At 39.8% G+C, this 71,798-nt stretch overlaps 4 protein-coding genes across 10 annotated transcripts in view; 2 read left to right on the top strand and 2 right to left on the bottom strand.

Annotated features, from left to right (window-relative positions):
- MTO1 (mitochondrial tRNA translation optimization 1) overlaps positions 1–765 on the top strand; it is a 7,253-nt gene extending 6,488 nt beyond the window's left edge. For both annotated transcript variants that reach the window (XM_018077811.2, XM_018077812.2), the window contains exon 12: positions 1–765. This exon is cut by the window's left edge and continues 42 nt beyond it. In XM_018077811.2, coding sequence (XP_017933300.2) covers positions 1–186 — 186 coding nt within the window. In that variant the 3' untranslated portion in view covers positions 187–765.
- A 9,192-nt stretch (positions 766–9,957) lies between these two features.
- Positions 9,958–14,471, bottom strand: EEF1A1 (eukaryotic translation elongation factor 1 alpha 1). Of its 2 annotated transcripts, none has more exons than XM_018077810.2 (8): positions 14,394–14,471; positions 13,462–13,652; positions 12,394–12,573; positions 11,965–12,261; positions 11,553–11,703; positions 11,115–11,371; positions 10,662–10,896; positions 9,958–10,362 (listed from the first exon to the last, which is right to left on the bottom strand). In XM_018077810.2, exons 2-8 carry the CDS (start codon positions 13,603–13,605, stop codon positions 10,238–10,240), a joined length of 1,389 nt encoding a protein of 462 aa, XP_017933299.1. In that variant the 5' UTR covers positions 13,606–13,652; positions 14,394–14,471; the 3' UTR covers positions 9,958–10,237. The 2 variants fall into 2 exon arrangements, with proteins under 2 accessions (XP_017933299.1, XP_017933298.1); XM_018077809.1 differs by having other exon boundaries at positions 14,389–14,434.
- Positions 14,472–34,359: 19,888 nt separating this feature from the next.
- On the bottom strand, positions 34,360–57,602 carry SLC17A5 (solute carrier family 17 member 5). 5 transcript variants are annotated; one of them, XM_029962846.1, is made up of 12 exons: positions 57,460–57,602; positions 54,197–54,393; positions 52,564–52,797; positions 51,973–52,060; positions 49,136–49,222; positions 47,781–47,899; positions 46,747–46,905; positions 44,211–44,343; positions 42,915–42,978; positions 42,110–42,257; positions 37,342–37,432; positions 34,360–36,049 (listed from the first exon to the last, which is right to left on the bottom strand). In XM_029962846.1, exons 1-11 carry the CDS (start codon positions 57,518–57,520, stop codon positions 37,343–37,345), a joined length of 1,380 nt encoding a protein of 459 aa, XP_029818706.1. In that variant the 5' UTR covers positions 57,521–57,602; the 3' UTR covers positions 34,360–36,049; position 37,342. The 5 variants fall into 5 exon arrangements, with proteins under 5 accessions (XP_029818706.1, XP_017933822.2, XP_017933823.2 ...); XM_018078333.2 differs by lacking the exon at positions 42,915–42,978; XM_018078334.2 differs by lacking the exons at positions 42,915–42,978; positions 57,460–57,602 and adding an exon at positions 56,614–56,680.
- A 13,376-nt stretch (positions 57,603–70,978) lies between these two features.
- Positions 70,979–71,798, top strand: part of CD109 (CD109 molecule) — a 76,992-nt gene continuing 76,172 nt past the window's right edge. The window contains exon 1 of the mRNA XM_029962831.1: positions 70,979–71,115. Coding sequence (XP_029818691.1) covers positions 70,979–71,115 — 137 coding nt within the window. The remainder of the gene's footprint in view (positions 71,116–71,798) is intronic.

Raw genomic sequence — 71,798 nt, 5'->3', positions numbered from 1 at the left:
ATTGTTAACCTGCTAAGGTTTGTGAAAACCAATCACCAGAAGACAGAGAAGCTAAAAGCTTTACCTCAGTCTGGGAAGTACTTAACAGGGAAAATGTACTCAGAGAAAGCAACTTCACAAAGACAGATGTCAGCTGAGTTTTCTGAAGAGGAGACACAAAGTACCTTCGTTAAAACACCTTCTTAGAGAGTGGCACAGATCCTGCCACTGTGTGGCAAGATCACCTGTGCTCGTTACCCTCTTCGCAAGTAACACCCGTGCTGCCTCGATCCAAACCACTTCTAGTTGTGTTCTGTGGTGGGGTCGTTGAGTAGAACAAAGATGATGAGTGCACAAAATAAATGCTCAGAAACCTAAATACAGCCTGTGATTTTTCTGATGCAGATCAAGAGACAGAACTGCTTTTAAAATTCCACTCATTTGGAAGGTGTTGGATAGTCAAAATCTGTTCTAAAGCATCTTGTAAAGGACAGTGTTTTGCTCTTATAAAATTAGTAAGAAATGTTACTGCACTGAACCTGTGGCAGCACAAGAGCATTTGAGTTGAAAAGCGTGTTCCATTGACTTTAGTACTTGTGCTCATAGCTGTGCAGTGACTGCACAATCTGGTGTCTCGATGTGGTGTCAGCCAAGAGGAAACACTTGGCTATGGAAATGTGTGCCACGTGAATATTTGAACTTACATAGGAGACCGACTGAATGCAAACATCGTATCCTGCAGATGTTTTTCTCCTTTAAAATAAATAAAGCTTATCTTGAAACTCACTGAAGAACTTGGTTGTCACTTAGCTTTCAGTAGGGCCTTGACAGTTCAGTGGATCACAGTTCACACACATAAGGTGAGGCAAGATTCACTACAGAGCTGGTGGAGGCTGCTGGATGAGACTGACTGCCTCAGGCTGAGGAAGATGGGAACCTGCCCCAGGAACCTCAGCTCGGGAGGTGTGAAGCTCACTGTGACATGCTGTGGACCCAGGGAAGCATGACCCAGGGGTTTCCCATCAGCACTGGTCCTGCAACTGATAGTAATATAACTTGAATCTGAGCAAGATCCAAGTCAGTTGGATCAATTGGTCAGTCAGTTTGTCACTTGACAGCAAGAAACACTGAATTCAAGCTGTTGCTGTGCACCTACCAAATCCTTGCCTGACTTAGGCAACAGTTTCTGGTGCTAGCCTCATTTCTGAACATCCTCTGAATTGACTGGGCCAACAAGCTTGAGAACACATTTTGTTACAGTTAAATCATAGAATCGTACAGGTTGGAAAAGACCACTAAGATCATTGAGTCCAACCATAAACCATGTATCTATGTCATTTTGAAGTAATGATTCTGGACTTTTCTCTGGCTTGTTTGCTCTGTTAGAGTGATTCCTTTCCTGGCCAGAGACAGGAATCAGAGCAAATCCCTTTTGCTCACAGAGACCCAGTCATGCAGCAGGAGGGTAGGCAGAGTTTACAGCTTTGTTTAGAGTGGCATCTGCCTGCCTGAAAGTATCTCCCAGTCACAGCCATTGTCTTGTACAGAGGGGCTTTAGACACGTGATCGGTAGGTCAGTTAATGTCAGAATGGTTCAGAAAAGCTAACATATATCTGCCCTATTTTGTATGTGGCCTGTTTTCCTTCCAGCCTATTTGGCTCAAAGATTTACTTCAACCTTGTAAGCCTTAAGTTCAATTTATGGAAGGCAGCTATGCTTTCTGTGGTCTAACTCAGACTCCACAAATGGTACTGGTGAAATTCCAGTTATGTGAATCTGAAGAAACCCTGAATCCTGTATGTCTCTGTCTATTCAAAGCAGTGGAATTTCTGATCAAGGAAGTTTTGTGCTTCCTTCACTGCATTATTTTCATGTTATGTTTTGTTTTGATGTACCTATATATGTAAAATCTTAGATATAGTTTTTACAGACTGGGAAAGAAGCCCTATTGACACCTTCATCCTCTCCCTTGTAAGCCAATTGTGCAGTCTCAAGACAGTATTTCCTAATTCTTGTTATCAGTCTTTTGACAGTAATACCTTGCTTTCAATAATGTATGTCTTTAAAGGCGATTGCTTTGCACTCTACTACAAAAGTAAACACTTTTTCCTCAGCTTTCTGTGCTACATTTATTTCTGTGCTACATTTATTTCTGTGCTTCTGTTTTCACATATGCCAGCATAAGTCAAAGGGTGAATCCACTGGCCTGGGCTGCACCAGCGTCAAAGGAAGAGCAGAAGGAGTAGACTTTTGCTTTTCTTACTTTTAACAATTTTATTATGTGCAGCTGTGGTCTAAGAAGGAGGAGAGAGTTAACTTCAGGGGAAATTGAAGTCAGAAATGTATGGATGCATTGCTTTCCAGCACATCTTCTGTAATAAGTGCTTTATTTCAGCATGAAGTGTGTCTTTGGCCATAGGTAAGCTCCCTTGTTAAGATAAGGTGCCCTCTGTTCACATACATGGGTTAATGATGTCCATATCTGCTGAAATGGAAAACCTGGCATCCTCGTAAATTTGAGGACTGGCTGCCCCTCAGGTATCGGTTTCATGTATACAGGGCTTGCAACAATATCGTGTTTGTTGAACAGTTCATGTTTGAGAAGACTTTTAACATGAAATCATAGCTACAAGTAGTACTATTCATTTTGTTAAGAAAACCAAGCACAGAAAGCCTAAATAATCTGCTGTAAATAGCACTGGCACATAGGATGCCCACATTGTGCTATCTGTTCTGTAACCACCAAGGACTTGTTACAAGGCCCAAGGTTTGGCTTTTACATGAAGGCAAAGTGAGCTTAGACCCTCACAGATCCTCACAGGTCTTATGGTCTTGCTAAGGCCAACAGATTGGGAAGGGCAGAACAGGAGGAGCCTGCTTTTGATATGTGCGCCTGCTTGCTTTTCCTTGTCTGCGCAGTAATTAATTGCACTTTGTCCTCCTGCAATCCTTGCTGTGACCAGGCAGGCAGGGAGGGAGTATGCATGGTGAGGTTGACCCAACTTGTTTCACATATCAAGGGTCTTTGTGTTCCCTGTTTCAATATGTGTGTCTCTTTCTTTTCCGTCCTGCAGAACAGAGGCCTGGTGATCAGCACTTTTTCCTCAGGTCTCTGTCATTCTATCTTGTACCAGATTTTTAAGACAACTGTTGTCTTCCCTTCCTATTCTGGATTTCATATGGTACTTGGACTGACCAGTTTCTTCTTTTTTTTCTTTATATCTGCCTGGAAGATGAAACCAAGAGAAAAATGGAAATATATTTTATGCTAGGAGACACTAAAAGCTGCCACCACCGCAGCCTTTGATGGCCTTAACGCTGCTGGGATGTTTGCTATTGTGCAGCAGTAGCTAAACTATGTGGTCTGCCTTAGTCCCCCACTTAGCTGGCTGCTGCAAGCACAGATTTTAGATGCTCAGGGGTTACCAGCTTTGATGCCTACACCTCCCAGGTTGTGCTCCTCCACCCAGAGATAGGATGTCACTTAGTGGATGCTGGGAGGGAATCTGCTATCCCCTCAGAGATGCTGTTTCCACCAAGGACATGCTCTCTGTGCTTTCTCACCAAACCGTGGCCTGTGCTGCTCAGAGTCCTTTCGGGGTGTTATTTCTGTCTCTTTCCTTGACTCCATGGGGCTACTGAGAATTAAAAGGTGTCTTTCCCCTCCCGTGACCAAAATTAGTGGTGCCCAGAGCTTTCATCTGGGAGATGGGAGACTTGTTATGCAATTGCTTTTACAGAAAGAGCAGTGAAAAAAAAGATTGATTCTTGATCTGTTGTTTTAAAAACAATGATGCTGTAAGGAAACAAAATTTGCTTTTATCTCTTTTGTTTCTAAATGGCTGTGCAAGTTTAACCCTGCATGTGTAACTCTGAGGGAGGAGACATATGTGGATCCCCATCAGAGACTCTCTGACCCCATAACCACCATCGTGAGGTCACCATGCACAGTGCCTGGGCCTTGACTTCTGTGCCCAAGGGTGCAGTAGTGGCAAATCCTCTAACCTGAAAGCTGGAGGCTGCACCTTGCTCACCTCTTTGCAGACTTAAGACTAGGTGCTTTAACATCCTGTGATATCTCCTTGGGGTGCTCAGCTATGAACAGGCTCGAACCTGCCCTTGTCCTCAGCTTCTCTATCTGTGTCCCTAGAAAGTCAATACTTCCTTGCTGTGGGAGAGGGTCAGCAGAGCTGCTAGAAGTGGGTGCTAAGGGCTCCCTGGGAGGAGCATGGTTCAGCAAAGGCCCATGCTGTGGTAGAGACAGGGGGCAGGAGAAATGAAGGGTGAAAGCATTCTTGTCTAGCATCAGCTGCAGCTCCCAGAACAAGCCCCAGGAGGTACATTTTCAGGTACCACTGGGAACCGATAAGCACACACAGTTCTTGTTCCAAGTGACTTAGCGCTTGATGTGGTTAACTGAAGAGCAGGCGCAGAGCCAGGTGGGAAATGAGCTCACTCTGCCTCACAGGGCAGCAAGAAGAGAGGGGAGTTGACCACAGCCTCGTGACTAGCTTCCTCGGTGGCATTTTACTGTGGCTTTACTTGGAAATTGCAGTGTATGACCAGGTGGTGGCCTATGTCACTAGCATATCGGATTTTTGGAGTCACAAGTGGAAAGGTTGCTGTGGCTGGTACTGCTGATCTGGCGCTTCAGCAAAGTTTTGTCCTTGTCCCACTGCACCTCGGGAGACTTTGACCAGGTGGCCATGTGCTGCTTTGGTGACATTGCCCCAGAGCAGGGCTAGCGGACAGTGGGGGGAGTCAGGCACAAGCTGGAAGTGGCGAATCAGATGCAGTGGTCACGTCACAGGCTATGATCTCAGTTCTCAGTTGTGCCACGTGTGTAGGAGTCCTGCAGATGCGTAGCCAGAAATGAGTCACAGGAATTACTCTCACAAGGAAGTGACTGCAGCAGAGCACAGATCTTGTTCAGGTTTGATTTCCTTCTCCCAGTCTGTGTGCACATATGTACATCCCCTCCTTCTCCAAGGAATTAGGGTACTATCATCAATAAAAGTGCTTCAGCAGCAGGCAAGGTGTTAGTTATTAGTTATTATTACTATTATTACAATTAGTTATTACTACTAATAACAGTCAAGTAGGAGCAAACATAATTAGACTTACATTCTTTCTTTTTTTCCTTTGGGGAAGGCTATTTAAGGGCTTGTTTTACACAGAGACAACTCAACACCAACAATCCTACACCTCTTTCTTCAAAATACCCATGTCCTGTTAGCAGAACCACATCCCAGTTTATAAAATTAAATATTCATTAAATATCTATGAAATATTTAGTAATAACAATGATAACAAATAATAGCTATTTTATTATATATAAATAATAACTAATTATAAAAATCTAAATATTCATTCATTTGGGAGGGTTTCACTTTGTTTACTAAGGAATTAGCTTAGAATTCAGTTTCAAAATAGGAACTACACTTTTTTAAGAAGTCTGGCAACTGCAATATTTTAAAAAAGAGGCATTTTATTAATTTATATAGATGTACAGATATATTTAATATATCATATATACATGTGCTTGTGTGCGTGTACATATATACATGCATATATCAAAGAAAAAATGGGCATTTTGCTTAAAATGTGCCCAGGTGACTGCAGATAAACAGAATCTGAAACTTTCTTTTAAATTTCAGGCCAACCTGCAATCAAATCCCCCCAGGAGGGAGCATTGGTCTTGCCTTTCAGCCAGTGTGCAGCTTTGGAGTCAGCTGCTTCACCAGCTGGCTGGCTATGCTGAGCCCTGCAGAACAGGGACCTGGGGTGGGGGAACAGGCTCTGCTCTGGCTCTTCCCCTTTGTGTTAAATAATCCAGATTTTACTGGGCTGAAAGGGAAAAAGTGACTGTGACTGCTGTGGGCAAGGCAGGCAGGGCCCCGAGTTAGAGGTAAGCTGGCTCTGCTTATTTCCATTGACTATATAATACAAAACAATAGCATATTAACCCATGGATCTGTTTGTGCTAGGCCTGAGCTTGCAGATGCTCTTGGAGAAGCATGTCCAGGTTCTTGGACTGCTTTGCTGAGAAGAGCCAGGAGAAAGCCCTAGCAAGTACCTCAGCACACTGAGGGCAAACCTGCTGCTACCACATCCTTAAAAGCATGCTCTTGGCCCATGGGAATGCTTCACTAAAGAAAGCTTAGGTACCTTCAAATTTTGTTTCGTTTCTTTTTTTTAAAGGAAGAAATAAGCAAAACCTGCACAAATTCAGAGCTATTAAGCATGGGCACAGCCCCTTGGCAGCCACCCTTTGTGCACCCTGCTGCTGCCCCACCATCCGCCCACTTACAGGCTGGATACCATCCATCAGGTTAGCTCTGATTTAGCCCCAAGTTTCCTCACTACTTCACTCAGCATCTTTCAAGGAAAATACATGTTTAACTGTCATCTTATCAGTGCAGAGAAGCTAGCAGATTTGAATTATGTTGTGTAAATATTTGAAACATAAAAGGATTAAAGAATAATTGATAGGCAGGCAGAGAACGTAACCTGATTTTTAAAAAAGTAGGCAATTATGTAATTGACTTACAACGCAGAAATAATCTGAAGGGACTTAAGAAGATTCAGAAAAGGCTAAAAACCCACAGTTTTCTGTGTTTGGGAACCAATACAGTTTTGCCATCTAGCAGGTTTCCTTCAGCTCTTTTGCACCACAGGTGCTCTCCTTCCTCCTGAAGTGTAGCCATTTCAGACCTCTCCTTGAAAAGCAGGTTCTTGTAGAAAGGGGCTTCAGATGAAGCAGCCACTTTGAGCAGCACCTCAGAGGTGCTCAGGGCACCTCAGGATGTTGCTGGGGAGGCAAGAAGCTTATCCGCACTCCCATCACCTCCTCTGCCCCCTGGGCTCCCTCTAGGCACTACATAAACCCAGTGGGTTGTATTTTTGATCCAGACTGAATTTATGCTGTTCTTAAGCAGGTATCAAATCATTTAGCACTAAGGAGGAAAAGGATAGCCCCATACAGTACAAAGATTGTTGCTACACAGTTTTATGTTGACCAAATCTAAAATAGAAATGTGCATTTAGAGAAATAATAATTTTTCAAAGTTTGTCAGTACCTTTCAAAATATAGTGAGACCACTATATTCCCAATGTGAAATAGTCTTCTATCTGCAATTTCAGTAAAATGCGCTATTTCAGTTATTAGCCTTGCACAAGCTGGTCTGAGATATAATTAAAATGCCTCAGAGCAGCAGCCTGGGCAGAGCCCATTTTATTCCAACCTCAACTGTCCACCTAGGGAACCAACATTGAGGAACAAGTTACTTGGTTACAGCAGCTACAACTGCACTGCTCAATTTCCCCACGCAGACCAACCAGCCTTTGTTGTATCTGACCTTGAATACTTCACCACACATTTTTTGAGTATTTCTGTGTACTAAAAGCCCTCCAAGACCTCCAGGCTCCCAAAGCATGCATCATCAACTAGAAAGGATACTGTTTTAAACTTCCAGCTCCCCACAGCCACCTTCAGCAACAAAGCTGAAATATATTACATGAATGTATTACTCCAGCCAGTTTTCTGCCTTCATAGCTAGCTTCATCACCAGAGCAGTATGCTTTCACACTTCTTTCTGTATAAACACCACCAGCATTGCAGGACAGTGGGGAAAGAGTAAAGGACAGCTGTGAAAGTTGCTTACAGAAATAAGCAGTCAGAAGACAAATACAGTTCTCAACTATGAACATTTATTAAAAGTTTGATCAAAGTAGTTTTATTCCCAAGTTTTGTTTACAAAAGTCTAACAATTTCCCCAGGTAGTCAAAGATTAATAAAAGAACTGAAATGGGATTACATTAGTGCATAGAAAGCAAATCTGGTCTATAAAAGTTAAAATTAAAAAAAAAAGAATGTGTAAAATTTTAGGTTTTAAATACATGAAAGCAATTGCTAGTATGGCAGGCAGCGTTCACAAATGTGCTCTTACTGCACACAATGTGAAGTTGGTGGATTCAATACTGACTGATCTCTAGGCTTAAGGTTTTTTTCCTCCTAGAGGCAGAACCACTCCCTCTGCCCAAAACTACACAGCTGACTCTTACCCCCCCTCATCATGGGCCATCTGACCATGAACCACCCTTCCAGCAGCTTTTGCAGTTGCTCTGATCTTAGCACAGCTGACCAGAGGTGAGGGGTGTCTCTTCCAAGAGCAGCACTGCACTGTGCTGCCTCATTCCGCTGCTTGGGATCAAGCACAAGTGCACTATCGCACCTGATTTTGCCCTAAGGATTTGAATCAGTTGCCCATTACAAGATAATTTGCAAACTGCCACGGAGCAGACACCCAGCTGTAGACAACCCTGTGCAACGTGCACAGAGCCCGGGGTGCATATCTACCACTGCAGACAGAGTGTTGTGTATCCAGGCCACGGTGGCCAAACCAAACATCCTGCACCTACAAAGGAATGCGTAAGAAATCTAACGCACAGACCTGCACTGTGAAGGCAGCTTGTGCCAAAGCCGCTTTGCTTTTCAACCCAATGAGAACTTTGCTCAACCAGTTTGACCAAAGTCTCTTGGAAAAAAGTCAGCGGTTTAACTGAAAAGCATGCAAAGATTTGGCCAGATACTTTAACCTTTATTATGGCAAAAGTACGTCTGCCTCCATATTGAAGTTATGTACTTCCTGTTGCCTTGGGGACACTAAAACCTCCAGAAACAGCATTTAAGCAGCACAATGAGAGTCCTTTGCTGAGTTCCACAGCCCTGCTATGCTATGAAGCCCTCTAGCCCTTGCTTCCACTGTATTTGGCACATCTGTACCTTCAAACATGGTGTGTAATGCTCCAAGGCTTTGCCGTAGTTAAGACACAGAAGGCGAGCAGAAAAGGAGAAAATATCCAACCAGAGCAAACAGAATATGAAAGTAAGTAAACACCAGAGTTCAGGTCTATCCAAGCAGTACAGATACAGATTCCTGCAGAGCAAGCACACAGCCAGAGAAGGAAAGGAAAACAACTGAGAGAATAACAGCCATTACAGGGAGAAGAGACATACTGCTGTCATGGAACAATAATCCCTCAAAGACAGTGAATTCTTTTTGACCTTATGTGGGGATGCTGTGGGGAAATCATGTGAAAGGTTAGTAAAACAGCTGTGTCATTATGCAAAGTCAGGTCTGATTATCCATTAACTGCTTGTCTCCGTTAACCAACGCAAAGCAAGACTTCTATGCTGGAATCCCCAATTATTACAGCTCGTATGTTTCATAGCCCAAAACGTTTCACTTGGGATTATTTATCTAGTGATTAATAGTAATCTTTTGGACTAGGTACCAAAGTCCACTTTAACTGTTTGACCCAAATCTTCAACCCATCGTTGAAGATAACAGGTACACTGTCCCACCGTGTTTGGTGCAGGCTACAATGGTGGATCACTCAGATTGCATCAAAGTGTAATTCTAAACAAAGTTTAATTTTTAAATTTGGCTACTGAATGTTTTACTATATATTAGAAAACATTTATGTAAAAGTGTTTTTTCTTGAAAGAGCTACACAACAGTTAAATCAGTTCCCCAGAAAAGTTTCTGCTTGCAATTACAAAAATCCACGTACAAAATTTATGGGCCTAACACTGGGTTTGTTGTTCATGCCTTTTTAACCTCAAATGTGGTTTTGTTCACACTATTTCTTCTTCCCAATATGAAGAAGTCTCGGTTTACTCAATGCATCACAGAATGCACCATAATCCTGTAGGCTGTTGCCTGGTATTTGTGCTATTCAATCTAAAAATGAGTCACAAAGCAAGCACCAGAAAAGTAATTTTTTAAGGCTTAGATCAGTTAAAATAATAAACCTGGAGCTGAATTTTGCTCTGCTCTTCAGAAACAGATAATTTGAGTATTTGCTTTGCAACTCCTGAGCATACTAAAGTAACAACAATCCTTTCTGATCCCACCAGATCTAGAAATAGGTTTTGCCATAAACTTAATATTAACCCAAAGAACACAGAGACGTAGCATTGAACTTCTGTTTTAATGGTCTCAAATTCTGTGACAGATTTTTGGTCTCAAGTTTCCATTTTAAAAAATTTATCGATTTTAAAGACTAATAACTTAAACTGCCACGAAACAAATGGTCCACAAACATTCCTTTCCTTCTGAAGCTTTTACGATGCATTGTAATCATTAACCAGTCTTTCACTATTAAACTTAAATGGCCAATTGAGACAAACAGTTCTGAGACCGTTCTTCCACCACTGATTAAGACTGAGGTGGCAGCTGCAGTACAGAATTTTCATTTAGCCTTCTGGGCCTTCTGGGCAGACTTTGTGACCTTGCCAGCTCCTCCAGCCTTCTTGTCAACTGCCTTGATGACACCAACAGCGACCGTCTGCCTCATGTCACGTACGGCAAAACGACCTGAAAACAAAAACACGTTTTATGACTATTGTCTAGAGCTACAGAACTCACAGTGGAAATTCCACAGCAGCAACAGGCAGTTTGAGGTAAGTGGGCAAATGCTGCTCTGGGACCAGAATGGGACAGTGACATCACCCTCTGCAAAGTATCCCTGTACCACTGTACTTTTGGTTCCACTTCCAAAGTTTCAAGTCAAAGCTTTTAACAGCATTTCACAGAACACGGTGCATCCCTGCACTTGAAATCAAGGAGTGTCTTTTCTAGAAATCAGTATTAACACACTTTAGGAAATGCCTTACCAAGAGGAGGATAATCAGAGAAGCTCTCAACACACATGGGTTTGCCAGGGATCATATCAACGATAGCAGCATCTCCAGATTTCAGGAACTTGGGGCCATCCTCCAGCTTCTTGCCGGAACGACGATCAATCTTCTCTTTGAGCTCAGCAAATTTGCAGGCAATGTGAGCAGTGTGGCAATCCAGCACAGGGGCATAGCCAGCACTAATTTGGCCAGGGTGGTTCAGGATAATGACCTAGGAAACCAAGGAAGACAACATAACATCAGAACAATTTTGAATATCGATGTGTCTTACAAAGCCAAGGAATTAATAAGATTTGCTTCAAGCAAATGCATCTCAGAACAGAAGCCTATGTCACTTTATAGCTTAGCCTGTAAGTGAAGAAAAAACAAGACTCTTATTTCAGAATACAAAGCTACATTTTAAACACCCTCAAACAGCTGCAAAAATACCTGTGCAGTGAAGCCAGCAGCTTCCATTGGAGGATCATTCTTGCTGTCACCAGCAACATTGCCACGGCGAACATCTTTCACAGACACGTTCTTAACATTGAAGCCAACGTTATCACCAGGCAGAGCTTCGCTCAGGGCTTCATGGTGCATCTCAACAGATTTCACTTCAGTTGTTACATTGACAGGGGCAAATGTAACCACCATGCCTGGCTTCAGAACACCAGTTTCCACACGGCCAACTGGTACAGTACCAATGCCTGTGAAAGAGAAGCAACATCAGTAATTCAGCTTAATGAATATATGCCCTTATGACAAAAAAAACACTTGATAAAATATGCGGTTTTGAATCGAAAAATACAGCTCTTGGGCAAACGCCTGCATTTCTGGCCCATATATCAGCTCTTGTGGCAAGTGAGCAACATTACAGAGAACACATACCACCGATTTTGTAGACATCCTGAAGAGGCAGACGCAGAGGTTTGTCAGTTGGACGAGTTGGTGGCAGGATACAGTCCAAGGCTTCAAGGAGGGTGGTTCCGCTTGCACTGCCATCCTTTCGGGTAATCTTCCAGCCCTTGAACCAGGGCATCTGTAACAAAAACAAGCCCAGCTATAAACTGACTGCCAAATTAATGGCACAAGGCTGAAGAAGACTAAGTGGTATATCTTAGCATTCTCTCATTATCTGACTCTGTTAGAGAGTAAGAATTTTTAAAAAGTCTTAATTTGATTTTGGACCTTGTCACTTCCAAATGTAATTATTAAAAAGCATGTGCATTTTATAATTCCATAATTTATCTCAATAATCGTCCTGGATTCATGTCTTAATAGAAACAAATGTCAAACCTACATTAGAGCTAGGTTCCAACATGTTGTCACCGTTCCAACCAGAAATTGGCACAAAAGCTACAGTGTCTGGGTTGTAGCCAATTTTCTTGATGTAAGTGCTGACTTCTTTGACAATCTCTTCATATCTCTTCTGGCTGTAAGGTGGCTCAGTGGAATCCATCTTGTTGACACCAACAATCAGCTGTTTTACACCCAGGGTGTAGGCCAGAAGAGCATGCTCACGGGTTTGCCCGTTCTTTGAAATACCAGCCTCAAATTCACCAACACCAGCAGCAACAATCAGGACAGCACAATCAGCCTTTGAAAAGAAAGAAAACCACAAGACCAAAACTATAGTCACAGTGCTTGTGCATTTGCCAACATATTACAGGAAGCCCCCTAACTAAGGAACATTCCCCAACTTCCCAAATCTTTGGTTTTATTTACATACCTGAGAAGTTCCAGTAATCATGTTCTTAATGAAGTCTCTGTGTCCAGGAGCATCAATGATGGTTACGTAGTATTTGCTTGTTTCGAATTTCCAAAGGGAAATATCAATAGTAATACCACGCTCACGTTCAGCCTTCAGCTTGTCCAAGACCCAGGCATATTTGAAGGAACCTTTGCCCATCTATGGTTAGAAGAAAACCCAGTTTACCTTTTCCCCCTCTTTTTTTTTATGAAGAAGTTATGTATCTGCATTTACTTCACAAAGATCGCATGCTCGCTACAGAGTAAAATCTAAGAATAGTAAGTGACTCAATACTGGAGAACACTGCTGCTCATGAAACAAGCAATAAGATCCGCTTGGCACTACTAGTGAGAGATGCCAACTGTTTTCTGTTTATCGAACCTGTTGACACTTCAGCCCCATTGACAGCTTGTTAATTGTGGTAATGCATCTTTGTGACAGAGCTCCTGAGTGTGAGTTCTACTATCAAGTGTCCTTTACCAATTTAAGTTCTCTCACTAATGCAATCCTTGTGATAATCAACATTTTAAGTGCCACTCTGTTCAGCATCTGCCAAATTTTTACTCTATAATGTTGTTATTAAGATCCATGCTGTTATTACACAGAAAATATAATCGGTGAAACTTCCTGATTTTCAAATTAAACCTTAATAGAGTATCTCCTTTTAATTCTATTCTTTACTACGTGTATGCACACACTGAACCAGGCAACTCCATTAGACTTGCAAGTCCAGACGTAATTGCCTAGATGTAGCTTTATACAACCTTTCCCTTCCCTTGCTCTACGCTCCACAATTCGAGTTTCTCCAACTAACACAATGGAGGATTGAACACTTACACACTTGTTCAACCTCGGGGACAACTGCAACCCAGCTGCCGCCCTGTGGCCGCACAACACTGAGCCACTTGTTCAGCTACCAGGGCAGCCGCAACCAAACCGCCTCCTCGTGGCCGCCAAACACTTTGCAACTTCGCTTTACAACTAAGGGTCTCTATTTATTCCTGCACCCCGAAATTTTGCTGGGTGCCAGCTCACAGGCCCACGCACCTCAGCGGCTTCCTTCTCGAACTTCTCGATGGTTCTCTTGTCGATGCCCCCACATTTGTAGATGAGGTGACCGGTGGTGGTGGACTTGCCAGAATCGACGTGGCCGATGACGACGATGTTGATGTGGGTCTTCTCCTTTCCCATTTCGGATGTAGTTTAAGTTCTTGCTTTGGGCAAAAGAGAATTGACACCTAAAAATTCCGCAGAAAAAAGCTGGTTACAGTTCGGTCCCGAGGGGCAGCGATGGCGGCGCCACATGCAGGGCGGCCCGGCCAGGCCAGAATGGCGGCCCGCCCCGCCGGGGGAGGGGAGGAGCGAGGCTGGGCAGGCCGGGGGCCCCCTCAGAGCGCCCCTCACATCGGCCCCCTCCCCGAGCTCGAGTTACCCCGGCGGCCGGCGGCCGGACCGCGGGGCGTTGTGCGAGCGGGCCCAGCGGGCCAGCGCGCGAAGCGTGGCGGGCCGCCCCGCTCCTTTGTTGTGGACTCACCCCGCCCGGGCGCCGCGTCCTCCATTTTGTGGCGCTGGCGGCTGGGCGGGGGAAGTCGAAGCGGCCATTTTTCACTTCGTGCCCGTCCCAGCGCCCCCCGACGGCCCCTTCGCACCCAAACCCGCGCGGCCCCCGGCCCACCACTCGGCGTGACACAGCAGGAGGATGCCCCGCGCCTCCCAGCCCCATACCCGCACGGACACGCGCCTCCCGGACCCCAGCCCGAAACGAGGGGGAATGTCCGCGTGGGAATCGTTGGAAGACGACCCCGCTGCCGCCATCTCGCGCCCCGCGCCCCTCTGCTCACCCCCCTGTCCCCACTCCCCCATGAACCTCCGACCTCTACTCCCTCCTCCCCTCGGCCCTCACCACGCCTGGGGCTCAGCGCTGGCCGGGCCCCCGGCGGCGTGGCCCGCCCCGGCCCATCCCAGCGGACGCACCTCACCTACTGGGCGTCAGCAGACCCGGAGCGAAAAAGACCGACGGCGTGAGCGCCGCTCCTTATATAGCTTGGGCAGGGGGCGGGGCCTGGGGAACGTCCACGCTCCGGCGGCCCGCGCCCCGCCCGGGCACGGAGTGCCCCCGTGCTACGCCCACGCCGTCCCTGTGGGGCTCTGCGGGACTGGAATGCTCTGGCAAATCGCCGCCCGCATCTTACGGGGCCGCCTGGCCTTGCCCTTGGCTCGGCACGGCGGGAAGCGAGGCCGGGCCGCGGTGCACCGAGGGGCTGCGGCGGGAAGAGGAGCGGGTGCCCCTTCCCCGCGCCCGGAGATGGCGGGGCGGGCCGGAGCGGCCAACCAACGCATGCCGGGAGAAGAGGGGCAGCACCGAGCGGCCCCCCGCCCCCTGCAGGGCCCAGCGGGCGCGGCGGGGCCCCGGGACCGGAGGGAGCGTCAGGCCGCGGCGTCAATGGCCGGTCGAGGGGGGCGCGGCGGGCTGAGCTGAGGGTAGTCCGCGGGTAACAGCTCCCGGCGAGTTCACTGTGCCCCTCATCGGGGACACAAAGGAACGCAGTTAGCGAGGTTAGAAACGTTCAGTGAGTTACCCTGACAGGCAAGTAACAAATGTCGGCCAAACTTCACGGCATGCGAGGCCCACCCCCCCCAGCCCATTACGTAGTAGGTCTCCAAGAAACAGAGGTGGGGATGGAGGGAGAGAGCAGGAATTTCAGGAAGCTTAATACATCAAAATAAGAAAACAACGTTTGGCTTACCAAAAAACAAAACAAAACAAAACAAGCTTTTTCTGTCTTTGTTGTACCATTAGAAAACAAAAGTTGGCTCGGCTCAGAAAACTTTGGCACAAAAGTACTAATCAAGGCAGAGGCACCTCCAGCAACGACGCGTCTGAAGTGAAAATGTATTAATCACAGTTAATAAGCACTCAGGACATGGAGCTTCTGTGCAAGAAACCCAGACTGCGGGAAGTGCCCCTATACTGTATTTTCTCATGAGAAAACCGTCAGCCATAGCAAATTATTTTTAGAATCAGGGCAATGAGGAGTCACAAAACAGATCACAACATCAGAAATAAAGGCTCTCGTGATTGCAGTGGATCGTTCTCTGGTTTTCTTGCTCCTAACCAATGTAGAAAAATCCATTAAATATTCAACATCTCTTATACCTATTCAAGACAAGCTGAGAAGCTTAACTATCTCTGTTTATTATTTTTCAACTCTCTGCAAAGCATACAAGCTACACAGTCGATATTCAGCTACATTATATGCCTGTCAGCAATAGTTACTTACCTATCAGCAAGTATAACCCTATTTGTTTGTTCATATGTGATTCAGGTTGCAGTTGTAAAGCATGGAAATAAGTTCTTGTTCAAAAACAAACAAAAAAGAACAACATCAACAAACTAATAATAAAAAAAAACACTTCATGCATCTACACATCTACACTTCCACTTGACTCAAAGTTTCTCTAGCTGAGATAAACCCAGCATCAAATTCACTAGTGAGATGTAAACTCAGTATTTCATGGTTTGATATGGAATTGAAGTGTTTCCATGATATCTGGTATTTTTCCACATGAAAGGTAAAAAAGGTGCATCATGTAAAAAAAAATTGAGAGATGAGGCTGAGTTTAGAACACATCTTTTACACAAATAACCAGTTTCTGAGTAAACCTGCAAAAAGTTCAGATATCATTAAACACTCTGATTTTAAAGAAAGGAATAAAGCAATCAAGTTCTTCTTATCCCTTCCTGTGGTTTTAGGCAGAGATGAGTGATGGGGGTGGAAGGGAGATAGAAATGGTTCAGCTCTCTGGAAAACTAACCTTTAGGGGCAGTTATTAGTGAATACATCGTATATGAAGACACAGTAACAGGCAGGTGGATCACTTTCTGGAAATGGAAATGCATTATTTTAAAGTGATTTAGTGGCTCAGGTTGAAGACCAAAGGGCAATATTTGGTAAGAAAGCTAAGCAGCACTTTTTGGGTCTCCTGTAAAGCAATGACTGTTTGTAAACACAGCTAAAAAGCTTTATTCTTCAGGATGGTTTGAAGTTAGCTTCTAAAATGTGTATTTCAGTGGGGAGTATTTTTAATGGATTGATCTGCCAAAGAATCCATTCTCATAAAAAGGTAGTTTTAACACTTCCCAAATGTAGTCAATTATTTGTGCCTCAACAGGGAGAGAAGAAAGGAAATATGTTACTAATTTCTTACATGGTCCATACTCAACTGCACATTTCTTAAGAGAGTGGTTTTTTAGAAGACTATTTCATAAGTAAAGGTTTTTGAACCAGGTATTTCTTAAGAGAGCAATTTTTGTGGTATGTAAATAGCTGAAAGCTATGAAAGCTGAATTAAGGGTACAAATTTTTAACCATGGCCCTAGTTCAAGTCTACAGGAGTTTCTTCCCCTCCATTTCTTTAACTGAGTTTTTAAATGAATTTTATTATTTTCTCTTTATCTCACCAATGCATGTTTTTATTCTCTCAACAACTAGTGTATCTCTCCTTGTCCATTCTATTAGCAGAACATTCCTATTATCAATCTCACAAATATTTATACAGCTGGGGACCTTCAGATATATGAGTAGCCTCACATAATTCAGTGGAAATGCATTCTGAAGAATCCTCTCAGCTAACACAAATAGGCATACCCTGGACTAAATCCTGTATGCAAACAGCCCGTTAAAATTTTAGATTTTATTCATTTGGCAAAACATAACATTTAGGAAGAAACAGATAAGAGATTTCAAGAAGTCAAGGTCTTTCAGGTTGTGGAACATTGCTTGTTCAATCCAGACTGACTTCAGAAATAGGAGGACTTTGTGGGCAAAAATTACTCATTATCCTTTAACCACTGGTGAGCATATGCTAAACTGAAATATCTGACGCCTGCACATGTCTCCAGTGTAAGAGCACATAGAACCTATACAGTAGCCACTATTTTAAAAGGGTTTTGAATCTCAGATCAAATTATATTAATATGAAAGTTATGCTGTCGATATACCTAAGCCAAATACTGTAGCTTTAAAACATAAATGTTACCTGGATTTTGAGATCACAGTAGCTACTGCAGCATTACTTTCATTTTAGCGTGTGGTTTCAGTGCATACAGAATGTGCTATAAGCTTAGAACGCAGTCACAGACAGTGAAATCATGCTAGGAAATAAAAGGTGCTCACTGAGCACCTCTGAAGAATTTTAACTCTCTACCATACCATCTTTTTTGGTCAGACACCTGCGCAAAGATGAAGGTAACTAGCGCTTATACAACAATTTTAACTGCAATGACCAAGGTCATTCAGGAGCAAACAGACTTTATAAGCACAAGACTTTAAACATAGATTTGATAAATACAGTTAAATCAGCCTCACTGAATGGAAGAGGCACTAAGATTTCTTGAGTGCACTTTCAGAAAGTATGATGGAAAAGCAGTCCAAAGTTACCAATAAGTAATTAGTGATTAGCAAAACCAGATTCTGGTACACGGCACCATTTTGTAATACAATTAGCCTCCTACTTATTGTGAAATGCTTTCTAATTCCTACATTATAATTATCATGGTATGTACATTTGTCTAAAGTTCAACATAAACTATAGCTTGAGCACACTGCTGTACTTCCATGTATTAAGTGTTATTTAATGCATTGATTATTAAGGGAAATAAGAAGCATCTACATTTGTTATGAAATCCTTTTCCCTACATGATCTTAACACTTACTACCAGATTTTACAATCGTCTGTTTATTAAATAAAAACCCAGTGAATAGAATAATGGTGTTATACATATATGAAGAGAACAGACAGAAAACCTGCTTTAAAAAAAGTTTAACTGAACAGGGTGAGGTAATCTAAACTACTTGAAAAAAACTACTTTTGAAAGTTATTTAGCTCTGTACAAGTAACTGTATATTTTTATGTAAAGGAAACTGCTTGTTAAAAGAAAGAAACAATAGTAAATACACTTTAAGTTACTGTCTTAGTCGACAGCAAAAATTAAACCACTCCATCCTTAGAAGTTTAAGACTTGGACTGAATAAAGTCCTCAACAACCTTGTTTGATCTCATAGCTGACTTTGCTTATAGATTCATAAAAGAAGGTCTTCAAGTAGGAGGTATAAGAGCATTGCCTTCAAAACTGTTGAGAATTATCACTGGGATGAACTAGCAGTTACAATTTCAGAGTCTTCTAAATAACTTAACATGAGCCTCTTGAAAAGTCACTGTTTCCTCTAAGACAAATTTCCTCTGGGAAGCACTGCTGTTCCAGTTACAGCATTTACAATACGTCAAGTACTAGTGCTTAAAGGATAGCCTGCTTTTAAAAAAAATCATTTGTTCAGTCTTTTCAAATCACATTTATCCACAGCACAAGGAAGCTCATTTATATGGAAGGTTTAATAAGAGTTGTGATACTAAAGGTTTAGTATCAGACAGAGTGAGTATACTGTGACACAACCAGCACTAACAGCTGTATTTAAACCAGTGTTCTGCTCTCTGAAGTCTGCATTTGTGAGCTAGAAAATGAAAGTATTTGGTTTGGAGCAGAATTATCCTAACCAGGAAAAAACCCTCACAGGTGGCTACTTCAAAAAGAGTGTTGTGGAACTGAACAATGAAGGGAATATACATGCAGACAGCTAGAGGACTTCAGATCCATGAAGAATTCATCCATTTAAACAAAAAGTGACCCTTCACTTGCAGACATCTGACAAAACTTCATGAACTTCATTAGTGCTAGGCTAATTTACACCAGCTGGTGACCTGGCTCCAGGCAAAAAGCAGAATTACTAGACACTAATTCAGAATAAAGGTGAAGAGCTGATGAAGTAATCACCATTATGGAGAAACAATATAATTTGTTAAACTGTTCTGTGGTTTTGCATTAAGTGTTTTCCAACAGCAGACAGACTATGGCACTTGCTCCTCTTCCCCAAATGGGATCACATTTTTACTATATCCCACTACCTTCTGGACATGCTACATGAATGGTAAGCCCTTCTAGGAGTTCAATTTAACAAATACCCTAAATGGGAGCATTGTGTATGTGTGTGTATATATATATATATATATATATATATAAAAGACAGTGTCAGTTATTGAGCTGAAATCCACTGGGTGAAGACAGTTTGGCTCTTGTTCTCAATTTGTCATGAACCTCCAAAATGCCATTTTAAAGCTCTGGTCTCTTCTGCTAAAAATGAATTTGCCAAAAGCAATGTATTCATCTTTTTGTGCTGATAAGCCTACGACAAAACTTTTAAATGGGACCTCAACTCCTTACCCACTGACCATACTGAGCCCTCACAGCAACCGAGTTACGCTCTGATAACTTTGTTTAATGTTCACTCATCAGGTTAATTTTGCTGCCTCACACTATAGTAGGTTTGAAGCTGGCTTGTGCACTTTGCAAAAAACCTGTAAATCCTCATTCTCACCTTGCAGACCTTTTGTATTCCTGCCTTTCTGCCTCTCCATGTAAAGGCAAGTTGTCAAGGAAGGAGACAGTCTATAGATAGATTCCTAGAAGGAATACATGAATCAAAAAACTCTGAAATGCAGCTTATGGCTTCAAGGGAGAGAAATATAATAAAGGTCACTTTAGTGTGGACTGCAAAAGTATGCTACAAATTGGAGACAGTGGATGGATAGGTCAAAGGAGGAAGAAGGGCAGCACCTGAGAGTTGGGCTGGTAAGGATGGTGCAGATACATCCAGCTGTGTCACTGTTCACTCTCCCATCTTGACATTGCTGTGGTTTTGACTCTTGGCATCATCACTCAGGCCATAGGATCAGTTTCCACTGTAATCACATTCTTGCTACGTGGTAACCGCAGTAACCAAAAGTGGTGCAAGTCAAGTAATTTAGAAGCCTTGCTCAGATTTAGTGAATATAGCATATGCTTGACATTTATTCAGTGAATTTAGATTTGAGACAATTAAAGTTTGGAAAGGTTTCAGAGAAGAACTATGGGAATAAATCTAGATCTGGAAAAGTACTCACATTTGACCTGTTCAATCTGTACTGAGTTTACTGAAAGCCAGTTTGGCTTAGTCTCTAGGATTTCATAAGACAGAAAATTCTGTAAAGGAAGAATCACAAGTCTGAGCACAAAGACACAAAGAAGATTCAAGCTTGTTGGTAGTTAAGGTAGAAATAGAAACCGCTTATTTGTAAATGTCAGTGAAAGCAGTAGCAGCTTGCTTAAAGCAGTAAGCCAACAGATAAAGAAATGCTTAATATTTAATTATGTCAGTAAAAAAAACCCCAAACACAATAAAGGATCAAGAACTTGATTTGGGGAGAGGGAGAAGGGAACAGGAGGGGCCATTTACTTGAAATGATATCTATATTTCTAGTTAGCTGACTCTTAATACAGTCTCTGAAGTATTTGGCCAGATGAAGCTATCTCTGAACCACTACTGATTATCATGGAAAGCTATGGAATGGGAAAGTTCCAGAAATCTAGATTATAGAAAAAAAATCAGGAAAGAAATAAAAAAATAAAGCAAAAGCACCAAAAGAGAAAAAGCACGTTGGTCCAACTGCAATTCCTGGAAAAATATATTGGAACAAATGAACTATTTTTAGAAGATAATAGGTTGATAAGTAACAGAGCCAGACTTGCTAAGAACAGATTGCATCAAACTGATCTTGTCTACTGTGACAGGTTTAACAGGCTCAGGGAGGGTGAAATGTGGATATAATTTAACTTATAGGAGGATATGATGCTTCTTACAGGCAATTTGCATAAGTAAGCTCAGCAAACTTTGGACAAAATAATGGATGTGCAGGAGACCAGCTGAAGATGACATGGGCTCAAAGTAATTGCTAATATCACTATGAAAACTTGTATCAAATAATTTTCTGTGGACACAGACATTATTCTACCATACTAATGTACAATTATAAATACACACAAATGGTAATTTTAAATTGCATACTTAGGGGAAAAGGGGCAGAGAACACCTCTGACAACTTCAGAGGTCAAGAAGAGAAGCCAGCATAGTGTAGGCAAGTAAAGAAAAAAAGGTCTAAAATAATTAGGAAACAAATTAAGGTTAATATTTGTCCTTTGTAAGGTACAGTACACTGCACAAACACAGGAAAAGTAGCAGCTACCCAGCAGTCCAGTATGAAAGGACCTGGGGTTAGAGTGGATCACAAACTAAACATGAGTCAACAGTGCCATACTCCTGTGAAAAAAGCAAACATACGGGGGTGTACAAACAGAAGTGCTGTGAGATATGTAAAATAAACCTTTCACTTTACTTAGTACTCATAAAGGCCTCTGCTGGGATACTTTGTCCATACTTTGTCCATCTTGGGAAACACGCTTCAAGATGATACCTAGAGGCAAAAACACTGGAACAGATTCTGTGGGCAGCTGGTGGAACCTCCATCATTACCCAACTTCTTACAAGCACCTAAATACCTAGCAAGAATGGTTCATTTAAAACTAATACTTACTTATCTATGCATACCCAAAAGTCTCTTCAAGCCTTAATTTCCATAGATTTACATTACTTAGAAGATCTGTGTGACCACAAATGAATTTCTTATACCATAATTCCAGCCCATGTTGTTTAGCTTGATATGGAGCATCTCCACGACTTTAATGTGTTTGTATCAGCTGAAGGTCAATCTTTGTAGTTACAGTAGTCACATCTGAATGGAAATTCACAAATATTTCAACCAGTAATCATGCATCTCACTGTGTAAATTCCCTCTTCCACACTAGACGATCAAATACAATTTACTGAAAACCAAAAAGCTGATCTAATATACCTAACAAAGAGGTGTGGAAGGAAATGGAATAGTCACTCCTAAACCCTAACCAAGAAAGACTCAGGCTAAAAATGAAAAATGGGAGAAGAAATTTTATATCACAAACTCATCCTGCCACTGCATTTGGCAGGTTATGTTAGAGCTGTTAGGAACCGAGTACGTTCCTGGCATGATGTTATAAAGCATTCGTTCTGTAGTACTTTCTTATCAAAATGAAATGGTGGAAAACACGTTTGTTTTCTCCAGCAGTTTCTAAACAACTTCTAGAAGAATGCTAAAAAGCAGTGCACATGACTTTCCCACAGGCAGTGATACCATGACAGGAACTATCAGCTAAGTGGTATTCCGGGGGAGGTCAGTCCATATGCGCTGCTACCCCTCATATTCCCTTTGGCAACAATGCTTGTGAGAAACAACAATTGTGGTTTTGCAAGGCAATCCACAGAGGAATGGCATTTCAGGGGTTAAAATCTTGTACCACATGTTGTATAAAGTAGACTTCGGCCCCTTTAAACCCGGAGCAGGTGTTGAGTCAGCTCTTTGCACTCAGGCCAAATCTCAGAAGACAGGGAGCCACAGCTGACATGACATCCCTGTCTGGCCCCCACGATGGAGGATACCCAAGTGGAGGGCAGATGAAGGGAATACGAACTGTAAAAGAGTAATGCTTGAGCTGTGGCTATCCCCACAGCCCAGAATAAAAGTAAGATATGAAAGAAAGACAGTATGGGCTAGCAAAAGATTGCAAAACATTCACACCAGCGAGTCATGTGTTACTGTCCTCTGCTGCCTGAAACTGGAACTTTCCTACGCTCAGCAGGAGACAGCCTGTGCTACTGAAACCACGAATAGCACTCAGGGATCCCCTTTGTGCAAAGCAGGAAGAGCTAGAAGGTCTATCTTAGTTACTGGGCAGACTCCATGGCACAGACTGTGCAATTCCTAAGGCGACCTGAAGTGAAAAGCACACTCTGAATTTTAAATTCTGTATGCTGTTTTTGATTTAGCACAGAGAATCACCCCCAGCTGTTTTATGTACATACACTGTCATTCACCATAGAAAACCTAATTGTGTGTACACACTACATACAGGTACGAATACTGTAATAATAAAACATGTAGGGGTGCACATAAGCAACGGCTCCCCCACTTCCCCCACATTTGAATGGGGACCCCACCATCTAAGGTAGGGGTGCATTTGTATGTGTGAGTGAAATGGCAGTTGTAAAAATGGGCTCCTTCTCTAAATTTAGGTCTGTGGAGTCATTAGAGATGAAGTGTGGTATTGCTATTTATGGGAAATAGTTTATACTTGCTCTGCAAGCTAATGCAGTCCCATTTACCTCACAAAGCTGTGCAGTGAGTCATGAGACCCAGCAGCACTTGCACGCCCATAAGCACTACGGAAGCAGAAACTCTTACTCACTTGCTTCCCCCCTTTTCTTCTGTGATATTCTTGAAAAACAGCATCCATTAACAACAGCTCAGAAATGACATTTCTCTGATTCAGACAGTAACTGGTGTGGATAAAACAAACTGTAACATAAAGAATATGAAAGGAAAGAGAAAAGTCTATTCCATACTAAGGTTTTAATTTCTTCTCTTAAGCTTAAATCCGAGTTCAACAATTTAAAAGGTGTTATTCCATGTCTAAGCTAAACCTATGCAGCTTGAAATACCTGCCAGAAGAATTGCTTTTCTCCTCTATCAGTTCAAAGATTTTCTGCATTGGATCTAGTGATTGTGTAGTTGAAAGGGGAGTGGGATCAGTGAACTTATTCACAGGAAAACTTTTGGTTTTAGTTTCTATTCAATCATTCAGATGATCAAATTAACTTCATGGCCACGTGATTCCCTGATTCAAACCACAGGAAGCAAGATATATCATTTAGGTGTCACGGCTCAGTTACATCATTTTAGCTGCAAAGTGAAATTGCACTCTCATTTTTTTATCCTCTCGACTAAGCCATTGTAACCATCAAGTCAGATCTAGACTGTATCACATATTACACATATTCTTCAGAAGCTCAGACCTGCAGTTCATGCTTAAACCTTGTGAAAATACACTTAACTCTTTCAAAAAGATTCTGAGTATTTTTCCACGCCAAGTCTATTTTTTTCCAGCGCTAATTCTTAAGTATTCATTACTCAGCATAATACACACAAAGTAAGAATTATAATTTACCACTCTGTCATCTTAGGTAGCTTTTTAAAAACATATCAACCAAGGATACTTTCCATTTCAGTTTTACAAACCACTCCATTCTTCCCTATTTTCTCTCTTCCTGACAATTATCAAAATTGTATTTTGACATCCAGTGACTGCCTAAAGCGCCGTGTAAGGTGGGAGGGATGGGTGTGGTGATGGTGAGAAATCACTGCAAAAGAAACAGAACAGCAACTTTTTTTGGATTATAAGACCAACTGCTTCAGGGCTTCTTTAAAATGCACTATGAAAACAAAACCATGACAACAATCTTTGCCATGGCTTTGAAATTATGATTTCAGCCAAACCAGCAGTTTTTAAACCGTTGCCAATGCATGTTCAATGTATCCCAGAATGCCAGCAGTGAAGCATCTCACATACTTTCTCTCTGACTAGGCTCAGAGAAAAGGAACACAGACCATGCCTGAAACACAGGCAACACCTGTATCACATGTACCAGAGAGCCTCTGCTACTATCCACAGGATATATGGGCATATCAATTTACTCATTTGCAAACATGACCAGAGTATTTGTTTTAAACACAAAAAGAATTAATTCAAAGTGAAAGAGAAACCACAAACCTGTGTGAAAAAGCCCAAATCTGTTTTTCACTATGCAGATTACCAGAAACACCTGGCATAACGTACAGTGCATATCACCCTTGTCTTACTTTAGTGTAAGTATAGGGTGGTCTGAGATGGTTCTATCCAGCTACTCTCAACAGATCAAAAATTGCTCCTGCTGCCATCCAGGCAGCAGTGGAACTGGTTTTCAGGGGTTATTAAGGTAAGCCATGGTGATTAAGCATGATTTATAAACCTGTCATTCTTACAACATGATAGGCAAGCCTCAGTCCAGAAATACCTCAGTTCAGAAATTTTTAAAAAACTGATCTGTCATCACCATACTTGAGAGTGTTGGTATACAGTTCTCAGTTACCTTCTAATAAGCACGTCAGAGGTTTCAAAATAGACACAAAACTCCCAGTAGATGAATTATAAAGCAGGTCTCATATTACTGCAGCTGGAGCTACAAGTAAAACATGTATCACTATAATCACATTTTTTCTGGTTAATTTGAGGCATATATAGTTTCTACTGCAGGGCTACATTTGTTGCCAATGTAACAGAAACAGCAGAGTTAAAAAAATAAAGAGTTAGCACACATACACAAAGTCATTAACCTGAGTCCTTGTCAGACAAGAGAAAGCAAAAAAAGCAAGAGCAGAGAGCACAGCCCTGCATATCAGGAAGTCACTGTTTGCAGTGAAAGTGAGATGAAATGCAGATGTAACATAAAAACAGCCACAGGCATAGTGATTTTAAGGTTTTCACTTCCATGGCTTGGTGGAATAAAAAGACAGAAGGCTTGGTCACCAGAAACAAAGAAAAAAAATAACCAAAATAAATTAATCACTTGGCTCTAGAAGTGATAAACTTAACAAAACTCTATAGACAACTCATCTGCAGTGGGAATTACTAAGAGTAATACCACTTGCAGTATACAATACATAAACTTCTGTCTTTTAATTTTTTCTCCTTATTAAGCAAGACAGCTTAATCCAGTGTACTTCTGCATGCCTTTTCTCATATTTTATATGTTGCTGAATGTTGTTTTAAAAGTGAATAGCTGCAATATGGGGATGTTAGCTATGTATGTACTTACTAGGAAGAATAATATGATTGATTCACATTCTATACCAATCAATAAGAATTTGGATACTACTTTCTTTTTCTGAAAGCAGAATTACACTGCACCAGAAATCAGAATTATAGTTCCCAGTTTGTCATTTAACTGAAATGGGCTAGACTAGCACAGGCTCAACTTGCATCATACTGATATCCTTTAAAATCTTTCTAACTTAGCTGATGTATAAAACATGAAGCTGATTTTAGTCAGAAAACAGAGACTGCATTGGCCAGAGGCTTTTGCTGGAGGAGGCATTACCCGTGGCTGCAATACCTTGCCAGTGATGCTGCTTCTTACTGTGCCAGAGCCACCTGTTTTTCAGACCCCTAGTTTGTGCCTTCATAGAAATTAGCCAGTGTTTAGCTTTTGGTTCCTCTCCTGTGTTACCTTTTTTCTAGATGTGCAAACCTTCCACAATGGAACCAACTGTATATTTAGTCTGACAAACTACAATATGAGAAATCTGCTCATCTTTGCATCTCAGCTGTCCAGGACTGAAAGCACAAAAACTTGCTAAGCAAACAGTCACAAGCCAATTGCTGACTTTTCTAAAGCTCAGGGGCTGCAGACCCTCATTTGCACTGTTCAGAGGCTTTGAAGAGCAGCAAGTTGCTCACAGTACTGGTTCCCACTCCCCAACTGTCTCTCTCCCCTTATCTCTTCCAAGTAGCTCTCTGTTACGCTATCCCATCTAAGGAACAAAGGGAATAAGGCATTATATCGCCAAGATATTTGGGAAGCATCTGAAGTCATTCAGATGGCTAGTAAAACTAGTTACTGATATTTCATTATAGCATTAATATATCACTAACCAATACATCTGACTACCTATTTAAGATAATTTTTCTCTCTGAAGGACTCAAGTAAGTGTACTCAAACCCCTACAGGAGCACAGCTACCACTGGGCCTCCTTCCTTTTGAGGATGATAATAAGGGTTAGGGTTCAACTCGAAGCCATTTTCATTTAAAGTAAAGGCTCCAGGACACAATTACAGCTGGAGGCAGTGATTTCGAACAAACTGTCTGTGGGGATGGAGGGGCCTCAGAAAATACTCTGGGGCATGACTGAAGCCTATTTGGGAAGTTTTGGTACATTTCTTTACGAATAGTTCTCAGATCAAAATCAAGTGCAGCAAAGGCATCATGCAGAAAGTGGAAAATATTTTACTGACTAAGCTGACTGAGTTGCTGATCTTGAGATTTTTGAAGGATTAGCATTTTAGGAGAAATTATTGCCATCCCATTACTTTGAATTCTTTTAGTGATTTATCTATATCATCCTCTGTGCCTTCTTATACATGTGTGAACTGCCTCCAGGTGGCTGGTAAGAGGGCGGGTGCTGGCTGAGGACAGCGGTGCTGGGGCAGTGGCCTGCCACGGCTCTCCATTGTTGCAGAAGCATGCACCAGCTCAGCACTGCCCTGCTACACATTCTAAATCCCTGCTTTTGTGTTTCCTCACTGCCAGAGATAGCTGCTCTCAGCAGCCTCCTTGCCTGGAGCACCGACACAAAGAAATGTACAACTGCATAGTTATACTTCATGACTCAGCTGAAAGGACAGAAGTCAAACAGCAACCTCCTCAGAACAACCAGAGCTGCATATGAACCAACCATCTGTGCATGCCATTGTGACTTTGCATCATATTTTGAGATTCAGAAAGAAGAATTAAAACAGACAAAGGAAGAGGAAACCCGTAGAGAGATTTATTTTTACCTCCTGTAGCAAGATGTCTGCCTTTGTAAAAGTGTGTTTGTACAGGTTGCACATGCTCTTAACAGTGAAACTTTCATCTGGGCTTCAAAGTGGCATACTTGCTATTTAACTTTCATTGCGTAGAAGCAGACAGATGGATTTAGTTTGGAATTTTGTTTTGGTCTGTTGTCTTTTTTTTTTTTTTTTTTTTTTTTTTTACTATTAGATCCTCAGTTAGAAGTGAAGCCAGCTGCTTATAATTGAATTCCTGCAATTCAAACTGGTTGCTTGCATTTTGACCGCTTATTTAATACAGTTGGTATTTCAACGGTCAAAAGTAGCCTTTGAAGTTAGCACCCCGTTAAGAGGAGAGCTGGGGGGGAGGAATCAGTTTCTGTGGCTTGTGACTAGCGTGTTCTTAGACTGAAGGAAGAAGACTGCTGTGGATTGATTTCCATAGCCTGTTTCAGCAAGAAGGGATAATTTGCATCCCAAGAATGTTGCAACGCATGCAAAGTTACAGATATCTGTGACATCGAGTGAACACACTTCGCACACACTTTGAATGGGATAGCGAAAACCTCAGCAGCTGCCCAGCTCTAGAGACTGTTCTGCCCACGTATGTCCTTTTTTAATATTAAAGTGCTGGCTGCACACAGGCAGCTACAAAGGCCTTTAATATACAGCTTCTTTCTAAACCTTTCACAGCTCCACAAACACTATGCAGTCCTTGTTCTCAGTCCTTGAGGATGGGAGGACTGATAAGTTGGGCTGTTCACAAAAAAAGCAGCCCATTTTCTTTTAAAACAGGGAGTAAGTGCTGATTATTTAATTCCACCCCCTCCCTGCATCTGTGATAGAAGGGGGAACAAAGCTGATTTCCACCCTCTACCTGCAGGAATTCAAGGCCACTTCTCCCATGGGAGGGAGACTTTATGCCTGTGACAGAGAACTGTGGGTTCTGTTGCTGGCAACATGCACTTTGCGAGTTATGTATGACAACACAGCTTTGCCATCTCCTTCGCAGATGTGGCTCTAGGTCATACTACAGCAAAGTAATTTAGCAGCAATAGTTGCTTAAAGTACCATTGGCATCAACATGACTCTACAGAGAGGTGTTAAATTAACACCGTTATCCCTGTGTGAATATTCTTCCACCACGTGATCCTTCTCTGCTGCTATGTATATCTTGTATTTGGCAGTTTACTTTCAAAGTCACACAGAGGTGCTTAGCAATTCTACCATCTATGTATTAACAATTCAAATATCTTAATTTCCATTTTCTCCACAAAAGGGCTTTTAAGTATAAGCAGAAGTTATTTTCATAGCAGAAAATATTAACGTAAATAACTGCATGGGAAGGAGATTCCAAAATATGCTCATCTCTAAATACGAAAGAAAAAAAAGACAGACTGCACTAAGTAAACAACATTCCAGACAAGAAATTAAGCCTTTCCATTGCCATTCTAAATGAATTTATCGTTCAACTTACAGTTGAAACGGTTATCCAGTTATAGATATTTTAAAAAGCCCTTCAACTTCAGTCTCAGACCTTTAATCAGGCCTGCTGACTGCAGGAGCAGTGATTGTGTGAAATTAATGCCAGTTATGATGAAGGTAATGACAGAAATTTGATGGCAAATCAGATTGTGGCTAATAATGAATTCCTCTAAAATTGCTATGAGCTTGATTTCTCGTCCTATCTGAGCAGAGCAACACATTATTACCTCCTTTCTACTGGACAGCAAAAATCACTTTTCCCTCCAAGTTAGTATGTCCTTTCCCAGATGAACAAAACAACCATGCAAGATGCAATGACCATGCATATCATGCAAATTTGAAAGCATCGTAAGTTAGTCAAGTCAAAGGCAAATTTCACTTAGTGACATTTTGTACATTCATACAGTTCAATATTAAGATCATTCAGAAGACTGACATTTTTTGGTGTTATTAAAGGAAATGCCCTCCTTCCTTTTCTTGTCTCCCCACTTTCCCCCTCTGACTCTTCATGCAAAAGGAAATTGGAGTGCTTTTGCTTAAGTAGTAACATTAAAACTACATAATGCTCAATGGAACTGACAGACATAGGTCTTAGAATAGAATATTTCAGTTGGAAGGGACCTACAATGATCATCTAGTTCAACTGCCTGATCATTTCAGGGCTGACCATAAGTTACAGCAAACTATTAAGGGTCCTGTCTAAATGCTTCTTAAGCTTTGACAGACAGTGTCAGTCATGAATTGAGCTGCAAAATATACTCCATTGCAGTTTCCTTTTAAAGATGGCCACAGCAATGACTCTCTTTATTTGGTCATATTATCACATAAATTACTTGAATTTTTTAGAATATTATGTTTACCCTAAATTGCTTACAAATGATCAATTGTTGCAGGACTCTTGCTTTATTTCCTTCTAATGAATGAATACATGAAAAACTCTTTTTTTTTCCCTTCAGCAGAGACTGTTTAACTTGTAGATACAGAAGGCTGATGGTCAGGGAAAAAGGAGTGTGAGAAAGATGGTTTGTCTTTTTTTTTTTGTTTGTTTTCACATTTCCCCCCCCAGTCAAAACCAAACAAACCCTCTCCTGCTCATCTCTTGAGTCTTCTCAGCTAGTAAGATGGTTCAGAAATAGAAGACTAGTCATTTACTGCTAGAATACTTCAGAAGAAGAGGTAGAGAAATATCAACAGAACTGTGTTTTCCATCAGAAAACATGACCTTGTGTCTGAGATAAGCTTAAGTGTCCACAATGGAGTTTAATTTAGGAAAAGACCAGAAAAATTATTATTTCATTTCCTACTCTGAAGCTGCCATGTGGAAACTTCTATAAAGTACAAAAAAAGATTTAAAGAAATTCCTGTAATGAAATTTCCTTCTAAGAACACATTATCAAAGGCTATTACCACTTTTCACTCAGCTCTACTCTATAGCAAATGGCTACTCTTTAAAAGAGGACAGGCAAACAGAATTTTGTCTTAATAAGCTACACTTTCTTTCTGTTGCTATGCCTTGGGCAACTCCCAGGTACCCTCTCTTGCAGTGTGCTGCAACCTTGTACAGGTCATGTTGCAATAAGAGCAAAGTTATCATTATTCTGAAGTTAATCTGCATTCACTTGAAAATGTACACCAGTTCTTGAACCTTCTTTGACTACTCCACTACCAGAGTTCTCATGTTTTGTGTCTGATCCAGGCCTGAACTCTGCCAATGTGCAATCTTATTAAGTATGTCACTGAGAAGTAAAGATCAACTCCAAATTTTGGACCTTACATGGGATAAGAAAAAATAACACATGCAACTCCTTTAGGACAGCACTGCTTAACGGATAAGGACAAACGGTTAAAATTTCACATGGAAATAACTTTCCTCAAAAAAATGCAATCTTCACTGGCTTGAGTTATGACTTCTTTGAGAATCACATTGGCCAGATGTGTATTGGAGCTTCTTAGCAATTACCAAGTGTTACACTAAGTCAGATCAATAGTTTTACATACAATAAAAAAATGATTTCTTTGTCAGGAATGTGAATCACATAGATGCAGTTTTAGTTTAAAACATATGACCAACCACTGTTATGGCAGTTTTATGAAGGAGGAGAAGTAGAAAGGTTGCAATGGGGATCTAATTGGGAGGGTCTCCAGTGTCTCACTTAATAGAGTGTTATTTTATCCTCTGGCATGCCTTTGTTGCTCCCCCCTGCTTCCCTCCCCACCATTTGCTACACAACCAGGATTTAAATAACTGCTAGTGTCTCCTTGCAGTTCTTTTTCTGGCTATTTGAAACCTACAAAATAATGTTAATAACTAAGATAAAGTCTAAATAAACGAACCCTTTCTTAAGCTATATTTCAGCATTATAAACATATAGTCAATTAGATACAGAATTGTAGAAATATTAATAACTGTTGTATGAGTGAAGCATGAAGTAGCAAATCAGGAAAGAGTTGACTCTGTCACATTGTGATTAGTTAAACAAATGCATTAAAAAAAACACAAAGGCTTGTTATATATCTTCATATAAAAGAGTTATAGAAGAGTTATAGAAACTGGTTAGCCAAACATGAGGCTAACCAGCTTATCCTTAAGTAGTTATCCCCATATCTTCAGGATTATCTGTGTTGCTGTTGATAAATATGCCACTGCTGGTGTGGTGATTTCCTCCCCTTGGGCACAGTAATAGCAAAATGTGCTAATACCAAATCATTCATGTCACTTTATATCCTTTCCTTAGCTTCAAGTCAGACATATCCTTCTCAGTATAACAATTCAGACCAGTGCCTCTGTACTAACAGAGACACCATCTTTACTGACAGGTGTCAAAAAAGGATTTGGCCAGCCTATGACTGTTTGAGTGAGAATTGCTTTGATTTGATTTGGCTTGATCGGATTCCTCTTAAATCATGTGATTTAACAGTAGACATTTTTGAGATAGAGGAGAAATGGGAGACCCTTTTAAGATGCTACTCACTGTAACAGCTTACAAAACACAATAGCAGTGTCTTAGTTGTGATGGTTGAGGGCAAAATGTAAAAGAGGAAGCTTAAAGTTTAAAAGCATGTCTCTTTTTCTCTGATGTTCTAGGTGATCTAACAGAAGATACTACCTTTCCATACAACCTGTCTTACTTTTCTGTATAATGTGTAGGCTTCCTCACCCACAGTTTTCCTTCCTGACAAATGCTAAAAATATCAGAAGACCTGTTAAACTCAAAGGTTAGTTCATTTGTCATGGAAACAAACATTCCCAGGCAGTGAAAGAGGAGAAATTGGCATATAAGTAACCAAGTGATTAGAGGAGCCAGGAAAAAGATACATCACAGGACCAATTCAACTTCTGGGAAGTTAACTAAGGTGACCCTTTCACACAGCAAATACAGTTGTTACCAGTTACAGAGGAACATGTAGATGGGGAAGCACAATGCACAGATGCCTATAACATTATGAAGAGTTATATAAACTTTCACTAGTTTAGCATGGGCGACATAAGTCGTGTTTGTTGGTGTCAAATATTTCAAACTTCTTTAAGGTGCACAACTGTGGTACCCTTAGAACTAGTGAATTGGAAAACACACCCATTACTTTGTGGCCAGTCATCTTTTGGAAAGCATGATGAAGGTGTAAAAGACCACGGTTCAGATCTCAGGCCATACCCACGTCACATGCTGTAGGATATTCTGAGAAGACATTCCATCTCTGTTACTAGTGTTGATAGAATTTTGCTGTATCAGAAGGAGACATTGAGGAGAAAGCACTTAAAAACACCTGGTAACACTAAGACATGGTCCAAAGCAGTTGTTCAACTCCTGCTCAGAAGTGGGTGAAATGTGTTTTTGAACTTACTTCCCTTATTCCAGGTGGACATCCTAATTAGAGGGTTCTTCATGGAATGGAGAGCAAAATTTCTTACTCTGGTGTGCCTGTTAAGGAAAGGCAGCAAAAATAACAATCACAGGATTGTTTCAGGAAAAGAGTCACCACAATAAACCTTCCCAATTTATCTCAAGAACCTGTGTAGCACAGGTGAACTGAGACAAGAGGTACTCAAAAAACCCTCATTACTTCTTAAAATACAGAATATGAGAAATGCCTTTGAACAGATGAAACTGACTGAGAGAACTGTGCAAACAGGAACATGGCAATGCAATAGAAACAGTATAATGGTTAGCAGAAAATATTTTGACAGCTTTTTCTAATAGGTTTTCCTTTTTGCAGCACAAGGAAGGTAAAACTTAAATTTTTTTTAGGTTTTCATGTTTGTTATGTGTTAAAAGCCTCACTGAATTGAAGAATCCCATCCCATATTTTGATAGTTTTAAAAATAAAATTTGAAATAGCTAACTTAACTGTGGCCTGTTGTCTAGAAATAATATAAGGATTTATAGCAATTTTTTAAGTCCTACTTTCCAAGCTGACTTAAAAGTTACAGAGTATACAAAATGAGTAATAATGGTGCATTAGGTGAAGGGAAAATAAAATCTAGTATGCTGGTCAAAAGTTTCTGGACTGCTCAATTGCTGATATGCCTAAAACTGACTCCATGTTAACTAAATCCAGTTCAGGCTCTTTTTATTGATACAGAGAATGCCTACATTCATTTCTATTGCTTCTACTCCTTTAAGTATCTTTTTTTAAAAAATTCTGGATATTCAACTGAGCTGTTTTCAATGAAAAAGACTAGAAACACAGGAAGCTGAAGTTTCCAGCTTCAGAACAGGTGAAATTGCAACCCTGTCCCTATGTTGTCCTGCTCATGAACCCTAGAAAAGCAAAGGCATAAATTAATTTAATCCATATAACTTTTTTTTTTTAACTTTTGTCTCCCTTCTTTTTAGCCCAAGCTACTGAAAGAGTAGAAAATTCTGTAAACATGAAGTGAAATTATCCCTTTTAATATAGTGTCAGGTGGAAGACAGTACTTACCTGTAAAGCTAGACAAAATACTTCTGAAGAAGGTAATTTTCCAGGAAAATATTAACCATTCCTTAATCCAGTCACTAACCTCGTTCAGCATACTTTCAAAATGGTGTTTCAACTTCAGGGAGATAGTAATTTTCAACAACAGATGCACATGTAAATATTCAATCCGTTTATTGTGGAAACACTGAAGACACAATATAGCTTTAACATATTCCCACTGAATAAGTACTAATTTAATCTGAACTCACAGTGTTTATTGTGGAACTGCTGCAGACACAAGAAGAGATTTAAACACAGTTTAAATCCACCATCAGAGAACATGACACTTCAAGGATGGCCAAAACAAAATGGCTCTTAAAGCTAAAAAGAAGAGGCAGATGCCATTTCCTAGAAATGAAGGACGGTAGGCTCCACTGGAGCAGCTTTAGTACTGGGCTTTTCTTTTGGATTGGTCGTAAATGAAAAACCCAGAACCCAGTGATGTTTCTTTTTTACCTAATTGCTCCAATCCAGGAATCTTTGGCACAGGAATTTTCCTTTGCTTTGTGGCTACAAGATTATTCAGCTGTTTGTTCTTAACAAGGCCACTGCTTTCATACACTTCATTTAATCCTACTGTGAGGCATTTAACTGTGTGTTGTGCAAAGAATGCTCTTGAGTGTCAAATTCTGTCTTGGTAGGAGACTAACAGCACCAGGTTATTGCACTAGTTCTGTTTTACTCTAGCTTTATCAGACTAACAAACAAGGCTTCTAAAGAAGAGAACTGATTTTCCTCATTATTTGCTGGCCTTATATTTCTTTTACACTGATGAGCTGACTAACATATCTACATGCAAGAGGAAAGAATTCCACTGCATCGATTTAAAGAGACAAAAAATGAATTGCAAACAAAGTTATTTTAAGGTAAACATGCCGATATTCTATTTCTAGTTCACTCTTGTACTAGATTTAAACCACACAGCTGGACTGCTACCTCTTTGCAGAGATGAATGAAAATAAGGCCTATTTAAAAAAAGCTGTGCTACAGAGGACACATAGCTTATTCTGTCAGTCCAAATGGTACATTTACTTCCTCACTGCTGTGTATTAGTTGTGAAGTTGTATTCATTAAACAGGGAATGTTTATATATTAAAAACTTGTGAGTAAAATAGAAGTAAATCCTGTGTACATTTCTTAGCCATCATCGAAACACTGACAAAATAAAAGCCTTAAAAAATATTGTAGAAAACTAGAGATCTTCTACACTTTTAAATAGCAAAAAACTATTAATCTCATAATGGAAATTGAAACACATTTTTTTGGTACAATTCTTTGCATGCCATTCCTCCTTACAGTGCTACATAATCATTTTACTTTTTCCTCTCATTTCAGTATCAATAAACATCTGCCTACACATTAATTCAGAAAATATTAATTAAAAACTAGAAAGTATTGGAGCCTAGCACACTGATTTAAAAAGTCTCTGTTCATATGTTTGATATCACGTCCCAGCAAAAAACTTTTATATTTAATCCAAGCAGTTTCTTGTTAGGAAATAGCACACACAGGATGTCAAATTATTTTCAATACAAAAGATGCACACATAAAATAGTGTAACTTAATAGCTCTGAAGACTCCTAGGCATCAGTAGGGAAGGCACTTTTCCGGTCACAGAATTTTAAGCACACTGGGATTCAGCACAGCTTTGGTATTTCAACGTCTTCAGTTTCTATGCAAGCGATATCCACTGACTGCCCAGTCCTGAACTTCTCCACTTGCAAATAATGCAAAGAAAATCGCTCCAAATAGATTAATAGAGGCAGCAATATAGAAAACCGTCTGCCATTCTCCCACAGTATTCTGTCAAATGGGGTAAGGAAAAAAAAGATGCAGTCAATTTGCAGCTCCACACTCAAGAAAAAGTAATTTCAAAATCGACGCTACATGTCTTGCCTATTTAAATGTAAATGCCATTCAGCATGATTTCATAGCAACATATAAGGATTATAAACATAATGGATGAAATTATCAATATAGTCAACTTCAGTTTAATAATATAGCTTACACAAATAGTCCTATCAGAATTGCATTACACTCTCTGGATCAGTTTATTATCTGAGATGCAGAACCACCAACGTGAACTCAGAATGTTACTGTATGGGGAAACACTACCTTGCTTTCAGGTCCTGTGATCCAAGAGCTGAAGTTCCCTGTGCTATCCAGTAAGCTATTCTTAATGACAACAATTCCAGAATCATAAGCTTTTTAGTCCAAACAAGGTAGCCACCTTAACTCAGATTTCAAGAGGAATCCTCTATGGTACTCTGTGGTACTTAAGAAAAGTTCCAGATGACTACTGTTACAAACCTGTAAATGATCCTACTACAAAAACAGAATACCAGAAGAGTGCATTAATATGGGGGGGGAAACTAAAACAAACAAAAATACCCCCAAACAACCCACTATTTAAGATGTCTGGAAGAACTAATTTTATTGGAATTATGTATTAATGAATATTTTTCGATTTTTTTTAGGAAATCCTTAAAATTATCTCCAACTCCAAAAATTCAACTCTATCAATAAACTTAGTCCTCCCATCTCCCTTTCTTAAAAAGATTTTAGAATAATCCATACAGTTCATTAAAAAATAGTAATCAAAAACTCCTCACTCCCTTTACACAAATCATTCTTTGACTAAACCATCTTGGAAGTCAAATCTAACACTAGAATCTAGTTTCTCACTTATCTGAAAAATGCTGACATTATAACTCAGCAACTCACGTGAGAACCTAATAAAAAAAAACAAGCATGAACTTGTCCTAGTTTGATAAAACAATGCCACAACTGTCTCATCTAGTTGGCATTTTATCAGAGCTCTACTGTGATCAAAACATATTAATTTTATTCATAGAGAATATAAAGGGTGAGTCATAAAATTTTAAAGTCCTACACAGGTCTTTGACTTTACCTATATTTTCCTGATCAGAATGAGAACAAAAAAGGCTAGGAATTAAGTAATTCACAGCAACAAAATAATACGACTTACATGTGTAACTCAGGTTTCATTTAATGACTGCAAATGTGAGAAGACAGACTTTCCATTCAATTGAGACAAAAATATAACAACTGAAAAAAATAGCAAACAGACTTACATTATGAGTGAGGTTTTTGGCAATAACTGGCCCCACCATTCCCGGGATAGTAGCAAAAGAATTTGTGATGCCAAGGAGAATTCCAGCATACCTGCAAGAGAAGTTGTTAGTGCTGCTTATTAACTTGTCCTGCTTATCAATCATGGAAATGATTTTGTCTAAGCTGATCACATAGGCCTTATCTTGATCACACATACAAATTAAAACAAATATTCCAGTGGGAGTTATTTGCTTTTATTCTAGTAATAACTCAGTGACATTTGGTACATACATTTTTAGGGACATGGTTTAGTGGTGGACTTGGCAGTGTTAGGTTAATGGTTGGGTTTGATGATCTTAAGGGTCCTTTTCTACCTAAATGATTCTATATGTCTCTATTTTCCAGAGGCTAGTTATGGAATTTAACTTAAATTGCTCATGGTTTTGCTCAAGATCCATAATCCAAACCCACATCCCCTTTGTTAAGTCACAACAAAACTGTCTGGAATGGAGCCACTGGAGCAGTTAGAGAAGACACATTGCATGCCTTGAAGTAGAAAGACAACAAGGAGTATGACAGAGTGCTGTTCGGCAACAATAAGAGTTGGTTCAGGTTTCATTGCTAAAAACTTGTGTGCCAAAAAGGCAATCAGTGTGGCTGGATATCTCCACTTACACTACAGTGTATACTCCAAAGACAGGAGTTCAGAGTGCTGTGGTAGTCCTTCCCTTCAGCTTTCTGTGGGTCAAGGCCAATGGGAAGTGGGTCCAACTAAACAAGTTCTGCTGGTTGCTGTTCCTGCAGCTCCATTCTGAGGCTTCCTGTTCCATGAACGTGCTGCTCTATCACACACAAATGTATGCCTATGCACCAGAGGCCATAAAAACTTGCTGGGAAAACCTGGTAACTTGCTTAATATCTGAGTCCCAGCACCTTATCTCTAAGCGATTAAAGATCTCCCTCACAGGCATGGTGCAATAACAAGAGTTTGAAACTGTACCACAAGTGCAGACTTGTGAGGGAGACCGAAAAGATTTAAAAGCCAGACATTCTACAGCAGAGTTTGACCTTCCAGCCACCAGAGCACAGACCCCTGTGGTTCAGATTGCCAAGGTGGATTTAGTGGCTGAAGAATCATAGAGGATACTAACAATTGCAATTCACCACAGGAGAAAGGAGTCATCTCCCGGTGATCCTCTTAGGCTGTTTAGCAGAGTAAATTATGTCCATTACCACCTTTAACGTAAGAGAAAAATAATTTCATCTCTAAAGAGAAATGTATTGTTTTGAAATTTTATTTACCAAAACAGGGGAATTCAACCATACATCATTGTTACAAAAGGCTGCAATGTGTATTCATTCCAATGATATTAGAGAAACATGTTTTTTTCCTCTGAAAAGGAATCAATTATCTAGTTTACTAGTTGATTTTTTGCTTGAAAGTCAATACTACATATTGGTTTAGAGCATGGCAATGTATTTTAGACTGAGATCCAATGCTTTAGTTAAAACCATCTTTATTTCTTATAAACGTAGCATGTAGTCTTCTTATCTTGGAATGTGTTTTAGAATTAATAGGCCTTTATGAAGCTGAATGTTCAAGTGTAACAGTTTCCCTTAGGAAAATAAGCACATGTAGCAAAACTCCTTTGAAAGCCTTTAAGTAGAACCAAATGTACTGTCTTCGACATGCTTAAGTACTACAATGCTGCTAACGCATACTTTCAAAACTAAACATAGTTAAGAGTTTCCCTGGTAGCCAAAGATCTTTGGCAACCAATTGTTGGCTAAATGCCTCTGTTTATGCCCAGTGTTTCTGACATAAGTTACATTCTTGATAATGCTTGCTGTTTGATGCAGATAATTGCAATGCCACTCCCTCAGCACAGTCGAGACTCCCATGTGAAAAGGGAAAAAGTAAAAAGTGACATGTCTGTAGAGCAAGACCAACAGTAAGCTGTTGGTCAGGTTCTAATGGCATAGTGGAATACCCAAATACAAATCAACTTGCAGAGCAGTCAAGTAGTAAAATCAAGAGTAAAAAAAACCAGACATACGTTTAGTGTGTAGCTGAGCCACATGAATATTACAGGAGCTCATGGTAACAGCAATACTAAAATTTGTAATAATGGAAAGGTACTGATGTAGACTTAAAGAGCTAAAATAGAATAGATTTTCCTCACAAGAACAATCGTGTCTCCCTCCTGTCCCCAACTCTCCCCCCAGTTCAATACACTGATAGCATAATAAATATATGTTAGAAATCAAGAACACATAGCAGATATTGTTTTTACTGGAGTGTCAGTATTTTCATTCACTTCTTTCCTGTGAATATAATAATGATTTCTTTGATATAATGCAAGTTTTAGTAGCAAAAAGAGACGCTTTGCTATTCTAGCCAGCATACTTTTAACCGATCAGAATGGACATTTATGTGCATATTGAGACTGCTTTGAATCACTTTGGGTTATTCTAATATCTTTCTAAAGATAAGAAAAACAAATTAAGAAAAATAAATATTGAGTTCCAAGTAAACTCTTAACAGAGTTTTCTTCACAATTTTATGCAAACTCCATTTTTAGCTTTCTACAATTATGTCAAGCATTTCCTTGAAATTGTGGATGTCTGCCTTGAACATTTCATCCAACAAAATTCAGACAGTTGCAAAAAGTTAAGTAAGGAGGGGAGGAGGAAACACAGCCTTCTTTTTCTTCTCATCTTAGATGTTTTTTTGCATTTCTGTATTTGAAGAAGTTTTTTTAATATGACCTTTGTTACAAGGACATGCTTTTTTCCTTCTCAGTCCCCATTTGGACAGATTTACCCTGAATTAAAACATGCATGTGCTGAACAGAAAATCACTGATTTCAATAAAACAGCACGCACCCAATAAAACAGCCATTAGAGAAAGTTTTCCCACATATGCAGCCGTTTGCCTCTAGAGGCAATGCCAGGCCAAAGTCCCTGAACTACCAGCAAGTAGTTTTGCACCCATAATCAATATGCTCCCTTCTGCCTATCTGAGAGGGAAGAAGACCCAGAAGAACTTGTTTAGTGTAAATGCAAAGGGAATAAAAGCAGGACTTTATCAAGGGCAGGAGGAACAGAGCAGGATGTGGTCAGTGGGATCAGCAGCAGTTCACACGGGGAACCTAACTATGCCTGCTGACATGCATTAGCATTGTGTAACCTCATTTTCTTCTTGTGTCTTTTTTCAACACGTAAAATACTCTGTATGCTGTCATGTACAAATTTACTCTTGAAACAAACACATTTGAAATGCAAAGTGAAGTATCTCAAATTAGAAAACATACACAACATCCTAGTTTGAGAAACCTCAGCCATCACCTGCATACAGAAGTTCCTCGTGTGTAGCCTCACAGAGGCACACACTACTGTTGCATGGTTTCCTTTTTCCTGTCACAGCTCTGTTGCGTTCTGTGCATAGGATAAATGTTAACTCACTTAACAAGCACCATTTAATATATTTTTTTGGAAATTAACTGTTGTGGTTCTGCAAAACTAAGCTTGAAATTTGAAAGTTGTCTAATGGCTCTGTAACACCCCAGATGCACTGCTTTAACTGCATCTTCTAAATTTGTAATTCTATGTGATTTAAAACAAAGTGCATCACAGAACCTATTCTTACTTTCAAATTTTATTCATAGTACCAGCTGTTTATAGCTGGCCACTGACACCTCCCCTCTTGCTTGCTACCTAATCTCACCTGTCAAGATTAATTGGGTTCCCACTATTTCACAGCCATTTGTTAAGTGAAAACTTGTCCATCATTGTGGACATGACCACCATCTTTTTGATTGCCAAAGCCTGGACACCACCTTCAATTAGGACCTGAGGTCTCCCTTATAAGTGGTCTGCATCTTCAGAGCTTTTTATAAGTAACATTTTTATAAAATGCTTTTTCTTTCTTCACTTACGCTTGAAGTCTCTTCATTTTGCACATTAACACAGAAACACAGTCTTCTTTGGACAGTAAGTCATTTGACCCTGTTCATATCTAAGTGCTACCACAAATAGATAAATGAAAGACAAAGCAAAATACTTGACTTTTGCCAGTGAAAAGAATGCTTATGTGCACTTTCAAAAGAATATACATGCATCCATAGTCTTTGGGAAACTGATGGATCTGTCAGATTCTGAATTTGTAACACAATGCAGATATTACAGCCCGAAGTCTTAACTTTCCATTCTTAAAAATTAGTCATTTCAGAGCAATTGCATGTACCTGATTTGTCACCTACTGACGACAGGTCACTTACTAATAACAAGATTTGATTCCAGTGTATAGAATGTTTTCCAAATGCAAATAATATACCTGTATCACAGTGCTTAAATATGGCAATGTTCATGCTAAAGATTGATAGTTCTGATGGAAAAGTTTAAAGGAACAAAACACTTAACTGTATTCTGCCGTTCAAAAAACACTGTGCATATTAAGATCATGAATCAAATAGGAAAAAAATCTAGCAAGTATAATTCCAGGAATTATATAATTTATTACTGCAGGATAAAAACTGGAATGATTCTAACTGTTGTTTATATTATATCCTCCGCCAAAGTTGCACTTTTTGCAAATACAGTGCTTAATACTGTAAACCCAAGTAACTGTCAGTGTTGACACTCCAGGTCTGTATAGCACATGGTCCATAGTTACATTTCCAAGGCACCCCAGCAATGCATTAAAAAAAAAAAAAAAAAAAAAAGAGAAAAAAAAGGGAGGGTCATAAATGTTTCACATGCACTACCAATAGCTTCAGCAATACTCACGAAGGTGCTATGTCCAGGTGGTTGATGCTGTAGCCAGATGTACAAAATCCTCCTAGTGTTGTCGATATCGTCACAAACGCAACAGCCAGTGCATAGTTGCAGCCTATGAATCCAGCTGCTACTAAAAACAACGCAGGTCCAATCATTCCTGTAAGACAGAAATCTTCCAATCAGTGGACTTTTACCACAACAGACACTGGAAGGCTCCAAACTGTGCATACATTTTCCATACAACTTCCACTGCCCCCTGGCGTACAGAACACGGCTCTGCACCGCACATGTTACAATGGGACAGCAAAGGATCATAAATGGTTTGGGTCGGAAGGAACCTTAAAGACCATCAAGTTCCAATCCCCCAGCCATGGGTAGGGACACCTTCCACTAGACCGGTTGCTCAAAGCCCCATCCAGCCTGGCCTTGAACACTTCCAGGATGGGGTAGCCACAACTTCTCTGGGCAACCTGTTTCAGTGCCTCATCATTCTCACAGTAAAGAATTTCTTCCTAATATCTAATCCAAATCTACTCTCTTTCAGTTTAAAGCCATTCTCCCTTGTCCTATCACTACATGTCCTTATAAAAAGGAAGAGCAGATGGGTTGCAAACCTACTGCTGTCTCAGGAAACAGCAGACAGATAAGAAAAATTCCACTCTAGCTGGAAAGAACAAACTTGAACTACATAAAAAAATTAACAAAAATCAACAGATACTGAAAATTACTTCACAAATTAGTTTTATTTATTGTTATAAATAAATTGAAGCTACACTGACACTGGTAGGTTAACAGTGCACAGTGAAGAAATTACCCGCATTTAACTCTCCAAGTTTCAGGAACAAACACTGACTTCTTCAGTTCATAATAAAGTTGAGCTGGAAGAGTTCATACAAATACACATATGTATGTATGCACATATTTCTCCTGCAGGCACATTCTATAATTAGCTTTATTTCATGTTTACAAAATCTGAACACCTGGTATATCTACGCCAGAGCCTTCTGCACAATGTAGAGACTCCAGGCTAGCTTGAGAGAACTACATTGGATACTGGAAATAGTTTCTCAGCCACCATGAGCTAACACATGTTGCTTTCTGTCTGCAGCAACTTTGGTACCCATTTCCCAGTACCAGAGCCCATTTACATGCCCCCATTGTGACCTCTGTAAACAGCTCCAAGTACATGCTTTTGTTGATGAAGACAACCTAAGTCCTGCTTTTCCTAACACAACAACATGTTTCCTCTTGAGTTATACATACATGGGTGTGAGGCCCTGTAGTAAACTGAATCAACCAAATGGTGTAGGCTTAAAACAAACAAATAAACAAAATGCCTGAGAGTTTACTATAAGAGCTGCTTTAAAGAAAGCAATTGAATCAGCTGAATTGAGAAGCAGCAAGGATGGCCATACATCAAACAGGCTGCAACCTGAGTGGATCCTGTGCCTAATCTCTCTTTTTTAAAAAAAATTTCTTTCTCCTGCCCTCTCTTTTATTCAGCAATCAACTTCTCTTTCCTAAATACAGCCATTTACCTGCGTTCATTAACCTTGCAGATCTGTTGGTGATTTCAGATCATTTCTCCTTCAAATTAGTCAAGACCATTTTGGATTCTATTTGGTCTTCTTACCCTGGTAGCAGATGTAAATTTTGCAAGTGTATTCCTATTCAGTTACTTCAGTCTCATATATACAAAACACTGAACAGCACAGAGTTGAGAATGGGCTCATGTAGAACAATATCCTGGGTTAGTCTGATAAACCTTATTTGATAACAAGGTTTGATTCTGTCAAGCAATTATCTCCCCTTTTATGGTGATTTTACCTCACCATTTATTTCATCAGTTTGCTTGTAGTAATGATGTATCTTGACCTAAACAAAGCTTTTGGCAATCTCTTATCGTTCTCTTATCCAAGAGACCTACATTTCATGGAAAAAGACAGGATTTGCTCTTGACACATTAATGTACAAATAAAGCTGCCTCTCTCAAGCCATGCACAATGCTGCCTCATCTCACAGCAGAATGTCAGACTACTCTCCCAAGCCCTGTATTTTCCCTAGATTGTTATTCTTATTATACGTTCCAAGTGATGACAGTTGCACCTACCTATTAGGGTAAAACATTTGCGAACACAAACAGTGGAGAAGTTCTGTTTTTCCCGTAAATAGTCAGCAATTTGCCCAGACAGAATTATACACAACCAGCAGCCAAAATAAGGTAGGGCAGACAAAAATCCATTCTGTTAAGGAGATTAAAAAAAGACTGTTTAAACACAGAAATGACAAATCAATATGCTGAAAAATCATTAACTGAGACTGAACCAGAGATGTCAAAACCACCCATCCACATAATTGTTGTTGGTATCACAGAAGAGAGAAATCTATGGAAACAAAAAGCAAAGCACATTAAAGTTACCAATGTTCGAACTCTCCATTGCATGATGTAATCCACAACTACCAATGCAGACAGACAAAAACCTCAAAGGTTTAAATCAGCAATAGGGTTCAGGAAAAAGAAAACTGCAACTGAAGGTATCCTGTGGACATTAACCTGATCATGAAAGTTTCCAGAAACACCAATATCAAGCGAGTTACTAAAGTAAGTGGAAGCTGGAAATATTATTCAGAATTTTGAAAACTTTACAGAATCTCTGGGTTTTGTACTACTATAAGTCTTCCACATTACATTATTCCATATCTATCTGCTGAAACATCTAATGCTGGCTGTAAGCAGAGACAAGATAGAGAACTGGCACTTTCAATAAGATCTAGGCTGGACATCCCATGACCCCAAAGCAGAGCTATTATTCATGACCTGACATTACTTACATTGAAGTCACCAGTTAATTCCCATTACTTTAAACAAGTACTGTTTAGAGACTTCTGCCTGATTCTGGATGTTTTTCTGATGAAGGGAAACAAAAGATACTACTAAGCTGCATATGCTTACAGCCTTTCCATACAATTACGGATAATTACTGACAACAGAGCTATAATTTGACCTAATCTGTGATTAAAAAGAACTATTTGAATAGAAATACTATAACCTTTGTACACTAGGATGAGATGTATATTTGTCAAAAAATGAAAGATCCCCTAGGAATTTTAATTTGAAATGAGACCAGAAACACATCCCCAGCTGAAGCCCACTTTATCAGCATTCACACATGCTGCCTGTTGGGTTTCAATGCTCAGCTTTCAAAAACAGTAAATAAAATTTTACAAAAGAGAAGATAATCTCAGAAATTAAAAAACTACTTTTTTGAAGCACTATTCAAAGACACAGCATTATTTTTAACCAATTCCTTTATTTTAGTAAGGAAACTGATGACCATAGAGTAGCAACTGTATAATATTTTAAACATATTTTCCATCTAAATGTGTGGCAAAAAAGTTAGTCCAAGTATGTTATGCGAGCTTTTTTTTTTTTAATGTTCACAACAGCCAGTACTCTAAATCACTCCTAAAAGAAGAAACATAACTCAGAGACATAGGAAACCACAGCAGAACCTGTTACCATTTAATGCAACTACATTTTACAAAACATATGTAACCGAGAGCTGTGGTAGCAAATGACTTTCACAGGTATTCCCTGAAGAGGCATAATAAGGAACGCAACCAGCAACTTCACTTTGTTTTTTCCAGCCATTTTTGCAGCTTTCCCTACTGCAACCTTTTTTTCTAATGCCAAGATTCCCCATCTTCTCCTCTCAAGATTGCTGGCACCACCTCTTTCTTGCATGGCATGCATTTTCTGTTTGCTCTAAACCAGTCTCACATGTTAAACCAGGAAAAGACTATGCGAAACTTCTTGAAATTTCTGAGCACCTTTTTACTTGAGCTATAGCAGTTTCTCCAGGTAAACATCACCCAAATTGTCCCATTAAAGACAGACCAGTACAGTCAAATAATTGCTATAAACAATAATGTTCTACCTCCCCCACCCCATAATTTTTCCCTGGTAAATAATTTTACTTTTAAAAATTTCCTTGAAAAGCACTATATCTAGACCTTAAGTTGTTTTGTTTTGTTGTTTTGTTTTGTCCTTTTTACCTCAGTAAGAAAAGACATTTTACCTCTGCTGCTCATTGAGGAAAGAAAGTGACAATTTGGAAAGTGATCCAAATCAGAATGAAGCTTCCCCTGTCCCTTTCTCTTCCCCCCCTATCCCCCCTTCTTAAACTACTTTCAAAAATGCCACTTGTCCAATGGTTTCCTTTGTTTGACTTTTCTTTTTTAACTGGAAATGTTTTCCTTTATGAGTGAGCAAAGGAGTACATAGTATTTCAGAGAAGGGTATAAAATCTGAAGCAATCACAGAAATCATGTTACAGGGAAAAATATTTTTACAGTTACTGTTTCAAAACAGAACAGTTAAAGACCTGTAACATGTGTCTTCAACCAGAAAAATTAGCTCAAAAGCTAGGACTAAGCTAAATGTCAAATAAGTCAAAAAAGTGGACATTATAAGGCAGGCAACATTTTTGATGTATCTGCTTAATTGTGTGGGGTTATAACTTCCCAGCTATACATTTACATTTCAAGATTCTTAAATGGGTTCCTCTATTCTAAACAGTAGGAAGATCTCTGCTGTTTAGTTTCTTTAATTCAGAAAAAAGTGATTATATTCATATTTATCTCACCTCCTGTGCATCAAATCGCAGGATCTCCTTCATGTATGTGGGCAAGAGTGTAAGAAGTGTATAGAAAGTCCAGTTATAAGAGAAGTGTGCCACAACAATAGCCCAGAGTGGAAGGGACTTCAGCATAGGTCTCCAGGGAACAGATTTCTGTGTAGAAAGCTAGCAAGCAAGAGACAAAGAGAAGAGAAAAAGCAATCATGACACTGATATGAACATTTACTAAATACAGTGTTTTGATGCTACCCGAATCTATGCTGATAATCCATTCTGAGAGGCACAAAATGAGTCTCAGTTGATCCAAGTTATTAGCAATGAATTAATTACTGTGTTCAGTTCACAGTGAAGGTATACTAATGTGTGCTACTGCTCTGATATTTACTACTGCAAAGTAAACCAATTACTATTACATTTCATAATCAGAATTTCTAGAAGTACACCTTCCCCTGTTGAAATTTGATGCCTGCTGCTTTGACTGTAAATCATTAAATATTTAGTCACCCCTCAGGTGTTTACTTAGCTGAATCTTTCTTACTCAATCCTAAATATTAATTTTGATCTCTCAGCCAGCTTCACTGTCTGTAAATATATGTCCCCAGTCAAAGGAATAAACTCTTATGTACACTTTAGGAACTGGCTCATTAGCATTTTTTCTGCAAACAGTAATTTCTTTCTTACTTGAGATGACACATTTAAAAAAAAAGTTGCAAAATATTGTATTGCAAATGTTAAAGGCATCATACAGGTTTGGATGTAGTATGAAGTGATAGATCTGAGCTTTTTTTAAATAAAAAGCTTTTTAAATAAAGCACCACAACAATGTCTGTAACACAAGACATTATTGCAAATGCTTTGTTTGATTATTGATTGTTTCTCAGTTATACAATTGTGCTGGTTTTTTTATATTTTCTGTTTGAAAAATTCTGCTTCCATCTCAGGTTAAGAATGTTATTCTAAACATAAACAGAGCATGATGCTAATGACAATATTTGTGGTTTATGTTCTGACTTAAGTAAGTCTATACTGAAATGCTGTACCTGATCTTTTAGAGAAGACAGTATATATTCTCTTTCAGCATGCGAAATGCTCCTGTGAGTTTCTGGTGTATCACTAACCAAACACATCCAGAAGAACCACCATAATACTCCAAGGGCACCTATTGTTGGGAAAAGATGGGTGAAGAGATAGAAATAAAAAAAATAAGCAATTAGAACGAAAGAATGGATATCACCGACTCTCAAGATGATTTAGTCAGTGTTTTCTCAATACTCCAATATAATTTTAATGAATATTATTTTTGTATCTACCTAGAAACACTAGTTCCCCAAAGTGGCTTAACAATCCACATGTAGAGATAATATACAATGAAAATGACTAAGCAGAATTTTTTCTTCTGGTTTTTTTTTCTTTTTTCCCCCCCTACTTGAAGTGCTTCATACAGCAAGAAAGTTGCATACACATACATAATTGCATTTTTATCAGTCACATGGAACACAAAGGATATGGCTCACCCAAAGGAAATAAAAATTCATATACTTTGAGCACATACACAGAATACCACTACATACAGTTTAACTGATGTACCAATCATCCTTTTCTTCCTTAAGCCAACCCCAGAATTGTCATTTAAAAAAGATAACTTTTCAATAGTCAGTCCAAATTAACTGCATTTTTCTGTAACTGTAACATTTTAACTTATTTAATTTTGTTCAATTTTTTGATTTGAATAGTTTTAATTTATAAAAAATTTGAGGTGGTTTTGTTGAGGAAAGTGTACCCCTTGTCTTTTATTCCAATTCTTCCTTTCCCATGCAGAATACGAAATGGCTCAGACATATAAATAGACTTGTAAAAAGCATCAGTTCATTCTATAACATGCTGTTAAAAACTATTTTCTGTTTGAGCTTCTCGTAGAACATGAGTCACAGCAAACATGCTATGCCTTGCATTTTGGGCATTCCTTCAGGGTTCCTGTGACAGCTCGAGAGAGATTTTCCCCAGTTTCCATTTTAAGTAGCAGTAGCTTTTCACACGTTCTTTCATTCAGAGAAGTTTATTCCTGGGATTAAAGCTATTAATTCAATTTCACACTTCAGATAAGAAATTTGAGCCTGTTGTTTCCAAGGGATGGGAGAGTTAAGAGCATTTGACTTGTACCAACTTTTGTTGGTACAATAGACAGCTTTGCTCATTGGAACCAAGGCTTATATAGCCACTTACTGGAATCTACTTAGCTTTAAATATCTCTAATTGCCCAGAGGGAATAAAATAGCAACCCAACATGCTAAATAAGCTTCTAAAACTTAAAATAAGTTTAACAATATACAATGCTTTTCAAAAAGAATATGCATTGTATATTTGATAATTAAGAAAAATCAAAACACAAACTCACCAAATATGTAGAACACATAAACCCAGTTCATATAATAGCAAATTAAACCAGATAGTGGCAGAGAGACAACAGTTCCCAGCTGTGCACCTACCAGAAGAAAGCAAAACAAAGTGGAAAATAGTTAGATCCCCTATGGGCCCCTTAAGTATAAGTGGCACTTTATAAGTATTTTATTTCTCTGTAATAAATCATGCATAAAGATTTGTCACTACCACTAGAGGGTTACACTTTGATTTAAAGAAACATAGGCACAATAAGCTGCTTTGGCAGCTCCAAGCAAACTAGAGCCACAAAGCCCTAAGCAGCCAAAATTAGAGGGAAAGAGCAATAATAGATAAGCATTCTTGGTACACTTGTCTCCAATAAAGTGATGGCTTTAATACATCCAAACCAATGCAAATTAGTCAACTGGTATTGCTGCTAAACAAGAGAGAGATGATCACAGAATAATTAAGAACTTGAGGGTATAATATTTTGACTTAATATAATCAATTTACATTTCTTGTATCTCCTACTAGCTCCACAAAAAACAGGAATGCTAGAAACAAGAGCCAGAAGGCATCCATATATAACCAGCAGGTTCAAATTCCATGATCCCTAAATCCACAGGGTGTAAGATCAGGAAAGGAAGAAGGGAAAGAGGAACAGATTACAGTTCAGAAACAAGCCAAAAGCCAGAAAGAGGTATTCCTGTGCTTATAATGCAAAATACATTTTGCAAAGGATGGTAGGTGTTTCCCTCTCCCAAATCTAAACCAGAAATCCAACTCATATTATTTACATATTATTATTATCATATTATTATTATCATATTATTTAGATGCTCTACTAGTGACAAACAGTAGATCTTGTCTCTTAATGTTAGTTGTATAATCAATTCTCCAAACCTAATCTCAAATCAGAAAACATTAGATTATTTCTATAGCCTGGCTACCTAGATTCTATCTTCATGGAAACAGTAATTTTTATTTGAGGCAGAAAGTTTCAACCACAAACAACAAAATCACATACATCATTCAAAATATAAATCAAAATAACTACACATAACCTCAACCATGTTTTCTCAGAATATCAACATGATCATGATTAAATTAACCACAGACCACGTGACTGCCAACAGGGCAGAAAGAAAACAGTCTGTCAAGTTTACACAAGATGCCTTATCCACCCATGTCTGCTAACAGTTGGCTGTTCAGGGCCACAGACTCTTCTCACTAGGACATTAGCATATAGCTTCACAAAATACAAAAGGACAGTTTAAAAACTCCCAACTGCTAAATGTGATAGAAGTCAATCCCAACTCTGTGCCCTCTGCTTAACTTGTGTGCTGGATCTCACTTCTTTTGAAGCAGATTTAATAAAGTACTAAGGCAGAAAACAGATACAGAAATTAAAAAAAAAAAAGAGAGGAAATAAAAGTTTTCTGCTGCATTGGGGGGTGTGTGTTAAAGTATCTCGTTGAAGGGTCTCATGAGTGCCTGAAATAGCAAAAAGGAAGGAACTAGACCCTTGGCTAGGAGGGAAGTGAGGAAATGTGAGGAAGAAAAGATTAAGGCTTCATTCCTCTTGTCACAAGTGAGTCACTAGACTGGCTTAGCTGCTTAAAAAACTGTAGCTGAAATTTACATGGTATAGCCCTGTCTTCTTGATGAACCCCGAGGCTGAAAAGCTGTAACAAGTAATACTAACAAGAGTGAGCAAAGCAAACCATTACTTCATTAACTGAATGCAAAATTTGTCATCTGCAAAGAAATAATATCACTTTTGACTAGCACATTAAAAAACCTATGTGTTTCACCTGCTCCACAAATACAGCATTGAGCAATGTGACTGACCACTAAGTCCCTAAAATGCAAAAATGCTCAGTGGAGATGGGCAAGAGCAATGTGACCATTAAGCTTGGGGAATAGCACAGGGTGTGACCAACCATACCTCTCTTGCAAAGAGGCTGATTTTATCTCAACATAAAGGGCACCAGAGTGTGGCCTTTGTTTTAGATAAGCAGCTATGTCAGTTGAGTGGATCTGATGGGATAAATGAGTCACATCTCATTCCTTAAAAGTGTGACTGTCTCCCTGAGCTAGCCAGACCAACATGAGGGAAATTAATATGTGGGTCAGCCCAACACAAACTATAAAAGCTAAACAACTAAGAAAAGCATTTCTGAGAGAAAATAGACTCGAAAGCTGCCTTCAACTCAAACAAATATTGCAATTGATATATTTTGCTAAGTGTTAACTTACATTTGTACTGTACTTTCACTATATTCTGTATCACTCTGCTAAATCAAAAATCCTGTATAACATCAAATATCTTCAAACAAGTAAATTTGAAATCAAACATTACATCTTCCAGGCATAGAATATCTAAGAGAATCTGGTCTGGGAGTATTGGACTTTAACAAGGAGCTCTTCCAGCAATACCTAGGACCTTTTCTTCCCTATATTCCTCCAAAAACACTTAAAAAAAAAAATCCAAAAAACAACCAACCAAACACCTCTATCGTGTGACTGGCCCTTCTTTTTTGTTCCTAATATTAAATCTCTTTTCTTTACAGTATCTTCTATTAATCAGCTTCCCAGTAACTCTTTGCATCACTTTAAACCAAAGTTAGGCTGAAGTTTATATTTAGTTGCAGATCAGTACCTTTTCTCAGAGTTGTAAAAGCCATGAGTAAATGAAGATAACCAAAGCAAAGCAAGACTTAATTTAACATTATGCTTTCTGGATTAAATGCTGATTAAAATTTACACTATAAATCCCTTTGATTTAAGTCAATCCTCCCCCTTACTGCAATAAAAACGTATAATCCCATTATCAGCGTGGGAATTTCTCACCTGCATATGAAATACTAAGGAGCTTGCTGCGTTCCAGTGGAGGAGCCCAAGAAGACCACATTGAATGCATAGCTGGGAAGGTAACACCCTAGAAAACATTTCAGTCTGTTGAAATGCAAGGACTTTAGAACTCCCTTCAACTCTACATGGTTCAAAGCTTATTTCATTAAAAAGCAGCAATACAATCTATTAAGTTTGATGTTTATTAAGAAACTACTTATAAAAAGTGCGCAAGGCATGAAAGTAAGAAGATAGAATTAATTTCTCCTGGTTTTGATTCCGTATATAATGGAAAAGCATCAACAATACAAACAATAATGTTGTGAGGTCCTGGTTTCAGGAAAATGGGAAGGGATAACTCTAGTTTTGACCCAAGTGTCCTTACAGACAAAACTTTTTCTTATTTGAAAAGCTTAGGCTAAAATATAGTGCAAATTTTTTAATTATTCAAAAAACCCCAAAACTAAGCCACTCAAAATTAAACAATCCATATACTACTTCATCATACCAACACCCACAGGGTCTAGTCACTAAAAGTCATTAATAAATTATTCAGACACATTTTCAAGTTACACAGAGAAAAAGTATTACCTCTCCCAGTCCTTCCAAGGCTCTGACAGCTATGAGGTAGCCAACTCCCAAGTTTGCAGCTAAGGGAGTAAGCAAGGTGAATATAGAGGTACCAAAGATGCCAAACCCCAGCAAAAGCTTCCCTCCAATTCTGCTTGCAAGATATCCTCCTGGAATCTGAGTAATGATATAACCATAGAAAAAAGAACCAAGGATCCATCCCTGAGTATCAGCATCCCAAGAATACTTTTCCCCCTACAAAGAGACAAAAACCAACAAAATGCAGTAAGTTCAAAATAGCAGTTTTTCTGACCATATTTTATATAACATTGATCCATCATTTAGTCCTTTATAACTGAGTTTCAAATTTTTTGTGGCCTATTCCCAGGGGTCTCCTTCCTCTACACACATATATACTGCAATCAAAGTCATGTTAAAAGCTAATTCAGGTAGTTTACAGTCTGTACATACATATCTAGACCAAGCATGAGAATCATCACAACATGAAATGTAATTTCTGAGTTCTAAGCAGCTTGGGATAGGTGACAGGTACAGACTACGCAGTCTGCCCGAATGCAAGTCCCACTTCTGTATCGCAGTGGGGACATTCTGTCACGATCTAGAAAATGGCTTTACCCACAGAAAATTTATGGACAGAAAGAACAAACAAGGAGATGAAGGTGCTTAAATTTAATATAAAAAAAGAGAGCAGTCAAGGACAGGATTCACAAGGATAGGTGGAATAATAAGTTAAGCACAACAGAGGGAAGATGAGTTTAGCAGACAAAGTAATAAAAATGAAGAGAATCAAAACAAGGAGTCAGCAGCTATAAAGGAAGTCAGCAAGAAGATATGGACTGCTGCCCAGTAAAGTGATTCTGAAGTTTGGGATCACTTCCAAAAGAAAAAATTTTAAGCATCTAAATGAGCAGCATAGATTTCACAGAGGCAATGAGACAGAATCTTCCCAAAAAGTTCACTGTTATAATTTTTGATAAATAATAAATGACCTCTAAACAAGCAAAAAAATGAAAGTAGGAAGATAGTAAGAGTGCCCAGTAATAACTTCAGCTATGAGATCTCTACAAGCCCAAATTCACAAAGTTGAGGGTTTTTTTAAAAGCTTTTTTTTATATCCAACAATTTAGTTAAGAAATGTGATTTTAAGAATTACTGGAAGGAAAGTCAGAGATAAATGACATAAAGACAAAAAACACAATCTGGGAAAGAGATCAAAGAAGTGAAACAAAAAATATTACATGTTAATTTGTAATGAAATTTCATGCCATTATGACTGTATGAAGAACAGGCAAATGTGGACATTGATATGAGCTCTGATGCAGATATAACAGTAACAGTTGATCACTGGCATATAAAACAGTGAGTCACAACAGATCTACAGGGACAGATTAGCCAATTTTTAAGGAATAGTACAGGAAGGAGGTACATAAAAAAACTGACCCTGAGCACTCCTAAATTAGTTAGTCATTTAAAGATAGTATTTTCATAATAGCTTTAAAAGAACCACTGGAAAGGCCATCCAGTAAAAAGTAGCCTGTTCTCTTGCCACCTAAGTATGATTCTATCTATCACAGACTTCCACCAAAACCACTTTTACAAGCTGCATTAGAGGACAGTATGTTTGAGACCTCACCGTTGTGTTGCGAGGAACATTTATGGTGGAAGAATGCTCTGGACACACATTGGAAGTCGCATTCTTTGCTAAGCTTGTGTTAGGTTCTACCATATCCACCAGAGCAACGCTTAGATTCACACGTAATGCATACAGGAGGAAGAACCCAAAACAGGCCAGGAGTGCTAGGTTGTAGCGAGCTGAGCAGCATGCAGGGACTGAAACGAGAGCAAATAAAGAATGTTTGTTTTAACAGAACCTAACAAAATAAGAACAAAAGAACAACTGATAAGCAGTTTTTACTAACAGTCTTGGAAAAAACAGAGAAAGGAGACAAGCTAATTTTTCTTAAGGGGTTTATTCAATAGGGGAAGTGGTTGAGTGTGGTTGGGAAAAAAATTTTAAAAAGTCCACTTTTGGACTGATGTGTAAAACAAATGTAATCTTGGTTTAGACAACTGGCAGTTACCCACACAAAAGCACGGGCTGCAGTGAAAGTCTACTGTGTGGTCTGTGGAAATGGATTTTGAAACACAGTTTCAAACATCCTCTCCAAAATACTGTAATACTTATTCAAAGTAGAACTTCACACTTAAAAAAAGCCCCAACCCAAATTAGTGGGAAGCCTGTCATACGCACAGAATGTCTCAAGAAAACAGATACTCTTAAAGTAGTCGTAAAGAACAGTCATTGTGATTCCAGGCTGTTTTCTAGGACAAGTCTTCCTTCTATAAGTTTGCTTATGAGGGAATATGCATTTGCTGACAGTTCCAAACAGACCAAACTACCAGAAAGGGGAATGGCAAATACTGCGGTAGCACTGTGAAACAGAACAGTTTCTCAGTTGTCCCTCTTGGCAGTCACCAAACAACGACAAAGGAAAATGAGTCTTAAGATTCAGCATAAAATGTGTGTTGTGACATTAAGTCGACTCCGCCAGCTATTTAAACACAGATATCAGACTTTGCACTGTAACACAGTTATTGATTTCCTTGTACAGTAGTACACAGCACCATTTGGCAAAGATCATAGTTGAGCTATAACAGTTTAGAGCTCTGCAGTTACTCTTTATGAACTGGGAATGCCTCAAACCTACTGAGTAGAAATGGCAAACTGTTGAGAAGCTACTTGAAGAACCTACCGGATTTACAAATAGTTAGGGGTTGAGTTTCCCCTCTTGTGAGGAAACTACGGTGCTAGACATCTGAAGCTCCAGGAAGGCTGGGGATCAGCACCTACAGATATTACATCAGTCTACAGTGATCTCATCTTCCTCTGACTATTCAGAATTCAAATGATGAATAGAACAAGTACATCTATGAACAACAGGACTGACTGGAGCTTCATCTGATACCACAGCATGTCACTTGACTGGATTCTCTAATCCACAGGAAGAAACAAAGAGCATGCCATGTGGTCAAGTTAATGTGATACTTTTCCCTTCCCAGTAACTTCCCTGAAAGAAGGAATGAGGCCATGCAATTTTATTTTTCAGTGGGGACACCAACAGAGCCTTTCTGCAAGACTGTTATTCATGAAATTAGTAGAACTTTCCCATTTTTGAAGTCTCTAACCCTGATGAACTCTATGTGAAGTTCATTATGGCTACACAAGTTGTTAAAATGACACAGGGATGTTGTATTTCTATGTTCATTTAGTAAATGAGTAATAAACAAGGCTATTGTATAAATATGCAAAACCCCTTCCAGACTTGCAGTATTGCAATCTTGCCTAGCAGCATTTGAAAAAGGCACACGGATTTTTAAATAAGAAGGAGAGCAGCCAAGATTTGATTGCTTACTTTAAAAACAATAGGCACCAAGAACAGGAAGTGCTTACTGCACAAAAACTAGTCAAGCAGCTTTGTTGTCCTTTATTGCTGTTTAAAAAGCAATTTGCCTTAAGTAGAAAATGTAATTTATAATAATAAATATGAATACAGGTAAAGCTATTTAATCATTCCACTTCTTGTACTTGCTGGGGTTAGACAATAATAACAGAAGGCTGAATAACACAGTGATGATGCAAACCATCCTTGGAAATGCAGATTAACTGGAAAATCCATTACTCTTCCTCTGTAAGATTCTCACTGGATTGTCTGGACAGTAAGCTCCACAAAACAGGTGTGTAAGAACTTAAGGTCAGTAATGTCAGATTTTTTTTTTCAACTGTAAATAGTTTATTATAAAAACCTAACAAACATGTTGATATGAAAGCCTGAAACAAACAGCTACTAAATTACTGCTTCCCTGTCATTCCACTAAGCGCATTTGCAATACCTGAGAATATTAGATCAGGTTAATAGAACAAAAGATTCAAGAAGATTCCAGATATATTTCAGTCACTCACCTCTTCAGGAGATTGGTACAATCAAAGAGACATAGACATGCAACTCCCCTAAAGTTTAAAGCAGGTAACCATCACGTTCAAGGTCTTACCTTGACTAGCAGTCTTTGGTCCTACGTCAATAGTTAATTCTGACTTCAGGGGCATGCTTTAAAGTACTGTAGCTACAATGTAGCTATAACTGAACAAGATTCTTAAATTGCAGTTAAAAAGTAGGTCTGTGCTGCAACTTGCACAGCAGTTAAAGGAAGTTACTGGTCTGCTGTATTTTTCCTTGTGGGTGAGGTGAACCACCTCCAACCGGAGCCTGATGCATTGTGCAAACTTAGGAACATATTGCTTTAGTAAGACTTGAACTCAAATTTCTCTACTTCTGTCATTTTGTTAGCGGCTTCCCTTGATGCAGTCATACATTTGCTTAAGTAGATTAGAGCATCTTTGCACGGCATACTGAAGAAGCTAAAAATCTTTTTACCATTTATACATTGCGGGAAACAAACCAGCACAGACAACCACTAAACACGCAAGTTCTGTTGTCAAGCCCTGATCCCATAAAGAGCCTTCTCTCCTACAACTACATCCGTGCCTCCTTCCACCTTCCTTCTTCTCCATGGTTTCATAACAAGCAATTCATCTTACTCAAAACCTGCCTTAAAATGAAATTCTGCCACGACCTCGCAGTCTTTAACAGTCAGACGGGCATTTGGGCTGGAATTTCCCGCTTGTCTTCACTGCAAAGACACCAACCCGAAGGCAGGTGTGTGCGACAGCACTGCCTCTCCCCAGCCACCGACAGAGCGGCGACCGCTCTCAGGACGCGGGGTCGCGTCTGACCCGACGCCCCCGGGCCCGACCCCCGGGCCCACGGCGGCGCTCTCGGCCCGCGGCTCCATGGCAACGGGACGCTCTCACACAAGGGCAGCTGCCACTCCTCTCACCCGTGCCGGGCTGGGACTCCTTCAGCAGCGGGGTGCGGTCCTCTCCCTCCTCGGGCTCCATCTCGCTGCTGCTACTCGGACCGCGCAGCGCGCCCAGGGCCAGGGCGCCCGGCGCCACCGCTGCTGCCGCGGCAGCCCGGCCCGGCTCGGCTCTGGCTCCGCTCCCGGCTCGGGCTGGCTCAGCTCAGCCCCGGCCCGGCTCGGCTCGGGCTCGGCCTCCGCTCCTCGCCGCACCGCTCTCCCCCGGCGGCGCCCGGGCACCGGCGGCCACAGCCCCCCGCCGGTCATGTTGACGGGCACTGCCGGCTGGAACGGCTTCAGCCGCAAGCGCTGCGCTGCTGGCTGGCTGCGTCCCGGCGGCCATCTTTAGTGAGGGCGGGCGCTCCTGCCCCCCCGCCCCTGTCCCGCTGACTGAAGGGGCCGCAGGGACGCGCCGACAAGCGGCCGAGGGACGGCGTCGCTGTGCGGGGTGTCCCCACTGCTGTGGGAGAAGTTTTACATATTTAGGGCAGATCTGATCAGGCGGACCACGTCCTCCCTTCCCCGGGCCGCCCAGCACACGAGCAGCGCGCGTAGCTGTTCCTCGGTGAAGGGGAGGGGTTGCTGGGTGCGGCTGCGCTGCGGCACCGCGGGTGAGGCGGGGAATCGTGGAATCATGGAATCATAGAATCAGGCGGATTGGAAAGGACCTTCGAGATCATCAAGTCCAACCCTTGATCCAGTACCGCTGCGGTTAGTAGACCATGGTACTGAGTGCCACATCCAGTCTCATCTTAAAAACCTCCAGGGACAGAGAATTCACCGCCTCCCTGAGCAGCCCATTCCAATGCCTGATTACCCTCTCTGTAAAGAATTTCTACCTAATATCCAACCTAAACCTCCCCTGGCAGAGCTTAAGACTGTGCCCTCTTGTCTTACTGATAGTTGCTTGGGAGAAGAGACCAACCCCCACCTGGCTACAACCTCCTTTCAGGGAGTTGTAGAGAGTGAGGAGGTCTCCCCTGAGCTTCCTCGTCTCCAGGCTGAACAACCCCAGCTCCTTCAGTCTCTCCTCATAGGACTTGTGCTTGAGTCCCTTCACCAGCCTTGTTGCTCTTCTCTGGTCCTGCTCCAGCACCTCAATATCCTTCCTGAACTGAGGGGCCCAGAACTGGACACAGCACTCCAGGTGTGGCCTCACCAGCACTGAGCCCAGGGAAAGAATCACTTCCCTGGTCCTGCTGGCCACACTGTTCCTGATACAGGCCAGGATGCCATTGGCCTTCTTGGCCACCTGGGCACACAGCTGGCTCACGTTCAGCTTCCTGTCAGTCCAAACTCCCAGGTCTCTCTGCCTTGCTGCTCTCCAGCCACTCTGTGCCCAGTCTGTAGCACTGCAGGGGGTTGTTGTGGCCAAAGTGCAGGACTCGGTACTTGGCCTTGTTGAACCTCATCCCACTGGAATCAGCCCAACTCTCCAGTCTGTTCAGGTCTCTGTGCAGAGCCCTCCTGCCTTCCAGCTGATCGACACTCCCCCCCAGCTTGGTGTCTTCTGCAAATTTGCTAATGGTGGACTCAATCCCCTCATCTAAATCATCAATAAAGATATTAAACAGGAAGGCTTGGGGTGCGGGTGCTGGGTCTGTGTAACCGTCAAAACGCTCATGTAACAATAATTGAAATATCTGCAGCACAGGGGCTTTTTACGCTGTGTGCATGTGCGGTGCCCAGTTCCTGGAGTGAGGCTTTAGAATCATAGAATCATATAATATTTTAAGGAGTTGGAACGGACCCTAAAAAACCTTTGAGTCCCAACCCCTCTGCCATGGGCAGGGACACTTCCCAGTAGACCAGGTTGCTCAAGGCTTTATCCAGCCTGGCTCTGAACACCTCCAGGGTTAGGGCATCTACAACCTCCTGGGCAGTTTGTTCCAGTGTCTCACCACCCTCACAGTAAAAAATTTCATCCTAATATCTAACCTAAATTTCCCCTCTTTCAATTTGTACCCATTACTCCTTGTCGTATCACTGCAATTCCAGATGAAGAGTCCCTCTTATCCCCCCTTCAGATACTGGAAAGTTGCTATGAGGTCTCCATGCAAACTTCTCCAGGCTGAACGGCCCAAACTTTCTCAGCCTGTCTTCATAGGAGAGGTGCATATAAAAATGCACCAATATAAATTACATTAAATATAAATTACTTACCACCATGGGATATGCAACAGAGCTTTTCCTCTCAGAATCAGTGGGTTTCAACCTCATTCAAAGCTAACAACAGAGTAGAGGTCTTTAAGTTTTACAGACTCTTACATGGGAGCCACCTCCACTTACTTATCTGTGCCTTTGCAAGTGATGAGTCATTTTGATGATCCTGGCAGTCATCTGCTGAAAGCCTTGACTTTGTTGAGATGCCTGTGCCATCCTATTGATGTGTAAGTAACTGCCTGGAAAATTCTGTGTTCTGGAAAATGGAAGAATGCAAAAGATTCCTGGTGGCTTATTCAGCTATATCATTTCACACAAGGTAGTTATACTGAGTTTGCAAGTATCAATAGAATGAGTGTAGCTGTGTGCCAGTCATACATGATCACATCTATGTGAACATGTGAAGCAAACCAGGGCTTCTCTTCTGGTTCTGAAATTAAGCCTAAGTGTCTTCTGTGAGTCAGACTTACCTGGAAGCCATTCTTACAGCCAAAATTACAGAAAGAAAACCAATTGCCTTATTCTGAGAAAGCACACATCAAATATATTTCACAACATTTTATGAGAAGTGCAGATTTGGTTTGTAGTACTCAAAGACTTTAGCTTTCCATTTCACACCTGCTGTACTCTTCCTGGCCTTTCTGTACATACCACTAGACAGACCCCAATGCACTAGCATCCAGCCCATGAAGAAGGAACTCTAGGATTGTATGGGCCAGGCCTGTGCACAGCATTCCCAGGATCATGAGCATGATCACTTCCACCCATAGGCTGAACCCCAAGCTCTCCATAGACTCTACTCATCATAACACAGGGATGATGAGGGGCTGCAGGGATTGGAGTGGTAGACAAAGCTTTTCCTAGGTGTTCCTTTTTTTTTTAACCTCTCTTGTTTCTTTTCTCCAAGGCATATTCTATCTTAAATCTACCTATATTCTTGGTATGGGATAGTGCCAGCAAACCTTGGAATAGCAAGGAACATGGATTTCTCTGCCTTGCTGTTTCCTTCTCAGATCTGACAGACCTGCAGTGTTGAGTGAATCTTCCTCGCCTAGGGACACACTGCACCAAAAGCAGCTTGACTGTGAGGCTGCAGCCCCACAGTCAAAAGGTGACACCATAAATACAGATTCAGGAGTGTGTATGGTGTATTGATCTTTGTCACAGCATATAAAAATGTCATTCCTTATTCCCTGGAGGCTGACTTTGTGTGTAGCTGTATGGAAACAGGTGTGTTTTTTCTCTGTCCAGCCTATCAGGCACTTCTGGTTGTTGTTCTGCTCTGTCAGACTATGTCATACTTGTGATGCAGCCCTGATGTCAAGGATTTGAAGCATTTTCTGACTTTATTTATTTTTAGTTCTAAAAAGGACTTTTGTTTGTATTTAAACATTTTTGCCCTGGTTACTTTAAACGCTGGATGCAGCTGTGCTCTGTGCTAGGCTGGAGAGGTAGTGGACGGCACCTCTCAGAGCCCCGCTTCCCTTGTCGTCTGACTCCACAGCATGAGAGGAAAACAGCAGAGGTTTGCACTTCCGTTCCTAAAACCCACCCTGAAAAAGACACGCTGCAGCATGTCTCGTATAGAGCAGCAGAGGGCTCTCTTTCCTCTGAAGTGCTGTCGCGAAAAGAAACCTTGGATGGTGCCTGGGTCTTAGGAGAAAATCCAGCTTTATTCCTTGTGCTGCTGCTCCTTTGGGCAAACTCTGAAAACGGTGCAGATAGGATACGACTATGATGATGCAGGAACACGTTTTAAGCTGATTAACACTACCTGTACTCAAAGGCTTAGAATACGAAGGTGGTCAAGGAAAATATACCAGTGATGCTAATCTAAGTTGCAGTATTTCCTCAAGGAGAAAATAATGTCTCTTCTGTCAGGCTATTAAGTTTCATAGGATATAATAAAGAAATTGTTTTTGGGTTCCCACATTTTTTCAGTCTTTTAAAAATTACTTTTCCAAGATACCCTTATTTATTTATACCTTTTTAAGAAAGTTGACTTTTTAAATCTTGTTTTTTCAAGATAAACAGAAGAAAGGAGCAGATAAATACAGATTATATTCACAATGTAAGAACCATCTGGTTATTCTCAAATAACTGAAAGTAACATAAGTGGAGTTTAATGAATGAAGATTGAAATATCTACTTTTAAATTTGTCTGTCTCCTTATACGCAGTACAATACACAGCACTTTTATGTTGTAAATGCTTAACAAAGATATTTACATTTTAGAATGATAAGTTACAAAATGGAAGAATATAAAGTTAAGGTATCAGATCGTTTGGACAAGAAAAAAATATGCACATGTATCCGAGGAAAAATGTCTTGGGTTTCCCACAAGAGAGCAAGTAACAGTCCATCAAAAAGGAAAAGAACTAGGATGCCTTGACCTGTGCAGTTCTCCTACGGTAAAGCTGAATACAAAGTCATTACTAAATCATGCATAAGATGATGCTGACCAAATCAGAAAAGGCTTATGTGGCTCTGGCAGTACAATGTGTTTTCATCTGTCTGGAAATATTCTGTCTGCTGCAAATGCTTCAGGGCTCCCGGTCACCATGGATATTCTTGCCTGGGGGTTTAGGCTGGGAGGGGAGATATTCATCCTGCCAGCTTTTCTTATTGTTTGCTAGCAGAGGCACTCCATGTTGTTCAGTTTTTGACATGGGTCATGACAGCAGAAAGCTTGGGACTTTCCTCAGTTATCAACATTGCTTTCTTATGGAAGAGAGGAAGAGTATATTGTGTCCTCTACAGAATTCTGCTCTGGGTTATATAAGAATGCTTGACTAGATTCAGAGAAGTGCCTTAGGTTTTGTATTGCTTAAATTTTAGCATTGTGGTAGCCAGTGCAATTATAGATGGGAAGTACAGGCAACCTTAATGTCTAGACTTCCTTATTTATAGGTATTCTTCCTAAAATAAATGGGGGTGACAGTGATGCTGGACATTTCCTATTAAAGGACTGGCCTCTGTTCAGGACATTCATCTATACATGGAAACATGGACTCATATTCCTCCTCTGTCAGTGGCATTTAGTAACTGCAGTGAATGCTGAACCTCAGGCAAGACAAGGCACTGGGTCTTTGTGTCACCTTCTTTCTTTTAAACTGCAGTTGTTTTCTTATGTTTAGAAGCCATAAATATCCTTAGGGAAAAGAGATAGATTCCCCTCAAGCCTTGTGGATGAGTTCTGTATTTTCTGGGTTAATGGTTTTAAATGCTTCCCTGTGCATGTATGGACTACCAAAGGATATTGGAGAGCTCACTAAGAAGTGCAATTCTTTTGTCAACAGACTCATGAAAACATAGGAATAGCTATAGTCTGTCAGACCAGTATTCCATTTCCCTCAGTGTACTGCCTCTCACAGCAGTCAATAGCAAATGCTGAGGGAAGGACTTGTACAGACTAAACATAGGGTGATACATCCTCTTAATAGTCTCTGAATGTTTGAATACACCGATTGGTGACTCAGGCCCTTTCTGAGCAGGGTGTGGTAACTGTACTCTGTAGTCATTTAGACATCTGTCAGACAACAATTTATGCCATCTGTTTTTGAATCAATGTCAAATTCAGTATTCATGTTCCATGTGGCAAGAAGTTCCACAGCTGAATTATATACTATGTATAGGGTTATACGTTTATGGTCTTTCTGAGAAGGAACACTTTTTTTCCTGAATCCCCAGTGAATACTTACCTCTCCCTGTGCACATGCATAGCCATAGATACCTTAGCTTTTAAGGCATTTTACTAGTGGAGAGTCATGTTGGACTTATGCTTTCAGTTGTGTGGCTCAATCTTGCTAAACCATGTCTTTATACCTGCCTGGTGGTAGGTTAGAATGATTCTTTCAAGAGTTTCCACCCCATGATCTGCTGCAGTATAATACTGAAATGTCGAGGCTGTTCAGATATGTGTCAAAACAAAATTAATCTGAATTATCCTGTTATGAAAGTTGCAATTATGAGGATAAAATATGTTGGTATCTCATAAGTTTTCTCAACAGTTTTGTCCTGTTTCTGATGGGAACTTCATTGGTAGCTGGATTTGCCAAAGCCTGGAACTGCCCAAGAATATGCTGCAGCTGTCACTAAAGTGTTTTCTAACTTTCTTTAAACACAAACTCTGTAGTGAAAGTTAATGATAAATATTTTTTAAAAAACTTTAAAAAATATTTCCAGTGTCAAACATGCTTTACTTAGTCTTAGATGTGCAATTATGCATAATAGGTGAGACATCTTGAGAATTATGTTCTGTCAATAGCTAACTAAATAACTTTTGCAGAGATGTCAGAAATCTAAATGGAACCCATCACACAGGACAAGACAATGTGCTTTTTTATGCTCAAGGAACACAATATGCCAGTCAAGGCAAGAACATTAGTGAATTAGGTACTTAATAACTGTCAGTCTCCTGCATTCACTAGGCACTCTCCTAGTGAATCTAGGGGACTTGAAAATGTGTGTGACAATTGATATCCTTTAGACTGGTTGGGGAAGTAGAGGATGACTTTACTATTTTTTACCAGCAGGTGTCTGAAAATTCTCAGATGTTGGGTATCTAGGTGTGTCTAGCAAAAAGAAACAAAGCTTCTTGCAGTAATAAAGTCACCTCTCCTGTGACACTGATTTGAAAAATGTTAAATTTTCAAAGAGCAAATATGATGTCCTTTTACTAAAGCAACTATTTACAATATTGCCTAAATTCATGGTAATTATTTCATAACACAATCAACCTGCTTTTTATTTTGCAAATACTGGCAGCTATCCCTAATTGTTACATCTCGAGGACATACATAAAAACTTTACATAAAAATGCAATAGGAGTATTACAAAACAAACGAGAAATAAAGAGGGAAAGAAGGAAAAAGGAAGGAAGGAAGGGAGGGAGGAAGGAAGGAAGAGAAGGAAGGGAGGAAGCTAGGGAGGGAGGGAAGGAGGGAGAAAAGGAGGTGGGTCTGATTCAGTCAGCTTTTTAAAAGCTGAATCTATTTCTACAGCAGTGCTCATACTGTCTCAGATGAGCTCAGGACTCTTTACCCCTATCCTGCTGTGGAATGGTGGAGCCTTTGCAAAGCCCTTGTCTTTTCCCTCCTGCAAACTGGCTCCATTTCCTTGCCTGCTGCAGGACATCTCTGCGACTTTTTTCCAGGTTATCTTACAGATGTTAATCCCACAAAGATCTTGGTGTATGACATAACAGCTGTCAGTCTCTCCACCTCAGGATTTGGAAAGTAATATACATTTTTAAATTCAGCCTTTAAAATTCTCAGCTAAGTAGGCCAGTACACCTCTTTTGAACTCTCAGTTTCTTCATGAAGTTTGTTTTTTATCTTACCCTACACTTCAAATAGCTGCAGGGAAACTGTTCTGTCTGACTAGCATGGAAAAGTCTTGTGCAGTCATTCATAATTTTTATATGTTCTTTAAACACCCTTACAAGTATTTCCCCCTTTATTTGCTGAGGAGCATCAAGCCTCAAAGGGTAGATTTTTTTTAAGATAGATATAAAATATACTTTCTTTGTGACACATGTCAGGGAGTAAACCCTGACTTGACTCAGCTAGTTTCAACACATCCATGTTTCTCAGGATCACTTTTGGAACAGCCTGGCCAGGTACCTGTTGAGTATCAGTTGGATCGAATCCTGGCCTGGTGCCTATCACATAATCCTTTGTACTTGCTCACTCAGAGCTCTTTCTAGTGTGCCACACATTATCATACTGCCATATCTCGCTGAGAGAGTGACTCTGCTCCCTTACCACCAAATCTCAATCTGCGCTTTGTATTATGCAGAGTGAAGGGCTGTTCGTCCTGTTGTCAGAATTTCTGTTTATCAGAGAGGGGGAAACAAGGCAACAGTAATTATTGCAGTCATTCAAATAGCAACCTGGTTGTGGTTTACATTATGTTGATTAAGATGAAAATGTATGAGTGTTGCAGCTAAGCATACGAAAAGTGCAGTAAGGAAATTTTAACAGCTGTTTTAGACATAATAAGAAATGTAATTGCAAACTCATGAGGTCTGTATCATCCAACCATCAGGTTTTGCAGTGTCAGTCCTGGGAGGTTTTCAAGAACTTTCTGGATAAAGCCCTGAGAAACCTTTTCTGACCTCATTGCTCACCCTGCTTTGAACAGCAGGCTGTATTAGACAACCTCCTGAGTCCTCTGCCCTGAATTTTCTGGTCATTTTGTGATCTTGCAACCCCTCTCAGGAGTAAAAAACATCACATGCACTATGTGTTTTAAATACAGTTCATTATTTTTTAATATCCAAAGTAAATTACAGAAAAGAAGAAAAGAAAAGAAAAGAAAAGAAAAGAAAAGAAAAGAAAAGAAAAGAAAAGAAAAGAAAAGAAAAGAAAAGAAAAGAGAAAAGAAAAGAGAAAAGAAAAGAAAAGAAAAGAAAAGAAAAGAAAAGAAAAGAAGAGAAAAGAAAAGAAAAGAAAAGAAAAGAAAAGAAAAGAAAAGAAAAGAAAAGAAAAGAAAAGAAAAGAAAAGAAAAGAAAAGAAAAGAAACTCCCAGAACTGCTGTTAGTGGTCAGCAAAATCACAGGGTAAATCTTTAGCCTAAAAACATGGCTAAGAGGCCTTAGAAAGTTGTCCAATATAGGACACATTTCAGACATATGACAGTAATGGCCAAATATTCAGTTGTTACAGCAAGGTTTGGAAAGATGTAGCTCTTGGGCCCGCACCCTCTTCATTTAAATAAACATGACTGCTGCTGTGGGTGGTTGGCAATGGAACAAACAGTTGCCTTCTGGACAGTGTGAATGAATCCCCTATAGTGGCATAGCTCAAGGCCTAAGTTTATTTAGACTTTGGCTTATTTGGTGACTTGAAACATGAAACCTTTACTCAGTTCCTCCTTAATCACTGAGATAGAACTCCTCACCCTCCCTCCTTTCCTGTAGGCAGTATGTGGTAAGAGTTAGTCCTCAGGGAGAGATAACTGGTATTTACCTGTGTCTAAACTAAACACAAGGTTTTGTGCAAGTTTGAGTGTATTTTTTAAATAATTCTTAATCACTGTCTATAGAAGCCATTTCGGCTACTACAGAAACTGATTCTGTAAGGGACAATTTGCATAACATGAGGTTTACTCTCATGATATGCGATAGTCAAATAGATGTCATCTAAAATAGAATGGAGTTTTTGGGAGGTTTTGCTGACATAATTAATGTCTACATACATCTATTTTATTTTTTTCTTGATACCACAGTGTAGTTGGTTGGAAAGGAAAAGGTTTCTTTTCTCTTTTTTTTTTTATTTTTAGCTTTTCAGAAAAGACAAACTAAACTTCAACAACACAGTTTTAGCTTGTGACCAATTTCTAAACAGAAAGTTTGGGGTTTATTTTTAGAAAGAAAAAAAGTTGTCCTGTAAGAGACCATATCCTACAAAAACTTTTCATTTTAATAGCTGCTTCTAATTCTGTCTTCTTTTTTTTCCTGATGTTGACCTTTTCTGGATGTTACAAAATGGAGAAAACCAGGACTGAAATAGTATAGTCTGCACCATTAATACAGTATTTTCTTTCCCTCTTAACAATTCTGTTTAATTTCCTTGGGAGCAGATCCCTGTTTTGTCATTTCTGTGTATGATTTTGGTCCATCGGCTCAAGAGCAACCTCACAGATTTTCATCATCCTGTCTGGAGAACCCCTAGTCTGATTTTCTGTAAGTCATAGAGTACAGAATTTCAGCCAATTGATCCTCTATTTAGCCTAAGTACTTGTTTTAGGCTTTGAAAAAGCATTCAGGTTTGATGGGAAGACATAAAAACCAGTAACCACTGCTTTCCTGGGTAGCGGGTTCAGGAAGATAACTTCTGTTGATAGTATGTACCTCACATCTAATTTGCATTTGATTGACTTTGATTGCCTGATCATTAGTTCTTTTTACACTTTTCTCCAATAGATCAGCACCTGTTATTTTCTTTCTATGAAAGTGTCATGGAGGCCCCTCTCAGCCTTCCCTATCTGATTATTTAAAATACGCATCTCTTTAGTCTGGTAATTAAGGGCATTGTCTCCCCACTTTGACTTACTTTTGTGTGAAGTGTAGGAAATGAGTTTTGTCTACAGTCTCCTTTTGAAAGGAAGCTGCCTCAGCCTACAGGGATAGTCTGGTCTATAAAATCGACTGCTGTACTAACATTCTTTTTTTTATGGATAGATGAATGTCACAAATAGCTATTACAGAAACACACATTCATTAAAAAATCTGCCAGATTTTGTCCTTAATTTAAAGTGAAGTTACAATGTATGAATGCAAGTACTCCAGAGTGCTGTGGTATACTAGTCTATGACATCATGGAAACACTGGTTTTAGGAATTCCTTTTGAAAAACCTGTAATTTAAATTTATGGTCTAATTATAGGCTATAGTTTAAGATAATTGAATCCTTAGGGAATTATTACCTTCTTTAAAAAGAAATAGTGTTAAGTCATGCTAAATTGTTTAATAAAAATAAGGTTTTTCTTGGCTGTTTCAGCAGTATTTGCAATGGGGATGGGTTGTACTGACCTTTTCAAAACCCTCAAAGAGCAAAGGGAATAAGAACGGTTAAGGTAAAATTATTAATAAAGCTTGGTAAATAGAATTTAATCATATGAGAAATTAAAATATGGTTTTTTATAGGTGTATCGTGAAGTTGTAAGATATTCAAGTCCCAGACTGGGACTGGGTGTCAGGGACTTTTTCGGCCAGATAAGGGAAATATAAAAATTCCTAAAATTAAAATCTTTCAGAGCCATGTGAGAATTTTGTACACAGGAGTTTCTCTTCTCTCTTTGGGCTAAGAACAAAGGAAGATCCATGATTTTTGACAGAGGATGTCCAGTGGCCAATTGGAAAGAAGGGAAAGCCCTTTTTCAGAGAAAAGAAACGTTTTTAGGCAAAAAGGAATATATTAAGCTTATCTGAAAAGGGTGGGGATTTTGTGAAACTATAAAATATATGGAATTTAAACCAAAGGGGTCTTTCCCCTGGAAACTTGGTGTGAGAAAGACCCAATGCGTTGAATAAATTCTTCCTTGTTTCTTTGTTCCCTGAGTTTATGCTGTCTTTCTAAATTTAAAAAAGGGATATTTCCCACAATCACATGCAATTGTAAAAAATACTGCCTTAGGAAAACAGATTTTTAGAGACAACCAGTCATAATTTGTATAAGTTTTTAACTTCTCTCACTTTCATAGAAATAGCATGTTTATGCATGTTTTAACATGCCCCTACTGTATGATTGAACATTTTACAATCAGAGAAAAATTCTAAAATAAAATAAAGGCATTACCTGAACCTCCTTCCTAAATGTTCTGCATGTATGTATCAGACAGGATACAGTACATCAATCAAAATTAAGGGACTAAATGCAGCAAATAGTGTAAAAAACCTCCTCATTTTTTTATCAAAGTTACAGAGATTTGAATGAGGGGGAGGATACAGTTTTGAGTCCTGACCTCACAGAAGGCAATGATTTCAGTGCCATTGATTCTGTAAAGGCAAGAGTCTACTTTGAGGCTGCCTGCAGAGGAAATTTGAAAATTCAGCTACACATAAAAACCTGTTATAACTACCCCATTCAGTTGCACTTTGGAGGACCTTCAGCACATCAGCAACAAGAACATAGGGTCATTTCACAGTAATTCATTACAGCTCTGTGAGATCCATCAACTGCTATTGTTCTGGAAAAACAGGGGGACAAGGTCCTCATTTTCATTCCATTATGATCTTTCTGCATTGCTTAGTGTAAAAGGGCCAGGGAACTTGGTAACTGAGGACTACTTCTGCTGCAGAAGAACTCCTACATGTATCATTTGTAGATTTGCTCCTCAGACTTCCACATTTCCCACAGTATAATTTTGTCATTCCTTCTGTACTTCCCTTATTTTCAGAATCTCATTTTTAAAAGTGGATCTCTCAAAATCCCATGAAGTCTTAACCACAACGTCCTTCTATGTTTGGCGTGTTTCCTAAAAGACTGTGCTTTACTTTGTTGGGGTTTTTCAAAGCCCATATATAATATTATATATAATGCAATAATACAGTATTTACAGATTTGATCACATATATTTTTATGGGTGTGTTTAAAATATGAAGATATTTTAAAATTAAAATATGAAAATATAAGTATATATTTCTGAGATAATAGAATCTTTCTATGATTTTTTTTTAACAAAAAGAATATTTTCTCCTATTTGGACATTGTTTGCTTGTTCTAATGCCAGTCTTTGAACAAACAGAAACAAAATCTGATACCTTCAAACAGGTATCCCTGATCTAAAGCTTGTCAAAATTAATGTCTATCTTTAGGTTTGATTCACTGAACACTCAATGAGGACTGTTAAGCTATAGTCATCTTATACGCTCGAGATAACAAGATATTTCAACTACTTGTCTTGACTTCCTGTTTAGAAATTCAGTAGTAATTGGTGCTTTAAGAATGGGATTCACTTGATTCGTTTAAGGCCACTTTTGAATGTCTGCTCATTCAAATGTTGGTATTTTAATGAATCATACAAATCTGTTCTGAAAAGTGCCTACTTCACTCCGTTGTCTATCCAGCGATAGTACTAATTGTAGACTATTGCACAGTATGCATTTGACCGGGTAAATCCTACCCACTCTGGCTGCAGTAACAGTTCAAGTTGGAAGAGAATTTGCAAATAACATTTTTCACCAAGGGAGATGTCTTCAACTACTAGGAAAAAAATATCTTAATTGCAGTCCAGACTAGATTTTCATACAGCTCCACCCTTATAGCTCAGGGCAAGTTTCAGTGCATGGCACACCCATCGTCAGTGTAGTGTAAAATATTATGACACATTCCATCATCAGAAACAGCATCAGAGGTGTTATTACTGAGTACTTCTGGGAGAGATTTATATCCTATGCTCCTGTCAGTACTTTCCAGCAAACGCAAATTCTTCAGGCCTATAACCATGCAAGAAATGTGCCCTCCTGCTGCCATGAATGATCTTCCACCCATCTATTTTTAGTATTCACTGTAATTCTTGTCCACTTACTATGAGTGATAAAATAGACTTTTGCTTCTTTCCTAGTTCCATGAGCTGCTGAATCACAGTTTCTGCTAGGACCTCATCCAAAGTCTATCGAGATTAATTATAAGATTTATCCATCCCCTAAATGAGCTGCAGACTTTGAGTTCAGTGATGCATGAGGCAACTGGCTAAGCTTTTAAAGAGAGAATATTGTGCTGAAAGAGACTATAGTGATATTCTAGTTCGAATTTCCACATAATGTAGCTCTTCATATTTCCCTGAATTTGACTCATTTCATGGAAACATACATTGTTTGCACCACAATATGGTTGAATGCCTGCTGAATCCAGCTGAATATCAGACCAGCCAAGTTCACTGCCTAATGCTAAAAGCAGGACAGGGCATTGACCATTCAAGTTCTCGCTGTTGTAACTTTTGTGGAGATTTCCCCCAGTATTTTAGGTACTGTAATGCTTAGATTTTTGCATTTACTGAACAGCACGTACTATTAGAGAAAAGCAGACTTGCTCTAAATGTGTTTATTTCCAGCCAATCTTCATACAATTACTAGAGCTTGCTAGGTGCTGTGATCCTTCTAATTTACCGAGGCAGAAGTTGCTTTTTGGACTCATTAAGGAACCATTCTTGTTTTCTGTATTTACTTAAACACATTTTTGTTTAGAATATACTTAGGCTGCAACTCAGAGGTGTGATTTCAGCTGGTACTGAAATCACTCGACTAAGCTGGACTTAGTAACTAAGTTGTATAGAAACAGACAACAGTGTAGTTGTTAGCTGCCTGAGACTATAGCCAGTGCTGTAGATGATTTTTGCAGCCTTTACAGGCTCTGCTTGTAAGACAATGTGAAGGATTAGCAAAATAAGGTTCCTGGGTAGCAGTGGAGGTGGTAAAAGTAGAATTTTCATGATGATGACATATCAGAGATGGGTGTAAAATTGAATGTGGTAATGCTTGCTTAATTCCAGAATGTGACAATTGAACAGAGAGGGATTTTTCATCTAGCTTATCTGGTTGGCATGCTGAACACAACAACCTCCCAAATTGTGTCTCCAGAGTGTCCCTTTGACTGGTTTGGAGCAGTTGAAGATAATTAAATCCTTTCCTGCTGGGTTATACTTCTGTA

The sequence above is a fragment of the Manacus vitellinus genome, unplaced genomic scaffold (assembly GCF_001715985.3).
Source record: "Manacus vitellinus isolate BGI_N305 unplaced genomic scaffold, ASM171598v3 scaffold_4_pilon, whole genome shotgun sequence".
Classification (NCBI taxonomy): domain Eukaryota; kingdom Metazoa; phylum Chordata; class Aves; order Passeriformes; family Pipridae; genus Manacus; species Manacus vitellinus.
Note: the sequence above shows the minus strand (reverse complement) of the source record. Positions and strands in the feature narration are given on the sequence as shown.

Coding starts and splice junctions, on each gene's coding strand:
- EEF1A1 (XM_018077810.2), bottom strand. CDS start 13,605: ATGGGAAAGGAGAAGACCCACATCAACATCGTCGTCATCGGCCACGTC. Junction 11,704..11,964: donor TGTTGGAACCTAGCTCTAAT/GTAGGTTTGACA, acceptor TTTTTGTTACAG/ATGCCCTGGTTCAAGGGCTG. Junction 10,363..10,661: donor CTCTGATTATCCTCCTCTTG/GTAAGGCATTTC, acceptor TTTTGTTTTCAG/GTCGTTTTGCCGTACGTGAC.
- SLC17A5 (XM_018078333.2), bottom strand. CDS start 57,520: ATGGAGCCCGAGGAGGGAGAGGACCGCACCCCGCTGCTGAAGGAGTCC. Junction 49,223..51,972: donor CCTTAGTATTTCATATGCAG/GTGAGAAATTCC, acceptor TTCTTCTGGTAG/GTGCACAGCTGGGAACTGTT. Junction 42,258..44,210: donor CAAATGTTTTACCCTAATAG/GTAGGTGCAACT, acceptor TCTGTCTTACAG/GAATGATTGGACCTGCGTTG.